Source organism: Macaca fascicularis, chromosome 3 (genome assembly GCF_037993035.2).
Source record: "Macaca fascicularis isolate 582-1 chromosome 3, T2T-MFA8v1.1".
Classification (NCBI taxonomy): domain Eukaryota; kingdom Metazoa; phylum Chordata; class Mammalia; order Primates; family Cercopithecidae; genus Macaca; species Macaca fascicularis.
In genome coordinates, this window is record NC_088377.1 from 132,837,178 (window position 1) to 132,909,266 (window position 72,089).

At 37.3% G+C, this 72,089-nt stretch overlaps 1 long non-coding RNA gene and 2 pseudogenes across 1 annotated transcript; all 3 read left to right on the forward strand.

Annotated features, from left to right (window-relative positions):
• The first annotated feature begins 29,469 nt into the window (after positions 1–29,469).
• Positions 29,470–32,302, forward strand: LOC102131227 (protein PET117 homolog, mitochondrial pseudogene; annotated as a pseudogene).
• Positions 32,303–32,491: 189 nt separating this feature from the next.
• On the forward strand, positions 32,492–33,805 carry LOC102131624 (cysteine-rich protein 2-binding protein pseudogene; annotated as a pseudogene).
• Positions 33,806–36,262: 2,457 nt separating this feature from the next.
• LOC135969909 (uncharacterized) lies at positions 36,263–53,795 on the forward strand. The gene is made up of 4 exons (XR_010585264.2): positions 36,263–36,360; positions 39,664–39,751; positions 48,664–48,784; positions 53,577–53,795. It is a non-coding gene; the product is annotated as an uncharacterized lncRNA (long non-coding RNA).
• Positions 53,796–72,089: the final 18,294 nt, after the last annotated feature.

Consider the following 72,089-nt stretch of genomic DNA (forward strand, 5'->3'; position numbering starts at 1 on the left):
CATAAGGCACATTGTAGGTCCTTTACCAAAACACTCTAGCTTCCCTATTCTCCTCGTTTTTGCACTTCTCTACTAGAAATCAGACTTCATGTTGCTTCTGTAAACAGGAAAATTCTGCCTTCAACAACTAGGAGTAAAATATCCTCCAAAGCCAAATTTTAGTCTCGATACTGTCCCCTCACCAGGAAAATAGTCACTTAGTCCCTATGTTCTTCTAAGGCACCTATTCTGCCTCCAATTAGAATAGTACTTAATTAGTAAGGGAATTTAATTAGTAAGAGGAATAAAATCACATGGATGACTATGACTAATCCCAATCTCTTAGTTCCTCTGCTTCCATAGCTGGAGGTCATGCCTGCAACCATGGGCAGCACATTCAACAATGTACCAGTACCCAGAAACCATGGAGAAAAAAACAGCATGGGGGACACCCCCACTGTCTTCCCATTCACCCTGGGTCACAGTGAAAGGAAGGAGACTAAAGGGATGCCTTTTTCTCACTTCTCTTTCTAAATGGGTAACAGACCATCTTCAGCTTGCACCCCTCTGGAGTGCATTCTGAAACACAAGGACTCTTTGACCCTGAGACTTTAAACAAAAAGTAGTTCATTTTCTTTTGCACAAGGGCATGGCCTTCTTATGCTCTTGAACCAGCCTGGCCTTTGGAAGGGAGCCTTAATTTTAATATTATCCAACAAGTAGATCTTTTCTGCAGACAGGAGGAAAATGGTCAAAGTTAACTTACGCACAGGCTTTCTTTACCCTGCGAGACAACCCAGACCTTTGCAAGCACTGCACAATCAACCCAGCCCTTTTAGCAATCATATCTGACTGGACCAAATTGAATGATTCCTCAAGACTAGACAAGCAACTTCCGGGGTAACCATCTGAGGCAGCTATTGGGTATCCCAGCCCTTCCACTTCCCCTTATCTCGGGCCACTTCCAACCACACCACCAGCTCTTCTACCTCCACCATCTCCAAAATTTCCCACCCCCCCCCCACCTTCTCTCTTACCCCTACCTGAAATGCACAATGGAGGCGATGTCACTAGGGTTGAAGTTCCTTTCTCATTTCAGGACCTTGGGCAAGTAAAGGGAGACTTAGGCTAATTTCCTGATGACCCTAATAAATATGTAGAAGCCTTCCAAAATTTAATTCAGGTATTTGACCTCTCATGGAGGGATGTTATGCTGCTCCTAAGCCAAACTCTAACCACAACTGAGAAGCAGGAAGCTCTGAAGGCAGCAGAGAAATTCAGAGATGAGCAATATGTCTCCTATAGTAGGTCTGAAAGGAAAAGAAAAAATAGGGAAGGGAAACACCATTCCAATAGAAGCAGTTCCTCTTGACAATCCTAATTGGAATCCTGCTGGTGCTACAGATGAATGGAAAAGAAAACATTTTTAAATGTACATATAGGAGGGCCTATAAAGAACTAGGGCCAAACCCCTTAAATACTCTAAACTGTCCACAAGAAGAGAATCCTGCAGCCTTTATGGAATGACTGAGAGAGGCACTAATAAAGCACACAACCCTATTCCCTGAGTCAGTGGAGGGACAACTCATCCTAAAATACAATTTTATTATACAGGCAGCTCCCGATATTAAAAGGAAACTGCAGAAGCAGGGTATAGGACCAGATAGTACCTTAGAGAACCCTCTGAAGGTGACCACCTCAGTCTTTTATAATAGGGACCAGGAGGAGAACCAGGAGAAAGAGAGGAAGAAAAGGGAAGAACAGAGGCTCTAGTAGCTGCTTGGAAGCCTGGCAAAGTCCAGGATCCCACGGTGTATCCACTATTTGCTATGAGTGTGGCAAGTCAGGGCACTTTAAGATGGAGTGCCCAGGCAGCAAGAAGAAACCACCATGACCCTGTTCAGCATGTGGCAGGGACCACGGGAATTCAGACTGCCCTTGAAGATGAAGGTCACTGGACTCAGAACCAGTCTCACAGATGGCCCAACAAGACTGATGGGTCCCAGGGTTCAAACCTCTGGCTTCAGTGGCTCAAACTGCCATTACAGCACTGGAGCCTGAGATGATTCTAGAAATTGAAGGAATGAAGGTAGATCTCCTTCTGGACACTGGAGTCAGCCTCTCTCCTTTCCTCTCTAATCCAGGCCTCCCCTCTCTTTATAACACAACCATCAGGGGCTTCTAAAAAAAAAAAAAAAAAACTCTAATCTGATATTTTTCTCAACTCCTTAGTTGCAGATGGGGAAACCTAATGTTTACATATGCCTTTTCAATCATGCCAGAAAGCCCCACTCATTTATTAGGTAGAGATGTTTTAGCTTGCATGGGGGCCAGCATCCTTATAGCCCCAGGACAATCACTTTGTCTCCCACTGGTAGAAGCTAATATTAATCCATAAGTGTGGGTAACCCAAAGGAAAATTGGTCAAGCTTTAACCACTAGCCCAGTTCAGATATATCTTAAGGATCCCACTTCTTTTCCTAACCAGGAGCAATATCCCTAAACCCAGAGGCTAGGAAAGGGCTAGAAGCTATTATTAATAACCTGAAGATGCAGGGTCACCTCAAACCTGTAACAGCCCCTGCAACAACCTAATATTAGGAGTGCAAAAACCCAATGGGGAATGAAGAGTAGTTCAGGACCTCTGCCTCTTTAATGAGGCCAAAGTCCCAATCCATCCAGTAGTACCTAATCTCTATACCTTGCTGACCCAAATACCTGAGGGAACTAAATGGTTTACAGTCCTAGATTTAAAGAATGCCTTCTTCTTTATACCATTACATCCTTACTCTCAATACCTGTTTGCCTTCAAAGATCCTTCTGACTAAACCATCCAGTTAACATGGATGGTGCTGCCTCGGGGATTTTGAGATATCCCTCATTTGTTTGGACAGGCATTATCGAAAGACCTCACCGAGTTTTCCCATCTTCAGGTCAAGATTTTGGAGTACGTGGATGATATACTGCTCTGAACCTCAACTGAGGAAGCTTCTCAGCAAGGCACTGAAGCTCTTTTTAATTTATTAGCTGATAGAGGATATAAGGTTTCAAAATCTAAGGCCCAGCTTTGCAAAACCTCAGTGAAGTATCTGGGTTTAGTGCTGTCCGAAGGGACCGAAGCATTAGGGGAAGAAAGGATTAAGCCCATTTCCTCCTTCCCCCTCCCCAAACCCTCAGGCAACTAAGAGGATTTTTGGGGCATTACAGAATTTTGCAGGCTGAGTACAGTGAGATAGCTCATTCTCTGTATCACATCATAAGAGAAACTCTATCAGCTTAAAACTCATCTCCTAACCTAGGAACCTGAAGCTCAAAAGGCCTTTAACCAGCTACAGCAGGCCCTACTTAAGGCACCAGCTCTCAGCCTTCCCATAGGAAGGGCCTTCAATCTATATGTATCAGAAAGGAAGGAGATGGCCCTGGGAGTCTTAACACAGGCCTGAGGACAAACTCAACAGCCAGTGGGTTATTCGAGTAAGGAACTTGATTTGGTGGCTGAAGGATGGCCAGCATGCCTCAGAGCCATTGCCCTGGTGGCCCTACTGGTCCCAGAAACCTCCAAATTAAACTTGGGAATGACTTGACTGTTTATACCCCACATAATATGGTGGGTTTACTGTACTCTAAGGGAAGCCTTTGGTTAACAGACAGCAGTTTCCTTAAATATCAAGCTCTACTGTTAGAGGGTTCCACCATCCAGTTAAAAACTTTCTCTCACTTAAACCCAGACACTTTCCTCCCTGAGGGAGCTGGGAAACCTAAATGTGACTGTGAACAAGTTGTGGTACAGACCTATGCAGCCAGGGAAGATCTCAGGGAAACTCCCCTAGAAAATCCAGATTGGACCCTCTTCATGGGTGAAATCTCCTTTGTAGAGCAAGGAATCCATAAGGCCAGATATGCAGTAGGCACTCTGCATGATGTTATTGAAAGTAAATCTGTCTCTCCAGGCACAAGTGCTCAACTAACTGAACTGATAGCTCTTACAAGAGCACTTGAGTTAAGCAAGGAAAAGGTAGCTAACATTTACACTGACTCAAGTATGCTTTCCTAGTTCTCCATGCTCATGCTATCATTTGGAAGGAAAGGTACTTTCTTACCACCAATGGATCTTCTATTGAATACCATCAGGAAATTAACAAGTTATTATCATCAGTTTTCCCTCCACAAGAGGTAGCAGTGATGCATTGTAAGGGACATCAGAAGGATGTAGATGAAATAGCCTAAGGAAACAAGCTAGCTGATCAGGCAGCCAAGTCAGCAGCAAGGAAGTCTCATGACATCAACACACGTCAAGCCCCTCTACTCTGGCATGGCTCCATAAGAGAAATCCAGCCTCAGTATTCCCCTGCAGAAATAGAATGGACACTTCTCGAGGGTACACCTTCCAGCCCTCAGAATGGCTGCAGTCAGATGATGGCAAGATCTACTTGCCAGCCTCCAGTCAGTGGAAAGTCTTGAAATTCCTTCACCAAGCTTTTCACCTGGGAAAGGGTAAAACATCAATGTGCCCAAAGATTGTTTTCAGGAGGTAACTTATTAAGAACAGTAAAACAGGTTGTTAATGCTTGTGAAGTCTATCTTAAAAGTAATCACGTGAACAGACAGTCCCTTCTTCCTCAAATCCAAAGGATAGGATGCTCTCCAGGGGAGGACTGGTAGACTTCACCGACATGCCAAAATGAAGGACATCCAATACCTCCTGGTATGGGTATATACATTCACTAACTGGGTAGAAGCATTTCCATGGCATACAGAAAAGGCCTCTGAGATAGTAAAGATGTTAGTTAGTGAAATTATTCCCTGTGTTAGTCTACTTAAGTGCCTCCAAAGTGAAATGGCCCCTCATTTGAGGCAGCCATCACATAGGGAGCCTCAAAGGCACTAGGTATACAGTATCATCTCCACTGAGTTTGGAGACCCCAGTCCTCAGGAAAACTGCAGAAGACAAATGATGTCATCAAAAGACACCTCAGGAAACTGTCCCAAGAAACTCACCTTCCTTGGGTTACTCTTCTTCCTATGGCTTTACTGCAGGTAAGAAACACCCCTTCAAAGTTAGGTCTAAGCCCTTTTGAGATGCTGTATGGATGGCCTTTTCTCACCAATGATTTCTTATTAGACCAAGAGACCTCTGAATTGGTCAAGCATGTAACCTCTCTGACTCGTTTTCAACAGGAAATAATTCAAGTAGCAGAAACCCAACCCAACGAAGTAGGACCACCTTTATTTAACCCAGGATATTTGGTATTGGTAAAGTCTCTACCTTTTCTCTCTCCTTCTCTAAGCCCAAGCAGGGAACGGCCTTACACCATTCTCCTTTCAATGCCCTCGGCAGTAAAAGTTACAAGTATTGATTCCTGGATACATCACACCCAAGTTAAAGCCTGGAAAGCTGAGAGAGCAATCCCTGGCAGCCCAGAGGAAAGTCTTGGATACCAATGTGAGGAAATAAGAGACCTGAAGCTGAAAATCAAAAGAGATAAGTAAATGAGCAAGGGCTCCTCATCCTACTCAGTTCCACCTCTACCATTCAGTCATCCAGTCTTTGTACAACTGTTTAGCTCCATTATTAAGCCCCCTCTTGCTCATGTGTTTTATATTAATGTTTGGACCTTGTCTACTCAATACTATAACTCGAATGGTTTCCTCTCACCTAGAAGCAATCAAACTCCAAATGGTGCTACAGACTTAACCACACATGACATGCCTTTCTTCCAAGGACACTTAGATCAACCCCAGGAGGACCTCTAGTTGCTGTTCCCCACGCAACACCCCTTTTCAGCAGGAAGCAGCCAGAAAGAGTTGTCACCCAATACCCTGTAACAGCAGTTAGGGTTACCACTCCTGAGGGGGGGAATGATATCGAAGTTGATATGGTTTGGCTGTATCCACATCCAAATCTCATCTTGAATTCCCACCTGTTGTGGGAGGCACCCAGTGGGAGGTAACTGAATCATGGGGCCAGGTCTTTCCCATGCTGTTCTCGTGATAATGAATATGTCTAATGAGATCTGATGGTTATAAAAAACGGAGTTTACCTGCACAAGAGCTCCTGTCTTTGCCTGCTGCCATCCACTTAAGATGTGACTTGCTCCTCCTTGCCTTCTGCCATGATTGTGAGGCATCCCCAGCCACATGAAACTGTAATTCTAATTAAACCTCTTTCTTTTGTGAATTGCCCAGTCTCGGGTATGTCTTTATCAGTAGTGTGAAAACAGACTAACACAGGAGTTAAGAAGAAATCACTTAGGCAGATAGTAAGGGTATGGGAGTCCTCAGTAAGGCTTTTATTTTTAATGGAAAGCAGCCTCAAATCATTTTCTAACAAAGAGCAGCCTATAACGTCTAGCTGCAGACATAGACAAGCAAGATGGGAGCTTGCACCGGTGAATGCTGACAGGAACTAGGGACTAGACCTGTTCAAGATGGTGGCTTCATCTTCCCTTCTCTGCCAGTCACATGTACAGTAAGAAGCAGACAAGATGGAGCTGGCCAAGGGGAAAGTTCATTTGCATAATAAGATTAGGGTGGAGAGACCAGCCTTCCCCATGCAAAATGCACTGGAAAATCTCCGCAACAGAATTGAAAAAGCAGAAGAAAGAACTTCGGAACTCGAAGACAAGGTTTTCAAATTAACCCAATCCATTAAAGACAGAAAAAAATATTTTTAAATGAAGAAAGCCTCGAAGAAGTTTAGGACTATGGTAAGCACCCAAACCTAAGAATAATTGGTGTTCCCGAGAAAGAAGAGAAATCTCAAAGTTTGGAAGACATATTTGGGAGAATAATCAAGGAAAACTTCCCTGGCCTTGCTGGAGATCTAGACATCTAAATACTAGAAGTATAAGAACACTTGTGAAATTCGTCACAAAAATATAATTGACTAGGCACATAATCATCAAGTTATCTAAAGTCAAGACAAGGAAAATAATCTTAAGAGCTGTGAGGCAAAAACATCAGGTAACCTATAAAGGAAAACCTATCTGATTAAGTGTAAATTTCTCAGCAGAAACCCTACAAGCTAGAAGGGATTGGGGTCCTATTTTTAGCCTCTGTAAACAAAACAATTATCAGCCAAGAATTATGTATCCAGCAAAACTAAGCTTCACAAATAAAGGAAAGATACAGTCTTTTCCAGACAAAGAAATGCTGAGAGAATTTTCCACTACCAAGCTAGCACTACAAGAACTGTTAAAAGCAGCTCTAAATCTTTAAACAAATCCATGAAATACACCAAAACAGAACATCCTTAAAGCATAAATCTCACAGAATCTATATAACAACAACAACAACAACAACAAAACAAACAAGGTATTCAGGCAACAAATAGCACAATGAATAGAATAGTGCCTCAGATATCCATACTAACATTGAATGTAAATGGCCTAAATGCTCCACTTGAAAGATACAGAAGTGCAGAAAGGATAAAAACTCACCAAATTTCTGCTGTCTTTGGAATACTCACCTAACACCTAAGGACTCACATAAACTTAAGGTAAAGAGTTAGAAAAAGATATTCCATGCAAATGGACACCAAAAGTGTTCAGCAGTAGTTATTCTCAGAGAAAAACAAACTTTAAAGCAACAGCAGTTTAAAAAGACGTAGAGCAACAAGGAATATTATATAATATTAAAATAACTAGTCCAACAGGAAAATATCACAATTCTAAATATATATGCCTGTAACACTGAGGCTCCCAAATTTATAAAACAATCACTACTAGATCTAAGAAATGAGATCCACAGCAACACAATAATAGTGATGGACTTTAATGCTCCACTGACAGCACTAGACCAGTCATCAAGAAAGAAAGTCAACAAAGAAACAATGGACTTAAACTATATGCTACAACAAATGGATTTAACAGATATTTACAGAACATCCTACCCAACAACTACAGAATATACATTCTATTCAACAGCACATGGAACATTCTCCAAGATAAACCATATAATAGTCTATCCCCAATTAAGTCTCAGTAAATTTAAGAATATCAAATTATATCAAGTACTCTCTGTGATTGCAGAGGAATAAAATTGGAAATCAACTCCAAAAGGAACTCTTGAAACCATGAAAATAAATAGAAATAAAATAACCTGCTTCTGAATCATCATTGGGTCAACAATAAAATCCAGATAGAAATAAAAAAATTATTTGAACTGAATAATAGTGTCACAACCTATCAAAACCTCTGGGATACAGCAAAAGTGGTACTAAGAGGAAAGTTCCTAATGTTAAATGCCTACATCAAAAAGTCTGAAAGAGCACAAATAGACAATCTAAGGTCACACCTCATTAAACTGGAGAAACAACAATCCAAACCCAAACCCAGCAGAAAAAAATAAATAATGAAAAACATAGCAGAACTAAATGAAATTGAAACAAAAAAAATACAAAAGATAAATGAAACAAAAAGCTGGTTCTTTGAAAAGATAAATAAAATTTATAGACCATTAGTGAGATTAACCAAGAAAAGAAGAGGGAAGATCCAAATAAGCTCCATTAGAAACAAAACAAGAGATATTACAACTGATACCACAGAAATACATATGATCAATCAAGGCTACTATGGACACCTTGAGGGACATAAACTAGAAAACCTAGAGGAGATGGATAAATTCCTGGAAATATACAATCCTCCTACATTAAACCAGGAAAATATGGAATCTCTGAACATACCAATAACAAGGAGTGAGATTGAAAGGGTGATTTTAAAATTTGCCAGCAAAAAACAAGTCCAGGACCAGCCAGATTCACAGCTGAATTCTATCAGACATTTAAGGAAGAATTGGTACCAATCCTATTGACATTATTCCACAAGACAGAGAAAGAGGAAATACTCCCTAAATAATTCTATGAAGCCATTCTATGTAAACTCTATGAAGAGAGATAATGTTTTTTTGGTCTACCTATACTTTGTTAGTTTCTGGCATTAAAAATGGCATTCAGAACATCTGTTAACTTAATATTGGCATTATTGTGGCTATTAATATTGTGTTTCCTGAACTATGAATTACTAAGGTTAATATCAACTGTTATGATTAGTAATAACAAATGTATTATTTATCTATTGCTGCATAACAAACTACCCCAAAACTTAGTGGGGTCAAACAGCAATTATTCAGTATTTCAGAGTTTCTATGGGTCAGAAACCTGGGCAGAGCTCAGCTGAATGCCTCCACCTCGAGTTCTCTCACAAGCTGCAATGAAGATGTTACCCAGGGCTGCAGTCTCATCTGAAAGCTCAAATGGGGAGGATCTACTTCCAAGATCAATTTTTTTGGTTTCTGGCAAGATTCAGTTCCTCATGAATTGTATGAAAAAAGGCCTCCTTTCCTCACTGGTTGTTAAGTAGAGGCCTTTCTCAGTTTTTTGACACACAGGTCTCTCCATAAGGCAGCTCATAACATGGTAACTGGCTTCTACCAGAGAGAGTAAGAGAGCAAGAGAGATGAGTATATGTCAGTGTTGGCCCATAACCAAATCTCACAGTGATGTTTTTGGTGAATTTTGCTCGTATTTGAGTAGGATGAGAAATAATGTCTATTTTAGGGAGTATTTGTGAAGATAATATATTTGTGATTCTATTTGTTAGAAATAAGTTACTAGGTGCAACTTTCACCCAAAGGTAGGGTTTTACACAAGGGCATGAATACCAGAAGGCAGGAATTATTGGAAGCCATCTTAGAGCTGCTTACCATAACAATTTTGATGACTATTCACATGCCTAATACTCTGAAAACAATTACTTTTTCAGTACTACTTTGGATACAATAAACATTCATTCATGTGTGTAACAAAGTTAAATATAATACACAAAACAGAATTAAACACTATTTCATGGCACAGGTCATCCACTGTCCCACTTGAATCTACCAGAAAAAATCTATAATATTCCCTCTTACACAAAAACAGTATTGCAAATGTGGATTGAGATGTGGGTTAAAAAAAAATTGGTTTGCTGTATTTTTAATTAAAATATGTTATGAATTAATAGTCTGAGAACATTTCTTACCATTTGTTCTACTGGGTTAATATCTAACATCTCAATCTACACTATACAAATGTGTGATACACCCTTATGTGTTGACTGATCATCATCAGGTATTCTGCACTTCTACAATGTTGCCTGACACAATGTGTTTTTACAAAGTAAATGAAACAGCCTAAGTCAAAGGTTTGGAGAAGGGCAGAGTTAGGAATGAACTCAAATCATAATTCTCACTTCCTTCTGTGGTTATTTATCATAACATAGTGAATTACCTAGTGCCACTTCTAATAAAATATTTCTATACTGTACTGTGCAATCTGTGTACAAATGTGATTTTGATGAATAAATTCACTAATTCAACCAATATTTAATTTGTGCCACTAATATAAAAGGCACCTTGCTAGACATTAGCAATACAGATCACAACAAGATAAACAGGTTTTCTTCCCTTTGAGAGTGTGCATACTAATGAAGGAGGCATATATCAAACAATTGTCATATAAAATGGTATTAAGTGGCATGAAGAATAAGTACAAGGTGTCTATTAGTCAGCTTGGGCTCCCATAACAAAGTATTGGCTGGGCGCAGTGGCTCACGCCTATAATCCCAGCACTTTGGGAGGCCAAGGAGGGCAGATCACGAGGTCAAGAGATTGAGACCATCCTGGCCCACATGGCGAAATCCCATCTCTACTAAAAAATACAAAAATTAGCTGGGCGTGGTGGCATGCACCTGTGGTCCCAGCTACTCAGAAGGCTGAGGCAGGAGAATTACTTGAACCCGGGAGGCAGAGGTTGCAGGGAGCAGAGATGGCACCACTGCACTCCAGCCTGGCAATAGAGCAAGACTCCATCTCAAAAAAAAAAAAAAAAAAAAAAAAAAAAATAGTATTGACATTGAGAGGTGGCTTAAACAACAGAAATTTATTTACTCACTGTTATGGAGGCTGGAAGCTTAAGATCAGGGTGCCCCAGCATGGTGAGACTCTGGTGAGGGATCTCTTCCTGGCTGGTAGATGGCCACCTTCTTGGTGTGTCCTCACATAACAGAGAGAGAAGAAGACTGATCTCACTTCCTCTTCCTATAAGGTCATTAAGCCTATCCGATTAGAACCTTACCCTCATGACCCTGTTTAGCTTTAACTGCCTACTAAAATCCCTCTCTATACACAGTCATATTGGGAGTTAGAGCTTTGGTATATGAATTTTGGGGGTACAAAATGCAATTCATAGCAGGGTGCTATGAAACTAAATAATAAAATCACATAATTTAGCATTGGGTAGAAGAGGATGATTAATGAATTTTGAGCTCAGCTATGAAAATTGACAAAGTATGGATAGAAAAATATCTGAGTAGAGGAAAGAGCATATGTGTGGGGTGCAGGCCCTCAAGAGAAAGTAACCTCAGGCTCAAAGACATGCCAATAGGGCCAGTAAGTTTAGGTCACTTCGAATAAAAAAAGTGGAATGACAAGTGCCTATGAAGACAGTAAGAACCAGAGCAGGCAAGGTCTTGCAGGCAGGTTAAGGATTTGAGAGTTTTTCTCAATAACATCAGGAAAAGGTGTCAGCAAGGAACTGATATTATCAGATTTGGGTTTTACAAAGATGGCTGTGCTGTAACATTGAGAATAGACAGGAAGGGAGTTGGATCAACAAGAGGCAAATGGTCAAGAGATTTTTTTTCCTGACAATTAGACAGATCCCATTCAATGGATACCTAGGAGATAAAATTGACTAAATATGGGGGGAGATGAGTTGGGGGGAAATGGAGGTATTATGAATGGCCTCCATTTCTCTTAGTAGATTACTTAATATAGGAAACTAGCAATGAGGAATAAGTTACAAAACTTGTAAATTTGAAGGATTTATAAGAAATCTGGGTAGAGATAAAAGTTAGAGTCTTAAATATAGGTCTATGCTCAGAAAAGAATTTCACAGAAGAGCTGTAATTTGAGTCATAGCACTTACTTAATTTTAACTACCCAAGAGAACAAAATCAGCTAGGAAAAAGTATACAGTGAAAAGAGAAGGCCCAGGATGGAGCTTGAGTTTCTCCAACCTATAATTGATAAATAGAGGAGGAATAACTGGCAAAGTAGGATAGGAGAAGATGGATAATCCAAGTCATGGGATGTCCCAGACACCAAAGGAAGAGTGTGTTTCAGAAGGAAGGTGTAATTGATAGTGTTGAATGCAGCTCCTACTGCCATTCTCTCCAGTAAGAATAATAGCACATCTTTTTTTGCATTTAGGTATGAATATATGTATGTATGTGCGCATTCATTGCACTCTTTGTACCAATATTTATTGAATGTCTACTTTGTCAGTCATTGGAGAAAGAACAGTGAGTAAAACAGACATTGTGATAGAACTTACATGGTCTTTGCTCCAGAAATAAATTAAGAATCTCATGTAATCCCAGTAACCCTACAGAGGTAAGTAATATTTCCTATAATTAATGATGCAAAAAGACTTTTCTCCTATATCTCTTAGAGCTAACTATTTCCACTGACTTTGTGTACAGAAGGAATAAATGTGTCTAGGCTCACAGTCAAGAATATAAAAATATCAAGTTTTCTAATTTAGGAAACAGTTTGACTGAAATACGAGTCCCTGAAGGTACTAGGAAATGATGTTCAGGCAAGCATCTGAAGAAAGGAAGAGCTAGACATCCCACACAAGACAGAAAGGATAGGAAGATTTCCATTGATGCATACCGATGTGGGAACGGAAAGTCCTCTGTATCCTCAGACTCTTTTCTGAACATTCCCTTTACCTTTTGCTCTTCTACCTGACAATGCTGCTTTCCTTTCCCAGGTTTTCTATTCTACTCATGGGCCTTGAAGAGGAGTGTCTATCCTTTCTGTGCCTTATTTCTACTTTAAGAACATTCTTATCTTCTGTTCGAATTTGTCTTTAGACTCTACCTCCTACCATCCCATTTTGCTACAATCTTCTCCAGAACTCCTGGGAGCACATGCCCTCATTTTTTGAATAATTTAGCTTGTGACCCCCATCACGTCATCCAATACTACTCATGACTGATAACTTCAGTATTCATGAAGTGTTTTCTTCTAATATCCCAGCCTTTCATTTTTTTAAACTTCCACTCCTCCAATAAATCTGTCTTCCATTATTTTGTGGCGGCTGTTGTTAAATTTTTTTTACACGTTCATAACAATGATCATTCCCTAAGTCTCCTAATCTTAATTTCAATCCTTTTTCTTTCCAACTGCCCTCTAGCTTTCTGGGTGACCCCTTCCTTACTACAACTCTAATAATTTTTCAACACCTTGAGACTCCACAATACATTGATCCTACCACCATTTCATTGGCATATACTCTTTTGTCTTCTCACATCCTTCCTTGCCAAATTTAAATCTCATTATCTCTCATTATAACAATTCCCCTGTAGCACTCTGAACTTAATTACCCCATCTCTCTTCTTCAAACTTGCCTGAATAACTCCCCACTTGGTTAAATCCAACTCTCCATTTACATTCTCTCTGCTTCTATAGCTCTGGATGTAACTAGAAAATAAAACCATACAGTCATGTGTATTAGTCCATTTTCATGCTGCTGATAAAGACATACCTGAGACTGGGCAATTTACAAAACAAAGAGGTTTATTGGACTTACAGTTCCACATGGCTGGGGAGGTCTCACAATAATGGCTGAATGAAAGGAGGACCAAGTCACGTCTTATGTGGATGGCACCAGGCAAAGAGAGAGAGAACTTGTGCAGAGAAATTCCCATTTTAAAAACCATCAAATTTCATGAGACCCATTCACGATCGCGAGATCAGCACAGGAAAGATCTGCCCCCATGATTCAATCATCTTCCACTGGGTTCCTCCCACAGCAGGTGAGAATTATGGGAGCTACAAGATGAGATTTGGGTGGGGACACAGAGCCAAACCATGCAAAACTATTAAGGGTAACTTAAGAGCAATTGGGTCCTCTGTGCTCCAAAAATCTGATCACATCTACCTAATCCACTCATTCTTCTACTCTTCTACACAAATATTTCAAACTTTTTATTTTTTCTCAAAAGTTCAATAACCCTTCCCCTACCGTCACTATAATCTGATTCCTTGCTGTTTACCTTTCCAAGAAAATAAAAGGAATCAGAAGATAGCTTTCAAAAGTTTAGCTATGAAATTCTGTATCTTTATTCTGTACACAATATTCTACACCAACACAATATTCTTTACCTTTATTCTTTGCCTTTTTTTCCTATTACTCAGAATCTACAGTTTTATCTAAGCCCAATCCCTCCATTTAAGCACTGTATCTCAACTGATCCCACTCACTCACAGAAGCTGGTTCATCAGAATCTTCCCTCTTCCACATCGATAATTTTTCTTTCTATTGGAACAACCTCATCAGTATACAAACATGTCATTATTTATTCCTTCTTAAAAATTCTCTTGACCCTATTCCTTCCTCTATTTACCACCCCTTTACCCTGTTCCCCTTTATAGCAAAACCCTAAAAGACTTACCTACATCTGCTCTGTGTGATTCATGGTCTCCTTTTCTCTCTTGATGGAATACCATTTGACTTTTACCTCTATTCTCCACCAAAATTCATTTCATTAAGGTCAGCAATAACTTCTATGTTTCTAAATTCAACAGTCAAATGTCAGTCTTCTTTCTAGTTTTCTAGTTGGTCCCTAAGCTATATTTGACATAATTGATCATTCCCTTTCAGTTGGAAATTGGCTCCCTGAAGGCTTCCTTCACTTGGCTTCCAGGACATTCTATTCTCCTGGTTTTCCTTCCACTTCCCAATCTTCTTTTGCCAGTTTTCTTTCATCTGTGCAACCCTAGTGTTTCTTCATCTTGCCTGTAACTTAGAACTACATCAGGGGCATTTATTTATTTATTTATTTATTTATTTATTTATTTATTTAGAGAGGGAGTCTAGCTCTGTCACCCAGGTTGGAGTGCAGTGGTGTGATCTTGGCTCATGGCAATCTCCGCCTCCTGTGTTCAAGCAACTCTCCTGCCTCAACCTCTCTAGTAGCTGGGATTACAGGCACCCACCACCTGGCTAATTTTTTGTATTTTTGGTAGAGATGGAGCTTCACCATGTTGGCTAGGCTAGTCTCAAACTCCTCACCTCAGGTGATCTGCCCACCTTGGCTTCCCAAAGTGCTGAGATTACACATGTGAGCCACTGTGCTCGGCCAAGTACTTTGGGAGGCCGAGGCAGGCAGAACATGAGGTCAGGAGATCAAAACCATCCTGGCTAACACGGTGAAACCCCATCTCTACTAAAAACACAAAAAATCAGCTGGGCATGGTGGTGGGTGCCTGTAGTCCCAGCTACTTGGGAGACTGAGGCAGGAGAATTGCTTGAACCCAGGAGGCGGAGGCTGCAGTGAGCAGAACTCCTGCCACTGCACTCTAGCCTGGGTAACAGAGCAAGATTTCATCTCAAAAACAAACAAACAAACAACAACAACAACAAATCCAAATACTCAGTCTGTACCCCAAACTGCACAATTAAATCCAATGAGTGGGATGCCAGCATCAGTATTTTTTAAGGGTCTTCAGTAATTTCTGATGTACATCTTAAGTCGAGAAATGCTACCTGAAATTTTGTAGTATACCAGGGCACACTTAGGCCTTCTCTTTACCAATGATGATGCCTTTAGTGATCGCAAAGTTTTACTGCTTTAAATATTTCCTGTGTCCTCAAGACTATTAATCTATATCTGTAACCTAGATTTCTCCCCTAAAATCCAGATTCTTATACCCAATTAAAAACTCAATCAGATACTATCTTGAATTCAGTGTTATAAAACTGAACTATTGACCTTATCCCAAATTTGTTCCTCCATTCTGTCCCCTGACAGTAATTGGCAACTCCATTCTTCAAAAACTCAGAATATAAAAAGTATATCTCACATGTAATCTATCAGAAAATCATGTTGATTCTCTTTTTAAAATATATCCAGAACTCCACCTCTTCCTGTCACCTCCACTACTACCACCCATGTCCACACCACTATGACAACCCACCTGAAATATAGCAAAGGCTCCTAAATCTCCACCCACCATCCTCAACCTGCTTTCTTTTTTGCCCCTTACTATATATAACCCACACAGTGTCCAGGGCAATCCTTTCAAAATATTTTAGGCTCTTTCACTTATGACAGCAATGGTTTTCACTCTTGCTTAAAAAGTCAAAAAGTCATTATGGTGACCTATCAGGCTCTACGATATCTACTTTTCCCAGCTACAATCTCCCTAACTTCATTTTCTGTTATACTCTCCAGCCACACCTGCCAACTTGACATTCATCAAACACACCAGGCTTACTCCCACTTCAAGGCCTTTGGACTCTGTGGTTATACAACCTGAAACATTCATCCTCTAGATTCCCTACATGCAGTTCCTAATTGCCTTCTACTCTTTGCCCAAAGGTCATCTTGTCAGTAAAATCTTCCTAGGCTCTACTTAAAATTGCAATCACCCTGTATACACGTCATGTTTTCTTTTCTTAGTTTTTCTTAATAGCCCTCATAACTATTTATTCACACACATGTATAGACAAACATTTAAAATACACATTTGTTAATGTTATTGTCTGTTTCTGTCCTTCCAATGGTTTTAATTTTCTAGAGCTACTAAGGGTTGTTTTCTGTTGCTTTCTATCAAAGAAACTTAGAGAATGTGTGTCCTTAGATGCTGTGTATCTAATTCTCATGGATGTACTAAATTCATCTGTCACAGACTGTATTGCTAGAATCACCCATGGAGTCAAACATTAAAATAAATCTGTATAAATGTTTGATTATGGCTAGCTTCCCATTCCTGTCCTGTGAAATACATGTTTTGGCACAGTAAAGAAAAATAACATCCACACACTTTATTACTAACTACTATTGGGGTTTTGTTTATTTGTCAGTAACATCATTTTTCAGCCTGGCATGGTGGCACTCCCAGTAACCAAGCCATCTCCTAAATATGCACTTTACTTTTTTAAGTTCTAATATTCATAAATAAACTACTTAAATTTCTACCAAGTTGTCATCTAAGCACCAAAATATGTGTTTCTGGTTCATTTAAATGAAAATATCTTTTTCCATAGGTTAATGTTTAATAAGGACTTCCTTTTTTTAAAAGCAAACTTTGTTTTAAAAAGTTGTTACTAAAAATCTATTTTAACACATTATTAAACCATCATGTTGTGGTTTACATTGATAGGTTAGAGAAGATTATTCCAAGATAAATGATTCTAAATTAAGTAAATGGACAGAATATTTGTATCTTTGCCTTAAGTCTGAGACAAAGAGCAATCATTTCTAATACGATAATAGCTACAATTTAGGTAGTATTTAATAAACCAGGACTGTCACATATGTTTACTCATATACCCCACTCAATATTCTTTGAGATGGGTCTAATTGTCCCACATTATAATCACAAAAGGAACGAGTTTTGCAAAGATCACACAGCTGATAGGATACCAAAAATCCAACTCATTTTCTTTTAAAAAATAATTGCCCTTAGGTACTTCATTATGTTGATTTCATTGTCAAAATACTATAAACAATTCAAAAGCATCTAAGAACAGACTTCACTTACTCAAAGTAAACTGTGTGACTGTGCTGTTATTAAAAATATTTGGATCAAAAAGAACACTCCTAATTAAAATATTTTCGGGGCTCTGCAAAATTGAGGCTGCCATGATCCAATGATCCAACCAAATCAGCCCTGGACTTGGGCAGCATTCAAATCAGCTACTTTGATATTTTGCAAAAGGCAGAGGCTCTTCATTTGTAAAAATAGTGTCCTCACCATGACGCTGTGAGACATTGGATGTGATTTTTCACAGACAGAATTCTATCAAGATTCCCTTCTGACTGTACTTTCCTCTCCTATTTCTGTCCAATTGTAACACTTACAAAGCCAGAGATAGTTGCAGTAGCATCAAAGAATTAGACTTTGCAAAGTGCATTTGAAGTGGGTGATATGGTTTTGCTGTGTCCCCACCCAAATCTCAACTTGAATTGTATCTCCCAGAATTTTCACGTGTTGTGGGAGGAACCCAGGGGGAGGTAATTGAATCATGGGGGCCAGTCTTTCCTGTGCTATTCTTGTGCTAGTGAATAACTATCATGAGATCTGATGAGTTTATCAGGGGTTTCTGCTTTCACTGCTTCCTCATTTTTCTCTTGCCACCACCATGTAAAATGTGTCTTCTGCCTCCTGCCATGATTCTGAGGCCTCCACAGCCATTTGGAACTGTAAGTCCAATTAAACCTCTTTTTCTTCCCAATCTCAGGTGTGTCTTTATCAGCAGCATGAAAATGAACTATTACAGTAAATTGGTACCAGTAGAGTGGGGCATTGCTGAAAAGATACCTGAAAATGTGGAAGCGACTTTGGAACTCGGTAACAGGCAGAGGCTGGGACAGTTTGGAGGGCTCAGAAGAAGACAGGAAAATGTGGGAAAGTTTGGAACCTCCCAGAGACTTGTTGAATGGCTTTGACAAAAATGCTGATAGTGATATGAACAATAAGGTCCAGGCTGAGGTGGTCTCAGATGGACATGAAGAACTTACTGGAAACTGGAGCAAAGTTGATTCTTGTTATGTTTTAACAAAGAGACTGGCAGCATTTTGCCCCTGCCCTAGAGATCTGTGAAACTTTGAACTTGAGAGAGATGATTTAGAGTATCTGGCGGAAGAAATTTCTAAGCAGCAAAGCATTCAAAAGGTGCCTTGGGTGCTGTTGAAAGCATTCCATTTTAAAAGGGAAACAGCTTAAAAGTTCAGAACATTTTCAGCCTGATGATGCAGTAGAAAAGAAAAACCCATTTTTGAGGAGAAATTCAAGTTGGCAGCAGAAATTTGAATAAGTAACCAGGAGCCTAACGTTAAATCCCAAGACCATGCAGAAAATGTCTCCAGCCCGTATCAGAGACCTGCACAAAAGCCCCTCCCATCACAGACCCAGAGGCCCAGGAGGAAAAAGTGATTTTGTGGGCCGGGTCTAGGGTCCCTGTGCTGTGACAGCCTAGGGACTTGGTGCCCTATGTCTCAGTCACTCCAGCCATAGCTGAAAGGGGCCAGCGTACAGCTCAGGCTGTGGCTTCAGAGGATGGAAATCCCAAGCCTTGGTAGCTTCCACGTGGTGTTCAGCCTGCAGGTACACAGAAGTCAAGATTTGAGGTTTGGGAACCTTTGCCTAGATTTCAGAAAATGTATGGAAATGCCTGGATTCCCAGATAAAAGTTTGCTGCAGGGGCAGGGCCCTCATGGAGAACCTCTGTTAAGGCAGTGCAGAAGGGAAATGTGGAGTCAAACCCCCAATACAGAGTCCCTACTGGGGCACTGCCTAGCGGAGCTGTGAGAAGAGGGCCACTGTCCTCCAGACCCCAGAATGGTAGATCCACTGGCAGCTCACACCGTATGCCTGGAAAAGCCACAGATACTCAACACCAGCCTGTGAAAGCAGCCAGGAGGGAGGCTGTGCCCTGCAAAGCCACAGGGGTAGAGCTGCCCAAGATCATGGGAACCCACCTCTTGCATCACCATGTCCTGGATGTGAGACCTGGAGTCAAAGGAGATAATTTTGGAACTTTAAAATTTGACTGCCCCATGGGACTTGGGACTTGCATGAGCCCTGTAATTTTTTTTTTTTTTTTTTTTTTTTTTTGGCCAATTTCTCCCATTTAGAATGGCTGTATTTACCCAATACCTGTACTCACATTGTATCTAGGAAGTAACTAGCTTGCTTTTGATTTTACAGACTCATAGGTAGAAGGAACTTGCCTTGTCTCAGATGAGTCTTTGGATTGTGGACTTTTCAGTTAATACTGAAATAAGACTATGGGGGACTGTTGGGAAGGCATAATTGGTTTTGAAATGTGAGGACATGAGATTTGGAGGAGCCAGGGGTGGAATGATATGGTTTGACTGTGTCCCCACCCAAATCTCAACTTAAACTGTATCTCCCAGAATTACCATGTGTTGTGGGAGGTACCCAGGAGCAGGTATTGAATCATGGGGACCGGTCTTGCCCATGCTGTTCTTGTGATAGTGAATATGTTTCAGGAGATCTGATGGGTTTATTGGGGGTTTCTGCTTTTGCTTCTTCCTCTTTTTTCTCCTGCTGCCACCATGTAAGAAGTGTCATTCACCTCTCACCATTATTCTGTGGCCTCCCCAGTCATGTGGAACTGTAAGTCCAATTAAAACTTTTTTCTTCCCAGTCTCTGGTATGTCTCTATAAGCAGCATGAAAACAGACTAATACAGTGGGACTAATTGCTTCCCATTGTGTATTTTATCAAGAGAAATAGAATAAGGCAGATGGGCATTTTGTTTGGCACTCCATAGCTCTCACTAACAGCAAGAATTTACACCTGCAAAGAAGTGCTCCTTCTAATGGATTTCTACCAACCATAGAGCCTAGCATATGATTGTCATTGAGCTCTAGGAGGCTTTATCACAAAGAATGCTGAGGCCTCATAAGAGGAAGCCAAGCTCAAAGCAGAAAGAACAGACCCAGTCAATGGGTGAGCCTCCCTTACACCGGCCAGGAATGCAATGTTCTGATAGTGTCCTAAAACAATAATATTTTCTATATCTTCTACCAGATTTTTGAGTGCAAGTTGAACTGCTCTAGGAAGTTTTAGCTGGCCTTCCCTCATGGTTTCCATCGAATCAGGTCCCCCTCCCATTATAGAAATTATCATACTCTAATAATAATAATAATAACATTGAGTATTTACTATGTACCAGATACTTCACTACATGGATTATCTCATTAAAGGGTCACAAGAGAGCTCTGAGATAAATATGGATAGTAACACATTTTACAGATAAGGTTACCAAATGAGCTTGTCTCAATTTACATAGCAAGAAAGTATTAGAGCCAGAATTTAAACTGTGGCGATCTGACTCCAGAGTCAAGCAATATACTATATTATATATTGTACTGTATAGTATAGTATATAGTACAGTATACTATAGTATATTGTGTGTACTATTGTATAGTACACTATATAGCACAATACGCTATAGTATAGTATATTCATTTATCTGACTCAACATTATATTCATAGTATCTGGCAAAGAGCCTAGTAGGAATTCAGTAAAGACCAACTGAATACATTAATGGCAGAGATAGTATCTAGACCACAAAATTATTTATCAGATATGTTTGTCTATCAAAAAAACTTAAATGTAAAGTGTCAAAGTCAAAACTTTGCTGCTTTAAATAATTTTAGTCCACTAAAGAGCAATGAGAAAGAAACTAAACATATGGTAACATAATATATCCAAGGACTACCTCTAAACCAGGCATCAGCAATGTTTTTCGATAAAGGACCAGATAGTAAATATTTTAGTCTTTGCAAGCCATGCAGGTCTCTGTTACAACCACTCAATTCTGACACAGACAATACATAAATGAGTGAGTGTGGTGTCACAATAAAACTTTACTTGTGTACTCTAAAATTTGAATTTCCTTTAATTTTCACTGGTCATGAAATGTGGTTTCACTTCTGATTTTTTCAAGCATTTATGAATGTAACAATCATTCTTAGCTTGTGGGCTGGATACACTGAGACCAGGCAGGCAGCAGTCTAGAGCTGGCACAAAGGCAGTTGTTTGCTGCCTCCTATGCTAAACTACTCTTGCAGTCTCCTTACGCATAGTGAGATTTCGAAAGAGAGAGGAGTTGTGATTCCAAAACTGAAGGAGATTCACTCAAATGTGCTGTGTTTTGTTCCAGTTGTTACGGTTGCTGTTTGGGGGAAATCACATGTAGGAAGTAGAGCCATTTAAAGATCAGAGTTGTGGCAGATGAACAAGGCAAAGATCAGTGAAGTAGTGCAAATGGGAGGAAGAATTGCTATACAGTTAACCAGCAAGAATTATGTCATTTATAAGATAATGAGGGAGACAGGGGACACTTATTTTAAGCACCAGACATATTCAGAAGCAGATAGGTCAGAAAGATAACATCAGTCACCTAAGGCCTAATTACATCTCCTTCAGCTACCATCTCGATTAAATGATTCTTTTTAAATGAGCTGATTCAAATGCTTCATGTTCAATAGTTAAAATGTACCTAAAACAGTTAAAAGGTACATAAGAAGAGAGAATGCAGATCTGGATGTTCTATTTTTCTATTTACAGCAGAAGACTGAAGGAGCCTCCATTTCTAGCAAACCAGGCTTTCCTTTCAAAAGAATTTCTGCACCCAGACTGCTGACTATTGCCAGAGAAAACCACACAATTGTGCAGGTGGGACTGACGCAAAACCTTTTATCCTTGGTGGCTAGATCCTTCTGCATGTCCTCAAAAGCCACACAGAGTTCTTCACCCTTCTCAAGGGCTACTCCAGCCCCTCCCTCTCTCCAGCTTTCCTTTCTGCCAATGACCTTGTTTCTGTTTCACAGAGAAATTGAAGCTGTCAGGAAGAATAGTCTTCAACTTCTGCCCTCTGAGTGACAAACATCAGGATCTTGTTTCCCTCCTTCTCTCAAGTCTCAGAAGATGAAATAGCCCTTTGTCTCATTTCAAGCCAGTCTCTCCTCCTGTGACCTTTATTCCAACTACCGTCTCCTGCTTCAAAGGGAGTAAGAACTCTATTCATCTATTATTATCCTCTCTCTTCTGGATTTTCAAATCTCTCTTTCCCTGCTCCTTCTCCACAGCCTGTGAATACACTCAGCTCTATCCTGGGTTAAAAACAAATACACAGTCTTCCGTCCCCTCCAACCTGGTGTCATCCACCAGCTACCTGCCACCTTCTCTCTCAGCCTTCACATCAAGTCCTTCAAACATCGACATTCTCATTCCCACATCTCCATCTCCCACTCACTGTCATGGGCCCCCATGGTACACCACGGCACAGAAACATCTTGGGCAAATATCCCCAATATCCTTGCATCCTTTGCATTAAATGTGTAATTTTATTGTATTAATATAAAATTGTAAACATAAATATCCTTTATTCCTCAATGGTTTAGTTATACTATTTTTAATTCTCATTAAATAAGTTCAAACTAAAATTTAAATTTTGATATGACCTTCTTTTAAAATCTCTGACAAAATGGCATGCAATGAGAATGCAACATGTAAATTTATATATGTTTAAGTCAATTTGGGGTTTAAATTGACCAAAATTTGGACCACACTAGTTTCACCATGAGATAATCACTCACTCATAATTCCAGTGCTTAAAACACACACACACACAAAAAATAAATAAAAATTTATTTTCTCTTTTTAAACAATTTCTGTTATGTCTGTTTTTAAAGTAATAATTGAAATTCAGTAGAACTGTAGGAAATAAGATTTTTTCATACTTTCATTTCTCACAGTTATTGTAATTGCCACTAATTCTGCTAGAACTTTACCCATATACAACATATATGTGTAGGTATGTGTGTGTGTAACCTAGTTACAAATCATAACTAATTTTTTTCAGTTCACCTTCTACCTGGCACCTTCTTAACATTTGATGAAACTGTCTTATTTCTCTCTTGAAACTCCCATTTCTCTTGTTTAATTACAGGGATTTTAAAAAGTTATCTTAAAGTCCTCCTTTACTATCTTTAGTACTATATTTCCTTCAGTACTATACTTCAAATGATGAATAAAATCTGCAAATGTTACAATCTGCTTCTTCTCTTACACATTATACTCTAAAAGGTTAGTTTAAGCAGTCATTACAGCTCAGCTGGACGGCTACATTAGACTTCTGACTAGTAGTCCAGCCTTTATTCTTGTCCCTCTTTAATATATATTTCATACTGCAACTAGTATAATTGTTTTTCCAATAAAATATAGTCATGGCACTTCTGCAGCTGAAGTCCTCCAATGACTTTCTTGTGCCCACAGGATGAAGTTCGTACTAAACTGTAGGACTCTACGTGATTTGGCCCCTGCCTAACTTGTCATTCTTACCTTTCACCAAGCCACCCTTTCATATCCTCGATGCAGCAATTTTAAACTATGTATAGTTTCAGACAGAACTTGCTCCTTCTACCTGGATTTCCACCATCATATCCTCTCCTTCCTGTCTCTAGAGTATGTTTAATAAGCATCTTATCTTTCAACACTCAGTTTAAATATTACCATTTTTTACATGTTCCTGCCTTCAAGGATTTTTATTTTTTAATTCCTTTTATTTCAATAGGTTTTTGGGGAACAAGTGGTGTTTGGTTACATAAATAAGTTCTTTAGTAGTGACTTCTGAGATTTTGGTGCACTCATCACGTGAGCAGTATACACCGTACCCACGGTGTAGCCTTTCATCCCTCACCCCCTCCCAGCCTTTCCCCCGAGTCCCCAAAGTCCATTGTATCATTCTCACAAGCATTACCATTTAGATGAAAACTTTCTTTTACCCTAAATCATCAGGTAAAATTCACCATTCCAGTTTTACAGTTTCATGTATTTTATTTTTATTTTCATACCTATCTACACTTAATGAACTATAAGCTATTTGAAAGAAGAGATTGAGACTGAGCTGTTGCTATAACCCCAGGAAAGATTTTTATGGAATACTCTGTCTATTCATCTTTCTCATAAAATCCACCATTTACTGAGCATCTACTATGAGTTAGATATTATTCTAGATGTTGTATATGTGTGATATCATCTAATATCCACAATAATTTTATCCCAACTTTATGGAATTAAAAACTGAAACACTTAGATAGTTTAAGTAACTGATTCAAAGGTATACTGCTAGTAAATATAGAGCCACAATTCCAATTTAAGTATCACAGTTTCTCCCACAAGGTAGCTCTGATTTAGCATTTAATATTGTTATTATTTATTCTACCCTATGTGAAATAACTGATTTATATACCATTGTCAATAAAAGAAAATGGATCCAACTATCTTTTTTCAGCTTGAGATATTATTCAATATTACAATCTTCTTTTTTTTTTTTTTCACCAGATCTGCCTACATGAAAACCAGAAGAGAACAGTACCTCTTTTACCAATCAATGTTTTAGGTTATTTTATCAAGTTTAGAAGAAAATATGAAGCCAGTGAATTCTAGGAGAATTTTCAGACCAATGAGCTCCTCTAAATGCATCCTGCCTTTTCTTGAGAGCAATTTTGTAGACGTGAAGGAAATGTTCCTTCATGCTGGTCCATTAATTATGCGCTTCTCCCATCTACCAAGCAGAACCATGTAGATTTACAAAGTTGTGTGTTACCCTGGCTGTTTCACTAAAATGTCATATCATTATAAAGTAATTTGCGATGTTCTAGCTATAATTCTAATGTTCTACATATGTCCTAGCTTAGTCCTAATTTGCTAGCTATTTTTTTTATCAGAAAAATAGCTGTAAGTTCCCAGTAAATGGAATATTTGTGTTCAGTTTATGTCATAATTTTGAACTCTGGAAAAAAGTAAATTGAAGCCACAGAAATATCTCCTTATAACTTTCTTGGTGATTAATTAATGTTTACCAAGTATAATTTCTCTAAAATTATATACTAACTCATCACATCTTTTACTCTAGTTAAATCATTTATATCATTGTCTATACCTCTGAATTTCCATCTTGAATCTTAATACTACAGTGTAGACATTAAATGTATTTATATTTGTGGGGCCAAGAGAATGAGAAAGTATTTACATTTGCAAACTGGAATTGCACATAACATTGTTTACCTGCAATAATGGACAATAATAACAGTGTGCCAAGAGAACACCAATTATGAACTAAGCAGGAAATATATCCTGTGAGTTGAACACTAAAATAATCCATTTTATTTATAAATATGTAGTAGAGTAATTTTCTTTAAAAGACAAAATTGAAAGGAAATTAGCAACAGTTCTTTTATTCATAAGAGAGAAGTTAAATACGTTATCTATAAATAAAAATTTAAGGCAATAATGGAAACAGCAGTATAAAGAGGAAAAATACTGCCACCAGCACAGTGGATCTAGTGAAGGCTTGTGAAGCAATAGTTTTTCTACATGCAACTTTACCTCTTTGCCTCAGCAATAACCATCCTATTCTAGAGAGGTAATACATTTTTCCAGAATAATCTGATCATCATTGTTGATTTAAAGGAATCATTAAAAATGGCCTATTCTTTAAAATGTGCTTCAACAATTGCTGAATAATCCCTTCTGTGTGTTTGACTTGTTACAAAGTATTACATATAGAGCAATAACTATTTATTGAAAGCCTACTATATATCTAGAATTTATAAACCAATGCTTCTGTACACTTTCAATTACTTTATGTTAGTTCTAATTTTCTTTGATGTTGACTAAACATCATCTCAATAGAACCCAACATAGTCAAATACCCTTGCAGTTAAAACATCAAAGTAAAAATATCCTGCTTTGGTTAACCCCTGCGCAAGGGGCTAAGCTCATTATATATTATAAATCTTGCTATTCCAGAGCTCACAGTGTTGCTGGGAGGGAAGAGGCAAGGGATTATGGTAGCGGGCCATCACATATAGCCAGAAGCAATCCTACATGTTGCTCGGGTACTCGACTCATTAAACACCTTCAACTTGACTTGAATGAGAAATTCTAAGCTCTTATAAAATTAATTAAAAATAAAACAATTTTCAAAGCCAAGACTATCGTCTGGACTGCTCTTTTTATAGTAGTCTATTTCACGAGTTCCATTATGCCTCTATCATCAAGTAACTTGTTTATAAACCCAGAGTTTTGGAGAAACTTTCTTAATGCAAGGTACAAATTCTTCTTTTTAGAGATCTATCTTTAAGAAAGTGTTTTACATCCCTAAATATATTCTTAAACCCTAAATCCATCATCTAATATCTATAAAATTCATAATTCTTAACCACAGCTTTAAAAAGCAATGGGTAAAGTACATTTATTCTGTTCTAGGAAGGGTGCTATGAATTTTATCTCTAATTGCATATTTTGAACACTATAAGAACCACATTAAATTGATTACACTATTAAAATAATACTGCAAAATTACAACCCCAGCCTTACAGATGAAGAAACTGAACCAAAAGGCACAGAGATTATGTAAACTTAAAATTTGGTCTAAGCAATCTTGCTTCACAGCCCATACTGCTAATAAATATATTATTTCCTCCTAAGAGTTGAATAAGGTATAGACTGAAGTAGTTTTATAATACACGATACATAGATAGATAGATGATTGATGGATAGATAGATAGCCTTATAATCCTTTAAATTTACTTAGATATTTCTATCATACATGAGCTTGACTGAGTTGCCATGACCTCCTAGAAAATACGAGGTCCATGCTATCTATTTTATCATATACTTCAGAAACTATTGAACATCGGCTTTCTCCTTACCAAAGATTTTATGTTCTGAGTATTATCTACCTGGCCAAAATTAATACTGCAAATGGAAACGTTAATAACTCTTTTAATGTCATTTATATTTATTACCTAATATTACCTAATGTAAATTCTGCATTCCAAATATTCATTCTAGAAAAGCTCCTTTTGTCGTATCCAGGACTGAACTTTATTGAAACAGAAATAAAAGAACTTACTCACTCTACATTAGTGGATAGATAATAATTATAACCAATTTTAGAAGCCAACTAAAAACTACTAAAAATTAGCAGTAAATAAGAGTTTTAGCTGCCTCCTGCCATGACCCAAGCTTATTTAAAGATCAAGTATATGGGGAAATATTTTCCTATCAGTTTTGTTTCTTAAAACCCTGTTTCAAAAATCTGATGCCTTTGCTAAAACTAACATTAGTCCCCCAAAAACCTTCCAGCCATCTTCTAAAACCACAGTTCTCAAAGTGTGGTCTTGGGATTCTCAGGACCCTGTCTAGGGGTCTAGGAAGTTAAAACTACTTTCAAAATAATACTAAAACATCATTTGTATTTTTTACTCACCCTTCCTTAAATGTACATTAAGTTTCATAGAGACTACATAATGTGGGAGATCATAACAGAGTGCAGAAGGTAATGTGAGAATTCAGCTGTCTTTTATCAGCCAGATATTAAAGAAAATTTCAAAAATGTTTTAAAAAAGCCCTCATACTCACTAATTGTTTTATTATCACTATAGTTATTTTTAATAAAAATGTATTATTTATGTTAACAGGTATGGGCTTATTGCTCTTTTTAGATTAATAAACACATACATGTATATTCAATTTTCCCAGCTTCAATTACCATAATAAAGATACATATCATATACATAAACAAAAGCTCTTTTAAGAGTATAAAGGGGTTGGCTGGGCACCATGGCTCACGCCTATAATCCCGGCACTTTGGGAGGCTGAGGCAGGCAGATCACAAGGTCAGAAAATTGAGACCATCTTGGCTAATACAGTGAAATCCCATCTCTACTAAAAATACAAAAAAATTAGCTGGGCATGGTGGCAGGCGCCTGTAGTCCCAGCTACTCGGGAGGCTGAGGCAGGAGAATGGTGTGAACCTGGGAGGCGGAGCTTGCAGTGAGCCAAGATTGCACCACTGCACTCCAGCCTGAGTGACAGAGCGAGACTCCGTCTCAAAAGAAAAAAAAATAGGAGTATAAAGGGGTCCTGAGAACGAAATGTTTGAGAACTACTGATGTAAAATATTCATAACCTGTTTTCTCTAGCTCCTTCTAGTCTTTGTGCTTAGCTTATTAACCATTATCATCCTTGATATGTTGTTCCACTTCAGGTTTTCTGTTACTTGACAAAGTCTAAGATATTGCAGTGTCTTCTGATTCTTACTTGTGAACAGACAAATTAGTCTCAGTCAACAATTCCACCCTAGGAAATGATATATCAGATGGTGCTATTACACAACAGACTTCACAGAATCTGTTCTGAAAAAATGTCATCATGAAAGTCTAGGAGCTTTATTGTTAAAGAAAGAACTTCTTGGTATATGAGAATTTTCATGTTGTTACTGTGTAAGATGATGAGTTTTCTTAAAATTATTTAGACACTTGGCAAATCAGACTCAATACTGGGCCTTCTGCAATTCCAATAAAAAATAAAGACTGGCCGGCCCATCTAAGTGCCCTACTTGGAGTCTGGCCTGAATGAGTCAAACAGAAAGAAGTATTCCTTCACCTCTCAACAGTTGTTAACATTCTTTCCTTACTACTCCTTTCTGAAACATTCTCTTGCTTTATAATTGACCCACCACACCCTACTAAGTCAACTGTAATCTCTAATTACAACCTGTCCACTCCTTGAACAAAGGTCTTCCACTCATTTCTCCTCAGTCCTTTTCACTACTTATCCCACACTGGTATACATATATCAGCTATGTACAAATGACTCCCACACCACAAGTCAAGCTTTGACTTAGCTTATCCATGCAAGACCACAACTGTTGAATCACCCCAGATAAGTATATTGCTAGCTCCTCTCCTAACATATGCAACCAAAATCATTACTTTCACCACAAACAGCAAAACTTAAACTGTTCCTCTTACTCTATTCACTGGTTCTCAACTGTGTGTGATTTTGCCCCCAGGGGACATTTGGCAATTTCTAGAGACTTTTTTGTTTTGTTTTGTTTTCACAACCAGGAAATGGGGTTTCTACTGGCATCCAATGGATGGAGGCCACTGATGCTGCGAATAACCTACAATGTACAGGACAGACAAATAATTATCTGACTCACAATGTTAACAGTGCTGAAGTTACAACACATTTCTCTATTCCCATCACTTCCTCATCTCCCCTCCAGCCAGGAAAATGATTCGCATCTCTGGCATAGATGTTGACACCAGGATCCCATATAAGCTGGATTTGAAAGTAAAGTGGCTGGAGGTTTTGGATCAACAGAAACCTGAATACAGTAGAACAACCTCCAAGAAGAAGGTGGGCTTGGGAATCAAATGGGCAATGATTGAAACCAATGTTAAATTTGGAAGTTTCAACTGAAATATCAAAATATTAAAAATTCTGCATTGGAAAGGGGGTGCTAAACCATATAAAAATTTTAATGAATTTGGTTAATGACTGATTCCGTGATTCTCTCAAATGCCTCAGCCTTTTTGAAGTTTAAAAATAGTCATGAGAGCAAAAGTAGAAACTATCTTCGCATGGAAAAAAAATGTCTTTGTGGATTACTGCTTCCATCCTCAAGCCCTACCTCTTGTAGAACAAAAGAAAGTTGACAGCTGTTTGTGCCTCATCGCAAACTGGTGAGAGGGAGTTTATAGGGATTGCCTAGAGTTTGATGAGTCTTATGTATTATGGAGACATAGCAGCCTATTGCTTGACTCATACACAGAAAATCTAGGGATTGGGATGGTCTGGCCAGCAGCTTTAGGAGCATGTTGCTGCTGATTTATTATCTACTAATTTATTATCTGCTGATTTATTGTCTGAGTCAAGAATGTGTTTATGCTTCCTATGGACCAGATGAGGGTCAGCCAGCATGTGAGTTGTATTAGAGCCTCCCCTATACGGACTGCCTGTGCTGAGGCCTCAGCAGACAAGAGTTAAAGGTGAACCAAATAATTGCTAAGAGCTACAGAGGAAGTAAGTGACCAGAGGAAATAGGGAAACTTTTATCTGTATCAAGGAACTCAAGGGAACTATAGATGAGATGATACACAAGGGTTTCCAATGACTCCACCAAAGTGCCCACTAAAGAATTAGCTTTTATCATCAGTCAGGCTCCAAGGGAGTAAAGTCATGTTAAAATGAGAACAAAGATAACGTTTCCATCTCCCTTCTCTCTCCTCTCTTCCCATTAGACTAACAAATTGAAGGAAGAGAAGAAATGCTAGGAGTTGAGCTTCCAGCACCCATTGCAGAGCAGACCCCAGCTTGGGAAGGGGTGGTGGGAGAATGGTTTTATACTTTAAATGACGTTCTAAGTTTTGTTATTTGACTACACATTTTTTTACCTAATTGAGACAAGTCATTTAAAGTGGTTATAACTCTTTCTCTTACTTGAGGATGAACGGAAGAGTTATGGAGCTTGCTCAAGTCTGCATCCAGTGGTAGGGAAAGTACTACTCCTACTGATCAGTATTACAAGATCACTGGGACACGATTCTTCAATAACGTTGCTTCTATGATTATAGACCCTGTATGTACATCAATGCCCAAAGCATGGGCAGTGAGGCAAAATCTGTATGCCCAACAATGTGAATGAATTTAGGAAGGAAAAACTAAAGAAGAGACCAGGGACATTGCCTGAATTTGGTGGAGTCATTGCATGACCCCCTAGTGGGAGGGGAGTAAATGCTGAGAAAATGTGAATATCACCCAAGTAAAAAACTCCCTCCTCTCCTTTGCTATCCATATGTAGGCAGTTGTCAAGTCCAGTTGAATTCACTTCCACAATATTCTGTATCAGTCCCTCTCCATTCTCTCTGCCCTCCTATTTTCTTTCTCACATTCTTATTTCTGGATCTCCTAGCTTGAATTTGTTCCACAAGATCTAACTGTCATTCTATCAGTCTATCAATCACTCTTCACTCAGTTTCAAGAGCTATATATATTCTTAAAGCAAAAGTTTGCATATATCATTCTCTAGTTGGGCAACCTTTTAGGGCATCTATTTTAACAGATAAAATCTAAACACTTCAGCATGGCATTCAGGGCTCTTCATGGTCTAGTCACTCACACACACACACACATACACAAACACACACGCAGACAAAATGTTTCTGTCATGCCAGACTGCTTGACATTGCCCAAATAGGCCATAAATTTTCTTATCACTATGATTTTTCTCATATTTTGACTCTAATCTGAAATATTTTTTCCTCTGCCCCACCTTGCATATACCTCCGCTCCTCCTGCTTTTGAAACCCTACTCGTTGTTCTAGGCCCAGCTTATATTAGAGTTCTGTGAAACATTATCTGGTCCCCAAGTCAGAATATTATTCCTTCTCTTTCCCCAGATATTTCTTTTATTGCACTTATTTCCACCACTTATTCTACTCTGACTTATAATATAGATCATTTTTGTTTGTATGTCTCCTCCCCCACTAGTTAGTAAATCTTTTGATGCCTTACCTATAATAGACAGTCAATAGATGTTTGTTGAACTAAATTAAATACTACTGACCAGCCTTGAGAGGTGGGAGAAAGAGGCCTTGGAAGCTGACACAGGGATGTCGAAGAGTTTGAACGCACTGCTGGGCCTCTCGGTGGTGATGCTGACAGCAGCCACGGTGGCCAGCATGCATCTGGAGCAATGGCAGGACCAGCAGAGGCTTCATGATGGAGTTATCAGAGACACTGAGAGACAAAATTAGAAAAAAAGTAAACATTCGTCTTTGGGGAGAACAGATTATTTTAACTGTGCAACTTGAAGCAGAAAGACAGAAGACGTTATTGGCAAAGGATTTCAAAAAACTTAACTTGAAATGAATGTGAAATATCAATGGGAGAGATGACATTGTGTGTGTGTGTGTGTCTGTGCCTGTTGATGGAGAATAGCTTAGTGGTATCTTAATCTTTTTTTAGTCACTATCTTTTTAAGCTTGATCAAATAAAGGACAGTGGATCATATATTGTAAATTACTGCTTTCAAAGTTCCTTATGTCTGAATAAAGAAGTATGGGTGTACAGTCTCCTGACGAGTTTCTGTCTGTGTGATCCTGGTAAAAGTCCTGTTAAGTTCACGGTCCAGAGCTTAGGATTGTGACTGAAAAGTGCTGCTAAACCTGTGAGAAGAAAGGAAGAGATAGTTATATCCACCTGAGTAGTTCGATCAGTCAACACAGTGATGGAGCCACAATAACATCTACCTCAGAAGGGCTGGATGAAAGTGAAGTGGAGAGAGAAACTCCCCTGATTGTCAAATTGGAGGATCAGACATCAGTAGATTTATGTCATGACTAGAGCAGGGATCCCCTAACAGCGATGAAGAAGATGTGTTGTGGATGGAGAAGCAGCTGTCCTGCTTCTGTGATAAGTTCCAAAAATGGATAAAAACAAGACAGCTGAGGGGACAGTTCAGTTATGTTAAGGGTGATAAATTTTTTTAGATTTACTTTTTCTGATTGCTCAGCAGATGGCAAGGAACAGTATAAAAGGCTGAGGCTGACATGGCAGCAAAGTCATCATGTTGGCAATGTACAATTTGTCTCTGGAAGGATGTGGACATCAAGGTTATTTCAGGTAGAACAAAGATATCTGTACTTTTATTGGGAAACATCGGACTTTTTTACTAGGGAAAAATAAAAAGACTTCAAACTGGTGGAGCACAGTAGCAGGTTGCCTCAGTGTGAGACGTCCCATATACTTTTGTTCAGGTGCTCAGGAATTTGGATAACCAGGATGGTGGAAGCTTGTTCATAACAAACCCTCAACATTGAAACCTAAGGAAAAAAAGTTGTCTGCCCCAAGTCTGAAGTAAAAGCAGCCTCAAAACCAACCTTAGATCCCATCATTACTGTTCAGGGACTTAGAGAACAGGCAAGTTAGAATCCTGTGGAATCTGCCATGGAATTAAAAGAGAAAAGGTCTTGAGCTCAGGAAGCAAAAGACATTAGAAGAGCCCAGAAAGAAGTGGCTGACTTTCTTGACAGAAGTATGTCTTCTATCCCTGTAAAATCCAAAGCCAAGGCCACAAGTCATATGTGATTCTTAAGAAAGAAGAGATTGACTTTTCATCTTTGAGCTCCTCTGACCATACCACATTGACAAGCCCATCTACTTCTCCTCTGGATTTCTCTGCGCCCCGCCACCCCCGCCCACCAGACAGCTGCCTCTCATTCGGTAATGCCTGGTTTTCTTTTAGAAGCAGATCTGATTCCAGATGTAATGCCCCTACAAGCTTTGTTCCATGATGATGATGAGATGGAAGGCAATGGAGCCATAGACCCAGGAATGGAGTATGTCTACAACATTGACACGTTGCTTAGGTGAGCAGTAAAAAAAAAAAAAAAAAAAAAGAGAGCGAGGATGTTCTTTTAAAGCCACTGAAACTTGGAGATAATTTGTTAGTACAGTATCACTTACCCTATTTAACTGATACAGGTAGGCAAAATTTAATCAATAACACATTTAATTGACAAAAAACTGAATCTCAGGGAAACTAAGGGACATTTTCAATATGGCATTTATTAGTCAGTTACTAGAAGGGTGGTAGGATTCATCACCAGATTTTCTGACTGTAAGTGTAAGACATTTTTCATCAACTTTAAAGGGGAAAAAAACCTTTAAAATGTATGTATTTAAATTTTACATTGAACACAATTGTATACATATACATATGTATATACATGCATATAATTGAAACAGCCTTTACAAAAATTATGGCAGTGAGAAAAATCTGACAGAGAAAAACAATGACAGTGAAAAAAATGTGACCTAACTGGCTCCATCTTGCTTCTAGCCTTCAAGTTGCCCTTGTTCATTCCTTGGTGCAGGCCAAGGTAACTATAGGAAGAATTTATTTTATAGTTTAACCTTCAAGCAAAGGTGATAACAGCCCCTTCCCAAAACTATCCTCTTTTTGCTTGGTGACCAAAACCACATTTGTAAAACTAACAAATTAGCCACAGGATTAGAATTATGATCAGGAGTTACATAGCCAGAGGTTACAAGATTCATATCCTTTCCAATTTTTTCTATAGATAACATTAGTGTAAAATCTACAATTGGCGTTCAAGGTGGTTTTTAGACTTTGCATTCTGATGGATGAGGTGGAACCATCCAGATAAGTAACTCATACCAACAAACTGGCTCAACTGATCATGTGGTCCCACCTAGGAACTGACTCAGTGCAAGAAGTAGCTTTGACCTCCTATAATTTGATCCTCAACCCAATCAATCAGTGTTCCCCATTCCCTAGTGCCCACCAAATTATCCTTGAAAAATCCTAGCCTCTGAATTTTGGGGGAGACTAATTTAAGTAATAATAACTCCAGTCCTTCCGCTTGGCTGGCCCAGCAATTAATAAACTCTTTCTCTACTGCAATACCATTGTCTCAGAGAATTGGCTTTTTATCTGTGCAGCAAGCAAGAAGAATCTGCTGGGTGATTAGACATACACACATATATAATTTTAGAGTAGATACAAGATAAAATGGAAGTAATAGAAATGATAAATTTCAATATAATTACATTAAAATATTGTTTCATTTTGGTCTTCCTTAGTGAAAATGTTTACATTTTTTTTTTTTTTTTTTTTTGAGACGGAGTCTCGCTCTGTCACCCAGGCTGGAGTGCAGTGGCCGGATCTCAGCTCACTGCAAGCTCCGCCTCCCGGGTTCACGCCATTCTCCTGCCTCAGCCTCCCGAGTAGCTGGGACTACAGGCGCCTGCCACCTCGTCCGGCTAAGTTTTTGTATTTTTAGTAGAGACGGGGTTTCACTGTGTTAGCCAGGATGGTCTCGATCTCCTGACCTCGTGATCCGCCCATCTCGGCCTCCCAAAGTGCTGGGATTACAGGCTTGAGCCACCTCGCCCAGCCTACATTTATTTTTAAACCTAAATAATTTATAGTTTTACATAACAAAATGTCTAAAATTTTATAATTGTTTGTACATTATTACTTATCTTGAGCCCTTAAAATTATCTCTTCATAATGAATTAATGACATCTTCAGCAACCGGGAGGAGCCTGGAGTCTATTACTGTAAGTGAAGTAACTCAGGAATGGAAAACCAAACAATGTGTGTTCTCACTCATAAGTGGGAGCTAGGCTATGAGGATGCAAAGGCACAAGAATGAAACAATGGACTTGGGGGACTCAAAGGGAAAGGGTAGGAAGAAGGTGAGGAATAAAAGGTCACAAACTGGGGGCAGTGTATACTGTTCAGGTGATGGTGCACCAAAATCTCACAAATCACCTCTAAAGAATTGACTCATGTAACCAAACACCACTTATTCTCCAATAATCTATGGAAATAAATTTTTTAAAGTATCTCCTTGTTTAGAAAACATATATAGACTTTGTTTGTATATAGATTTTGTTCTTGACAGGAGTATGTCTTCTATCATTGTAAAATTCATAAGCCAAGGCTGCAAGACAGATGTGATTCTGGCTTGCAGTCTTGGATGATGAATTTTACAGGCATAGAAAAGAAATGAACTTAGAAATGAGATGTTTGGAAATGAACTTGGAACTTGGAAAGGAAGTATTTGGAAAAGTACTTGATTTCTAGTTAAGCCATTTTCAGGTACTTTACAGTACTTAGATATCTTATATATTTGTGTCAAAGTTGTATATATTTTAGAAGTATTACCAAAATAACAAGAAATGTGCTATATATTTAAAATTATTAAACTCAATGCAATGTGTATTATGAACTAAAATAGACTGTTTTGGGTTTTTTTTCTATAACCCTAAAGTTTACATTTTTCTTGTTGAAATTTGAAATGGGGGCGGAGCAAGATGGCCGAATAGGAGCAGCTCCAGTCTCCAACTCCCAGCGCGAGCGACACAGAAGACCGGTGATTTCTGCATTTTCAACTGAGGTACTGGGTTCATCTCACTGGGGAGTGCCGGACGATCGGTGCTGGTCAGCTGCTGCAGCCTGACCAGCGAGAGCTGAAGCAGGGCGAGGCATTGCCTCACCTGGGAAGCGCAAGGGGGAAGGGAGTCCCTATTCCTAGCCAGGGGAACTGAGACACACAACACCTGGAAAACCAGGTAACTCCCACCCCAATACTGCGCTTTAAGCAAACAGGCACACCAGGAGATCATATCCCACACCTGGCCAGGAGGGTCCCACACCCACGGAGCCTCCCTCATTGCTAGCGCAGCAGTCTGTGATCTACCGGCAAGGCAGCAGCGAGGCTGGGGGAGGGGCGCCCGCCATTGCCGAGGCTTAAGTAGGTAAACAAAGCTGCTGGGAAGCTCGAACTGGGTGGAGCTCACAGCAGCTCAAGGAAACCTGCCTGTTTCTGTAGACTCCACCTCTGGGGACAGGGCACAGTAAACTAAACAAACGCAGCAGACACCTCTGCAGACGCAAACGACTCTGTCTGACAGCTTTGAAGAGAGCAGTGGATCTCCCAACACGGAGGTTGAGATCTGAGAAGGGACAGACTCCCTGCTCAAGTGGGTCCCTGACCCCTGAGTAGCCTAACTGTGAGACATCCCCCACTAGGGGCAGTCTGACACCCCACACCTCACAGGGAGGAGTACACTGATGTTAGGAATTTCTTAAGCAAATAACAACTAGAATCACTCTACAAGGAATTCCACAATTACCAAATCCCATCTATTAGAGCACATTATCTGATATTGATGAAATTCTCTAATATGGAAAATAAGGATCAAAACAACCTGCAGAAATAAGCAACATGGAGATAACAAAGACTGTGCAGGGACGTAAATGTCGAAAAACCTAACAGTAGTATCTTTAGATGGGTAAGAAAAGATCTTGCATCCATGAACAATAACAAAATGCTATGAAAAATAAGTGTTCTGCAAACAAAAATATGAAGACTTGTCCATTTAAAATATTATAGCAGAAAAAAATGGATCAAAAAAAGACCAAAGCATATTTATAACACTAGGAACAAAGGTAAAATAGTACAAGCTTGTAGAAGGAGGAAAAGGTGCTTAAAAAGTCTCAAAAATTACATGTCATAAGACTTCTCAACAACTCTGGATACTTATATATAAAAGACCAAGGCTTTTAACAGCATGAAAGAAAGTGTTGTCCAGCCTAGAATTCTATATCCAGCCAAATTATTAATCAAATATGAGGGTAAACTAATGTCATTTTCAGGCCTGATAGATCTCTAAACTTCAACTGTGCCCTCTTACAGAGGGGTAGCCAATCTAGGCAGAAGCAAGTCAGAAGGCTTTGATAAAGATTTCTTCAGCAGATGATGTTGGTAAAATGCTTGAAGGGAATATATATCATCTTGAAAAGAGATTTAGAAATCTAACAGAGAATGAGAGATAAAATTACTGATAAATATATTTTTCAAAAATAAAGGATACAGCACAGTCACTAATATCACAGAATAAGCGAGGTTGTATTAATGATACGTATATTTTAAAACTAAACAGAAACAATATAATTATTAACTCCAATTGAGCAAGCAAGAAAGAATAATTATCGTTTGCTACATGGCTCCATTATAAATAATTTGCATTACTTAAGAAAGTTAATATGAATATTAATATAGTCAAAATGACAATAGAAATGTATTTGGGAAACTGGAGCTATGGAAATTGTGTTTCCCAGTAGTCAGGAGAGGAGGATTTGGTAAAATATAGCTAAGTCTTTATTAGAAAGTCAATAGATAATGCCTGAAGTTTTTAAAAACAATAAAATATTAATAAAACTATGTTAGAGCTAGAGAAGTCGATACCAAAAGAATCAATCAAATAAATTATAATTTTATTAACTGATTTATTATTTCCAGTTTGAAGTCTTTAACTAGTTCCTGATTCAGTTTGCGCTCTACTCAACCACTTTTACTAATTTCAGAACAAGCAATGGTTAATTCAGACCTTATGTTTCAATCCAAATTTTTATGGGCATAGATCCTTAGTGAGAGTTATTCAACAAAAATTGAATTTTTTTATTCATTAACATATTTGCATGATGAAAATACATCTTCTCAACCCAAATTATTGTGAATTGTAAGCAAATGTGAAAAATCCAGATGAGATTTCTATCCTTTCCCAAGTTATCTGCCATCTGACTTCTCAGAGTTAGTATAATCCTATCTGGGAGCTGGCCTCATCAATACATTCTTCAAAATTTCCTAAATCATGAGAAATATTTATATCCGTCTATCTTTTAAATGTTAATAGTTACGGTTTCATGTATTTTATATATATATATATATATAAAATATATATATCACTGAAAGTTCTATCATCCTTCATATGAGTTACTTTCAATATCAGAACAAGAAAAGGATTGTTTCTAATTCCCATACTAATAAGGTATTATGTCATCTATGAAGGGCTTTAACCAATAGTTAAAAGAAGAGAGGTTTCTTAAGAGGATAAATGTTTCAGCTGAGCACAAGTTATTCAACTCCTGTCATCAACCACAAGTGTTACAGTGCCAGACTTCATGAGCACAAGACGAACAGCCTGGAATAAGCAATGCATAAGAACTTTCCCAGATGTATAGTCAACCTACTATCTGCCTGCTCACAATTTTACATACCTTTCAGTTACTCTGAGTTCTAGATGTAAAATGCAGTAGTCAGGGATATCACATGGATTTATGGCCTCTTCTGGCGTGCTGGGAAACTCCTGCCCTGGGCGAGGATTATAATCATTCATATATGTATGGTTTCTTTTTTCCTCTGTGGTAGATGTAACATTGATGTCTTATTTCAGGAAGTCACTTCAAAATAATTCAAGTCAAAGTTATATGTGAGAAATCCACTTAACTATTTCCTAGCCCAAGTACAAAAATTAAACTAAATAAAATGGAGGATATGAGATTGGTTTGTAGCAGGTAGCAATGCCTTTACTGAAGCAGCTACATTGTAGTTCCCTGTAGGCAATGACCACTGGACACTTTCGCACAGAGTAATGCACTTTAGCCTCTGTGATGACATAGAGGCGGATGGAGGGGAGCAGGCTTATGGGTAGACTTAGAATTTGTCACGCTGTAAGATCAAACCAAATCCAAACATTCTGGATTTCGTAACACTCCCCTAAAAATCTCAGGGCCACAATGATGGCACTCACACATTCATAATGCAGTGCTCCTGCAAGAAGAGAACAACGCTGTATCATCTGGTCTATTGTGATCCATTCCAGTTCCTCAACTGATGTGTTAATAGCATTAACAGGTACAATTTATCGAGCGCCTACTAGATGGCAGACTCTGATCCAGACACTTCAACTACATTATCTCAAGGCATCATCACAATTCTTGAGGTAGGTACTGAGATGCCCACTCTACAAATAAGAAAACTAAATTTATAGAGGTTAAGTGCCTTGCTTGTTTAAGTGTCATGGCCATGATTAGAAATCACTTCGTTATATTGCCTACTCCTCACAAGACAGTGATTCTGTCTTCTAAAGAATAAAATGATAAATAACATGGAGGTTTTGTGTTGAGAGGTCATGTGTGCTCAGATCACGTCCTTAGAAAACCATCTCTAGGAGATCTTCTTGCCTTAAATATCACCTCTCTTTCACCTCACTACGCCAAGAGCATAGGATATGGCAAAGGAAGGGGAAAATAAGGTTGGTAGATACCAGGGATGGAGGGGAAGGGGATGAGGAGGCAGGACTTTGGTTTTATTTAAACATGTGTAAATATAACAAAAATATGAGGCAAATATGGAAAATATCAACAAATTATAATTCTAGTTAGCCAGTATATTGGTTTCTGTTATATAATCTTTATACTTATCTCTATGTTTGAAAACTTTTGAAATTAAATGAAAACATTTAATTAAAGAAATTTTATTTAAAATTAAAAAGTAGGTCTGAGCAAAACCAGGACATAAATATTAACATCACAATACTGTTTTAGAGTTTGGTCTGAAAGTGATAGTCAGTTATTGAAGTTTCTGACAAGTGAAACGACAGTCTTGAGACCATGACAACTATCATAGCTGAGTGAAGAATGGATTGAAAAGGGAAGAGATGGATGAAGGTCAGGTGAATAAGTGAAAGGCCACCTCCATAATTACAGAGGCGGGTAACTAGATCTGCACCCTGTTAAGGGCAGAGGAAGTTGAGGAAGGGATGAAAGTGAGAGATTTCTGGTGGCAGGTTCCATGGAACTTGGTGGCTGACAGACTATCAAGGATAGGGGTAGTGATAAGAATCAAATATAACTCCAAGCTTTCTGGGATAGTCAGTTAAACTGAAACAAAAGCCATGAAGAAAGTGGTGCAGGTTTGGAAGGAAAAGTTTTTAGTTCAGCTTGGGGCCCCTATTCAGATATGTTGATAGGATATCAAAGTGAGATATCCACAGGTAATACAAACAGGAGCCTAGAGCTCTAGAGAAAGATGAGGGCTAAAGACAGACAAACAAGGGTCTTCTGTGGATGTCATCATCAAGGCCATGTAACTCAATAGGACTGACCAAAAAAGAGAGCAGAATGAAAGTAGAAAGGTATACAGACAATGGGGGGAACGTTTTAGACTCCAAAATATAATATCGCTAAGAAATATGGGCCTTGTGTAAACACATCCTCAGCAAGGAAATTCTCAGGATCTAGAATACCTCCTGAGGGCATCCGGGTAGAAGAGAATTAACATTATACCTATTATGTTCCAGAAACTACGGTATTAATGTAATATTACTTTTTTCCCCTCACAATAGCTCTCCAAGGTGATATAATGATGTCTGTTTTATAAAAAAGGAAACTGAAACTCAGAGAGAGAAAGCAATTTGCCCAAGTTCACACAGCAAGTGCCAGACCTAGGATTCAAATCCACATTTGAATAACTTCAAAGCAGATAATCTTTTGTTTATGCATTCTACAGTGATCCATCTGGGGAGCAATGCACATGTTTCTAACGGGTCCTATCTTTCAGAAGTACATGAAGTAATTCAAGTATGCTGAACTCCTTACAACATAGTTGAGAGTATTTTATTATTACTCCAAATAACCATTTCTTTGAATTTAAATTGAGCCTGTTTATTACTTAATTACTTTGTATGTTTGAGATTTTTTTTCTGGGGAAGAGGAGAATATTTGCAAAGAATCTATGCATTGAGGACCAGATACTAATTTTTTCTAACAAAGCAATAACATGAATACATTTGTTTCAAATCAGTTTTCCTTCCATGCTAAAGTAAAGTGTTTAGTCAAAGAAATAAATTAGCAGCAAACTCGGGAAGCCCTGTCTTAGCACCAGCTTTGTGCCTGCCAGTTGTGCATAACTAAGAAATGAGTAAGAAATGGAAAACTAAGATTTTTGAATCGGGAGGAGTTAGTGGATGAACCCTGGTGTAGCCCGATCTTTAGCAGGCGTCTAGTGAGGTTACTATCCACTTTAACACCCCCTAAATACTCTCTCTGCAATCCTTAGCACAAACAGAGTAGGTAAGAAATATGCTTTAGAAATAGTAGTATCCTATAGACAAATCCTGTCTCTCACAAACAGGACCCATGAGTGCCTGGGTTTTAAGCCTACCATTCCCATTTATAATTCACATCTTGACCCATTTCAAATGGAATATAATCATACAGGAGGAAAAAACTGAGGAGGTAAACAAAAATAAAAACAAAACAAAACAGAAACCAATATTATTGTCCCCACTCTACCAATGAGCAAGATTCACTATGAATTAGGATTTCTGAAAGATTAAAATAATTAACAAAATGAGTTAAGTTCCAAATCTGTGCTTAATTCATGCTTCTGCTCAAGAGATGGGATAATATTGACCAAGTCTACACTCTCCATGTTAGCACCCACGACACACAGTAACATTTTTTTTAACCCAAAATGTAAAAGTTTACACAAAAAGATATCATTTTAAAATCTGTCACACTCTTTGTAAATGGTTCCTTCATATTGTAATGTCATAAATAGCCTGACATATTGTGTCACTTATAACATTCAAAATCCCAGGACCCTTAACTAACCACATAGAGAATAAAATTTGCATAGAAAAGCAGAAAATGTCTTGTAACTTGGTCATTGACCTTGATGGATAAAAATTTTTAGAAAACTAAAGCTAGTGGATTGTCACAAACATATATTCGTTTACTGCCATTCTGGGTAAGCCGCGTCAGATAGTACCACACAAAATATTTAAAAGACATAGGATCTGGCACAAGACTGTAAGATCTAGCTGTTGCCAGCCCAATGTTAGTAAAGTGTACAAATCATTCCAGACAGGCTAAAGAACTATGCAAATGTTAAGTCACTTTTTTCTCTCCTCTGGTGTGAAAGTGATAAACAGACTGAAAACCAACCTTGTGTTGATTCCTTGCTTTAATGCACTGACTTGTTAATCTAATAGCTTAGTTTTATAGGCCAGCTATTTCAAATCAAGAGTCTCACTCCACAAACCCATATTTTACAATATCAACTGTGTACCAGATATAAATAAGAATGTTAAGCACATGAATCAATGAGACACATGAATAAACATGTCCATGTGGCAGTAGAGTACTGTTAAAAGAAAAAGAAGGAGTAGTTGAAGAAAAAAAATAACTCTGCTTAGAGCAATTTATATTCAATCTTTCTATTTAATGGCTTTGAAAATTGAGAGCAGAGAAGTACAGTACATTACTAAAACAGTACTAATTCCTGTGTGATATTTTGCATAAAGTGTGTATATTCACTGTGGTTTCTTTAAATCTCTCATTCCTATAAGTGCTACCCCAATCAAAAAAAAAAATACTGATATAATTAAGATGCTTTGCGGAGTTTATTTTAATCTTTTGGCTTTGCAATAAGAAGTAGCTTTTGTAAACTATATGTTCTGCAGCCAGTTCTGTGTATACACATCCAGGAGTATATGCTTCAAATGTTGAAAACAAAAACATTTTGACTTGCTAGTGCCTTAGAAAGACATCAGAATTTGAATGTGGATTGAAATTCAGCAACTTCATAGTGGTTTAGTTTTCTGGACATAGTTCACGTCCATGACCAAGGAACATTTTTGTGGAATGAATGATCCATACGAATTTCCCAGATTTGGCCCATTTGGACCAGAAGCATATTTGTACTGCCAAGAGTGTCTTGGAAATCATTAATACAGCTCAAAAAATATGGATGGTCTTGCATGCTGCCTATCTGGTTTAATCTCAAACTATCCCAACTTATCAATGAAGGGGAAAAATCAGACTCATTAATTTTATTGCTATGTTTCATCAGCTCTAAGACATTTTTTACATATTTAACCCCTTTGAAATTGTGATGCATCTTTAATCTATAGCATCTTGGAATTAGTTAGAAGAATTTTTTCTTAATGGCATAAAAATAAATGTGTATGCTACTATTAATGGCATTTTAGAATACATGAAATATGGTATGGTTAAGTCTCACAATTTTAGTATAATGAATATCGCTTCACTAGTAAAAGCAAAAGATCTGAATTGTAGCATTTTAAAAATACAGTTTTAGTACTTTTACTTACTATAATAGCAATTTGCAATTTAAAAAGCTTAAAAGAATTTTAAAGTGTAAGTTTGCTAGAGGGATTATATTGAAGTAATAACAGTAAATATGACAAGTGCTTCATATTTACCAAGGTCTATGTTATAAACTTTCTATATCCATTTTTTATTTAACCCTCTTAGCAACCCTATCTGTCAAGAATTTGAAGGGGGAAAAATCCCTTCCATGCCTAAGTTATGAAACAATTGAGGAAAAAAACAAATGATAAGATAGATGAAAGATCCAAATACTACCTTTATTACTGATACAGCTGATGCGTGAAAATATGGCCTATCTGTAGATAGCAGTGCTAATATAGAAAGCAGCAAGGTTGGAAAATAATCTAACACATATGAAGCAGTAATATTATTACCACTATAAAGAAGAAAACTGAGATGTAGTGAGGTCCAACTGTCAGGTATGAAGAATAGTAGAATATGCCACAACAAAATATGCCACATTGGCATCAGGATTATTTTGAGCTGAAGACAACTGAGAAGAAGCAAATATGAGAAAATCTCTCTGCCTTTCCTCCTATTTGCCTAAAAGCAAGGCATAAATTTACAAAGATATCACTCTTACTCTCTCTACCAGAAAGGACAGCTTGATCACCAAAGACAACTTTAGACCCTTAACAGCCTGGAGAAGGCAGCAGAGGATTCTACATAATAAGCTTTATTAATTAGCCTCAGAAGACTCTACATAACAAGATTTATTAACTAGCTTTTATATACCATTAGTTTCCCCATGTTGCCATCCCACAAGTTGTCATGCCTAGAGACTCAAGGTTGCTGTTTTTTGTCTTGTCACTTCTCTAAAAGTTTATTGTTCATTTTTAAATATGCTATATAAGCTGGAGCTCTAAGCAACCTTTTTGAGAATTGTGCGTTCCCGAGGCATTTTCCATGTACATATGAAGTATACATGTTAATAAACCTCAGTTTGTTAATCTATCTTTTGTTACAGGGGCTCAAGCTGAAAACCTGGAAAGGTGAATATTATTTTTTCCTCCTCTACCAATTGTTAGAATACAAAAACAAGACTGACTTTTCTAAAATCGTATAAACAGTCTATCCAGTCGTTAAGTGTTCTTATTTTTTCATGAACACAATAAAGATAGATTTCATGCCCTTCTCGTGTAATCCCTATGAAATGAACACTGGACAAGTTGCTTACCCTCTCTGTGCCTCAGTTTTCTGATCTATGAAATGGAGAATAGTAATAGTTCTCACCTTAAAAGGATGTCACAAAAAAGATAACGGATGCAAGTAACATGCCTAGTGAAGAATATGGCAGCAGTAAGTACTCAATATGTGCTCACTGCTAAAAGGTTGAACCATAAGTACTTACCATTTTCAAGTTGAAAATAGGCAAATGTGGGCAAGGTCAAGCCACTATTATCTGAAAGAATCATGTGTGGCTATTATTTTAGGGTTAAACATGGACTCACTGTGATTGCTTTAACAAAAAAATGTTAGAGCCATGATAAAATGCTTCAGTTATCTAAATAGAAACTGGCAAAGCCAGGGTTCAAAGACAACAAAAAGCAAGTTTCTCCGGTGTGATACAGTCTTGTTCAAAAACCTCACCAAAGTCTATGTTACCACCTTTCTATACCCATTTTTTAATTAATCCTCTTAGCAACCCTATCTGTCAAGAATTAGAAGGGGGAAAAGTCTTTTCCATGCCTAAGTTATGAAACAACTGAGAAACAAAACAAATGATAAGATAGACGAAAGATCCAAATGCTACCTTTATTACTGATAGAGCTGATGTGTGGTGTTAATGATGGTGGTGTTCTGATTAGCTGGGTTTCTCTTCTAATGTTTCTACGGATAAATTGAACAAGTATGAAAATTAAGTAAAGATAGTACATTATCTTTTTGAAACGCTTAACAACTCTGAGGAAACTCTCTGGCTCCTTTTAACTTTAATACGCTTGTCAACAAAATTACTGAACATGCAATGAAGCCATAGACCATAATGTAGTATAACCCCTAATAATGTAATTAGCACACTAATGAGTATGCAAACCTTTCTGTTGGAAAGTTTTTAATGCTCCTGAGTTTAGGGAAGAGAATAAAATGTTATTATTTTATATTTCTTATCCTTATCAAATTTGTTGAAGTAAGGTAGATGAAATAAAAACACATAAAAATGTGTGGAATGTACTTAAAGCCCACCGCACCTCAATTGCCCTTTTCCAAACAGAGTGCTCGGTTTTGTTTAATTTACTAATATCCAGTTTCATCTTCCAATTGTTTAAATTTCTTTTTAATGTTAGAGGCCGGAAACAACTATCTTGTGACTTAGGTGAGCATTTACATCTTTGAAAGCATTTTAAAGAAAAGTGATGTTAATCCCATCTTTCTAGTCACAATATTTCTTTATCTGGTTTTGTGGTTTTCATTAATTCCTTCAATTAATGAAACCAATGTAACCATTTTATTAAATTGTTGGTGTGAGTGAAGTTCATTATAAATTCTGAGATACACAATAAATTTTTTAAATCTCTTATTCCTTTGTGAACACTAAATTCAGTACTTAATGGAAGAGGAGTTTATTTTAGGTCTACTCCTGATAATTCTAGTTCTTGTAAGCCATATTTAGGCCTTTGAGAGTAAGCTCTTAATGAAAATATCACATTAATATTCCCCCTTTTTATTCTCTTAGCTGTATACACATTTCTTACCTTCTTTTCTGATATTTATCACAACTCATTATGGCAAAGTTTAAAAAGTAGAGATCTTTGAATATTTATTTTCCCCATAGAAATGAGCATAGCTGCAACATATTTTATATGTTCAATGCATAGTTGGTAAATGAATTCACCTCTGAAAAGATCCCACACAGCTGAAATCTCTTGGAGAATTTCATGCTATTTGAGCTCTGAGTTTGCAAGGTGACTTGGGGGTTGGTGTCCTGGAGGAAGTAATCTTTCAGTGGTATTTTTTATATATGGGAAGGAAATAGAAAGCCAGATACATGGGAAATGAGGGAGGAAACCATTTAACTAAAGTAATGAGAATGACAATGTAGCCATGAAAAAATTAAAAATTACATTGTTATGAGGTGACTGGACAAAAGTGTTAAAACAAGGAAACATTTAATGGAGGAAATAAGAGGCTATGGAATATAATGAGGCTTGATCAGACAAACTTACCAGATATCCAGATTACTTAATACTTAGCATTCTCTACACCCTTTCAGCAGCAGCATTGATACACTGAATGGATGTTACGCTAATTGGAGTAAACACCCATTCATTTTATTTGAGTAACATGGCTTTGATGACATTGTAAGATTTATGGGTGCTGCCATCTGGACTTTACCATGGTTCTTTTGTATATTTCTAATAATAGGTATGTTTATCTGCTGAACTCACTCACAAATTTACTGATTTGGAGCTGTTTACAGGGCAATCTTTAAGATAGTATTGTCGGTCTGTATATTAAACTGACAAATTAGTTTTGTGCATGTGGCTTTTCTGTGCAGATGCAAAAATGTAAACCAGATTCTTTGGAACAATTCCAGGTCTCAAGGCACTTACTAAAAGATTAGGGTTGTAGCCTAAAACTCTTGAAGCTCTAGCTTGAAGCACAGCTTTTGTTATAAAGTATGGACATAGCCAAAGCACTTTCTATGATCAACTATATAGAGTATCTAAATACTATTTCTAATGCTACCTAGAGTATCTAAATATCTATTTCTTTAAAGAAGTTACATGTAAAGACACATTTAATAAACCTTCATAATCATGTATATTTATAGGTCTGAGAGATGTTTGGTAGAAAGGTTCTTTATTTTAGGAAGAATAGCACTGAAGTATTTCAGAAAAAAAAATGTTTTTAGTGAGCATTTATTTCTCCCAGTTGTATAACTCAAAATAACACATGCAAAGTAGTGAGAAGCATTGCTTACATAATGAATTAAACCAAGGAACTTCAGAAGCCAGCTGAACTTTGAACTTCCGCTCATGTTAATACTTTTGGCTTTGAGGACAGCTCATGCTTATATGCCAATTTTATTTCTTAAATTTAATTAGGAAGCCCATGTCTCTAAATGCATATAGTAACTAAACCTGACAGAAGGGTTGTTTCATTATTTTATAAAAATTTAAATGTAGTAATCCAACACAATATGAGACTAAAACAGTAGAATTTTGAACGTGACTGAGATAATAACCTCAAATGCCAATACTTTAGCATTATTTTATTTTTGTCAATTACAATAGCAGGGGTACAGTTACTGCCTAAAGAGATGTTCAAGGGTGGCAGAGGAAATATAAATCTGTAGAAGCTGCATCATTGTTGAGCATTGATTCCTGCCTTTGTTCTTAGTTTGCTGTACAAGCCTGGCCAAATTATTTCAGTCATTTTTACTATGGTTCTTTCTCCACCAAATAGAGAATTGGAAGTTACCCTGTGAACTAGTACTATGTGGTCAGTAAATCAAAGAATTTGTACTAAGATATGGAATTTTAATCCTAGATAATACAGTGACCCTGTCTCTGTGTATGTAGATTTTGCTTTAGAATAGGGAAGAGCGATTAACTTTCACCGGACAGATGGCATTAGATTACAAAGAACACCGGCATCCTCTAAATAATGCAAAGAGGTTAAATCAAAGGACGGCACTATTTTAACCCCAATATCTTTTTTTTCTTTTTCTTTTTTTTTTTTTTTTTTGGTTTTTTTTTTTGTTTTTTTTTTTGAGACTGAGTATCGCTCTGTCGCCAGTCTGGAGTGCAGTGGTGTGATCTCGGCTCACTGCAACCTCCGCCTCCCAGGTTCAAGCGATTCTCCTGCCTCAGCATCCTGAGTAGCTGGGACTACAGGTAAGTGCCACCATACCCAGCTAATTTTTGTATTTTTTAGTATAGACGAGGTTTCACCATGTTATCTTTAAAAATCCTTGGAAATCAAATGATCAGAAAAAAAAATCCTAACACTTTTATTTCTATATTTTAAGAAACCTCTAAATAATCAAAAAAGAGTTTACTCAGCTTGGTATTATTTACTTGGAAAGATTATGTAGTTTGTCTTCTGACTGACCCTGGTTGTCCTGCCTCCAGGTGCCATTCCTCAGCATAGGTGAGTTCAGCCATAAGATGCAAGTTTCAGATGGGCCTTTCTGGAGCCTCACCCAAATATACATGCTGTCATAACTCCTTCCCCAAACCCATATTGAGAACCCACCATTCGCTAGGCTCTAGAAATACCAAAGTGAATAAGGAGCTCACATTTTAATCCTTTCCCATGTGTGTTATTTGAGAAAACATTTGTTCTCCTAAGTGAAAAGAAAAGACTCTAGCCCAACAGTTGAGTGCAGAAGGACATGGAGTCCTCTGATACAGCTGAATCAAAGTAGGCTCACAAATTACTGCCCTTATAAAAAGAGTCTCTCTGGGCTAGGACCCGCAATGGGATTATACAAAAACTTGGAGCTTTCCATGGCTACCTTACAGTGAAGGTTCCTATTACATTTTAGGATCATTTTTTAATAAGTATCTGCTGAGCCTATAGACACCAGATTCCTTATATATTCATTTGATAAATATCAATGGAGCAGGGACTATGCACAAAGCAGAGCACATATGCTGGGTTTGGGAGCAGAGAATGTAGTAATGAATAAAAATTCGGGTCCCTAATCACAAGGAAATTACATTTAAGGGAGGAGAAACAGATAAAAAATTATGTAATACACATTATTCGTTATGGATTACAGAGGAGAAAGTAAATGTATTTTGGGGGAGATTTATTTGTGGGGTAGATTTATGAAAGCATTGGCATTGAACTGAGTATAGAGAAATGACAGACTTTTGTTTAGTAAATAAAGAAGAAGGAAATTCCAGCCAGAGAGAATGTCATAATTATATTCATGGAGCTATGGAGGTGAGACAGATATTTTCAGAAAATACCAAATACTGTATTTCGTTCCAGATGGTCAGATGGTGAGGAGGAAGGAGAATAAGGAGGAGAAGGATGAGGAAGAAGAGGAGGAGAAGGGGGAGGAGGAAAGAGGGAGGAGGGAGAAGGAGAAGGAGAAAAAGAAGAACAAGGAGGAGGGGGAGGAGGACAGAAAGTGGAAGAAGAAGGAGAAGGAGGGGGAAATAATGCTGGGAATGCAGTTTGTAAGCAAAGCAGGAAGATCTTTGAGTGTCATGCTTAGGGATATGTACACACTATATAGGCAATGAGGAATCAAAAGTACAGAACTAATCTTTTTGCTAGGAGCGTTCAGTCCTACTTCTCATGGTAGAGCTTTGAAAACTAAAACAAGAGAAATTTAGTGATTTTTGTGATGCCACACAAATGATTAATAGTTGAATGACTGAATATTTGCCAGTAGGGGCTGTAATTATTCAGATTCTGTTTCCTGAATGTTAATTTTGAAATGTGTTGTAGAATTAAGTAGCATAGGAAGAGATCGAGAATGAGAGAAACCTGTTAGAAAAGATCTATCAAAGGTCAAATAATGATAAACTGATTTCCCATGGAAATGAAAAGATTATAGATGATGATGATGTATAAACTAATATACATGGTGATTAGTATAATAGACACTATTTTAAATACTTTACATATGTCAATGCATTTAGTCATCACAACAACCCTATGTGTAGATGCTATTATGTTCCACTTACAAAAGAGAAAATATAACCTTAGAAAGAGAAAGTGATAACTAAGACCACAGAATTTCATTGTAGGAGCCAGGATTCAAACCCTAGACTTCTGGTCAAAGTCTAATTTCCTAACTGATAAATGTGAGAAACCTCATAAAGTGAAGTCTACAGGTAGAAATAGGTACTTTGAAGATTCAAAGCAATGTCAACAGGTTCAAACTGGGAAAATGGCAGTTTTTTTACGTGAAAATAGGATGACCTCAAAGGAGTATTTGAGGCATGTTAGGTTTTAGATACTGATGTGATATCAAGGAAGTAAGGGAGAAATTAAGAAATAAAAGTGTAACATTTGAGAGAGAGATTTTTAATTTAGAATAGATGACAGAGATAAACATTGGAAAATAACCTTACAGAGGCGAGAGTCCAACTCATGGGCATGACTGAAAGCCTTAAGGAAAAAGACTTGAAAAGGACTTATCAATAAGAAGCCAACACATAAGGAGTTCATGATAGTCTAAGAGCCTTTCAGAGAACAGTGAGGGGAACCAAGAAAGTGTAGTGTCATGGAATGCAGGAGAAAAGCACATCTTGTGATGAGCAAAGACCCATCAAAGAAGAGGAGAATGAGAAAAGGTGGTGTCATGGGTAGCTGGGAGCCACTGGTAATCTCTGATAGGGCTGGTACAGGACAGCTATGGGGGAATAAGTCAGATTAGAAGCCATTAAGAAGAAATGGATAGGCCATGGTGTTGGATACCCTGCTGATAAAAGGAAGAAGAAGAGTCTGCTAACTAGAAAGTAGTGGAGAATCCCATGAGGTTTTTTGAATTTGCTAAAAGTTGATTATATCTGTAGACAAAAAAAAAAAAGATGTAATTTTTAATATCAGCATTAACATCATTTCTAAAAAAAAGGTACCCAAGTTACTGAATAAGTTCAGAGAAGGCCTAACATATCTAGGAATAAAGTGATTCAACAAAGCAACCAGTGAAAACAATAATGATATTAACGCACAGCTGAAATGTAAGGTCTCTAAAGCAATTTTAATTCTGAATTAATCAGTATTGTTTCTGCACATAAATATGATATCAAGGATAGGGGATATAGAGGCTAATGGTTTTTTAAAAATATAATAAAACATAAAAATATTTAAGATCAAAACGAAAATGGTGAATCATTCTCTTGTCTTCACCAACACCACCACAATCACCACCAACAGAATTTGGGTCATTCTTTCCTCTCTGCCTTCATCATTCTTGTATTACTGCAGTTGTCTTTAGTTCTACTACTACTAGATTCCACTTTGAGCAAAAGTGTCTTTCGCATTCGCAGTCAGACTCTGAGGGAACATTTATTGAGTTGAACTCTTCTGATTATTACAGATTTGAAAAGACCAGCTTGAGCTGGAAAACATGAAAACCACAATTTCACTTTTCTGAGGGCTTTGACTCCATCAAATATAGTATATACAGTTTAAAAGTATGAGCTATGATCTCTGACAGACTTGGGCTCAAATTTTCCCTCTCTTTTGCCCACATGTGTGACCTTAGAAAAAGGTTATGTCATATCCTCTACATTTCTTCTAGGCATCATCTGATTATGTTTTCTTCTTCTAACTTCCTCTTTCTTTTTATTCCTTCCCTTCTCCTTCTCCTCTTCTTTCTCCTCCTTCTTTCTTTCCTTCTCTTTCTTCCCCCCTCTCCTCTCTTCTTTTCTCGCTCTCCTTCTTACCATTTTTTTTTATATCTTTTTTTTTTTTTTGAGACAGAGTCTGGCTCAGTTGCCCAGGCTGGAGTGCAGTGGCGCAATCTCCGCTCACTGCAAGCTCCACCTCCCAGGTTCACGCCATTCTCCTGCCTCAGCCTCCCGAGTAGCTGGGACTACAGGCGCCCGCCACCACACCCGGCTAAATTGTTTTGTATTTTCAGTACAGACGGTGTTTCACCGTGTTAGCCAGGATGGTCTCAATCTCCTGACCTCGCGATCCGCCCGCCTCGGCCACCCAAAGAGCTGGGATTACAGGCATGAGCCACCGCACCCGGCCCTCTCACTCTTATCTTTTAAGGAGAATGAGTATCATCAAATTTCGTTAAAGAAATAAAAGGGAAGGCATTTTTCGCTAGAACTTCCATAAAAGAATACCAAAGACTGGGTGGTTTGAACAATAGAAACTTCTATTATTATTATTATTATTATTATTATTATTATTATTACAGTTCTGAAAGAAGTAAAAAAATCAAGGTATCAGCAGGTTTTATTTCTTTTGAGGCCTCGGAAAGCTTGCAGATGACCATCTGGCTGTCCTCACAGCAATGTGACCTTTCCTCTGTGCAAGCATACCTGACAGCTCTTCCTCCTCTTATAAGAGCACCAGTCACATTAAATTAAGGCCTATAACCTATTTAACCTCATTTAACCTGAATTACCTCTTTAGAAATCCTATTTCTAAATACAGTCACATTTTAGGAAGTAAACTTCAACATCGGAACTTTGGAGGGATCTGGGGCACAGCTCAGTTTTTACAGGGAGAATAAGTCATCCTTTTCATTCATTGTGCATATAAATTACTTTAAATTAGGATGGAAGAATGCCACTTTTTAAAAATAACATTGAATATTGTTAAATAGATTATTTGTTTCCCTGTAGTGAGTCATTGTTTATAAGAAAATATATAAAGAGATGAAATATAATTTCTCTATATTATAAAGAAGTATCCATTTTTACAATGTGTTTTAACTTAAGCTGGCATTTACTTGGAAGAAGCATAATGGCATTAGCACATTCAGAACTATATTAAAGATATTTAGATGAATTCCTACGTTCATAGTATAGACATTGGTATTTCACGTATACTTTGTTGAGAGGTGAAAACTAAATGCCAATGTAGGCATTGCTTAACTATAAAACATTGAAAAGGGATTCTTTTCTAATGTACAACAATTGGCAAAGTGTAAACACAGAATGTTGATGTTTTTCATGTTTTCTCTTAAAATGCTGACTCAAGTTCAGCGCCAGAAACAGAGTGCCAGGCCAGCAACTTCGACCAGCTCAGCTGAAGTGAAGCCTGCCTTGCAAAACGGGAAGAGCAAGGTGCCCAGAAAAATACCTCATGCCCGAAACACATAAACATGTTCGAGTACTCGATTTTTTCTTGATACACAATAGCTTGGTTGCAAATCTAGAGAAATTATTTTAATAAATAAATTTGCTTCTGTGAATTTTACAAGTGTGCTTTGTATTTATTAAACACCAGGCATTAAATCAGTATGAAATTTCCTTCTACTCCATACTGGGAAAATCAGTCTTCAATCCAACATTTAGATTCTTCCATTATGTAATGTAAATTAAGATTTTAATACACAGTATGTTTTGAATTATATTTTGATTCCCTTAAATATCATATACTGAAGAACATCTAAAAAAAACACTGAGATGTCCTAAAGGATGAGGTAAAATCATAGAATATGTAACTCTTGGCTGCTTATTAGTGTCAGAGCCAATTTGGCACACAACAAATGTAAAAAAGTAAATGTAAAGATCATATTATTTGATGGTAGATTTAAAAATATTGAATACCCACCAAGAATCTTTTTGAAAAAGGATAAAGATTTAAATTTTATCTATTTTCTCTATACATAAAATTATTCTACATTTAAATTGAAGAAAGTTAAGAATAACATCAAATGACATAAGACAAAATTCAGCTTGGAATTAACTCAACAGTTTTATGCAATAAAACCCACTCCTGTTAATTTAACTTTACAGTTAGAAAATTCGATCAAGTTATATATCCCCCAAATAATAATTAAATATTGAGAGTTCAATTAGCAAAATAAATTATTTAGTAGAATGGTCCTCTCATGACCACATTATCTTATTTCTCCACTTTCTTTCACTAGTGCATTGAAGCTTTTCAAAGTAAATGAACTCTCTAACTGAATAGTAGGAGAAATTATCGTTACTGACAGGTAGTAATCAACCAAAATGGGATTGCCAGGGTAAAAAGTTTATCTGCCTCATCACATTCTTGATGTAGGCATGCAGTTTTGCAGTTTGTCTCATTGACCCAGCTATTGAACCAATAAAAAAGTGGAGGAGAGGAGTGGAAGGGAAGAGGGGAAGAGAAGCAAAAGGAAGAGAAAGGGAGAAAAAGCAAGTCCAATGAACCCCAAATATACAGAGCAAAAAGAAATGTAGAAAGGGACTAAGTCATCTGTGGACCTTGCCTTGCACATTCTCCAGGCTTGCTGGATGCTTAATATTTATAGAACTAACATAAGGTACTCATGTGTACATGCTGTCATAAGGCAAAACTGAGGCTCCCTGGAAACAATCTTTAATCAGCAATTATGCTCAGGAATGTAAAGAAGATAGCATGTTAAAGCAACCTAGCTAATAATATGCACTCACTCAATGATTTATAATAGACCAGCTACAAACACCAATTCAATTTATTTAAGTGTCTGTGTGCGTCCTCAGGGAAAGGAAGACTTACAAACTTTGGTAAGCTGATAAATGATGTGTACTTACTTAGAAGGTTGTATTAAGTTGTGCATTATTATTTCCCCAGATATTCCAACAGGAGCAACCTCAGTAAGTAGAATGCTTGGAAAGTGCTTTCCTGTCATCTTCGGTATCTGAATTCAGGATAGCTTGGTACCCTACCAAGAATGGTAAAGCAGACTAGACTATATAGGAATTACTATAGTAGGGTTCCTGGCATACTCGATATAGAAATGCAGATAGTTCTCGGTTCCAAATAAATTCTTCCTGAATATTTACTTGTCTATATTTATATATGTGTGTGTGTATATATACATATATATGCATGTATATATACACACACATATATCTGTATCAGACATTTAAATTAACTTATGTTTTGTTCATTCAATAAGCATCTATTAAACATTTCTAGGTGTCAGAGAATGTACTAGTTGCTATGAATAAATTAATAAAACATAACTCCTGTCTTCAGAGAAGATGAAAGAGAAAGGAAATATAATTTATTGTGTACTTGTTATGGACCTAATATAAGTGATCCTAAAACTGCTGTGCAGTTGGTACTATTTTCCCCCATTTTACTGATAAAGAAACTAAGGCTTTAAAGAAAACTGAATGACTGTTTATTGTCAATTACCCAGTTATAAGTGGCGAAGTCAGTATTTAAACCAAGATCTGTCAGACTGCAAAGTCCAATCTCTCTTCCCTGTTCTGCCATTAGTTTAAGTAGGGAAGGTGATCAAATAAATACTTTAATAAGATATTTAATGTGACATAAATAAAATGTGTACCATGTAAAGTAATGACAATAAAGAGTAGTAAAAATTCTACCTTGGGTAAAATAAAGAAGAAAAGTTCTGAGAAGCCTTCTTCAAAAATATAAAGCATGAGCAGTGTGTTTAAGAATAATCGGCAGTTCTCTAGTGAGCCGTGTAGCACATGGAGCCATGTCCCTATTAAACCCTTTACAGTCCGTAAAATACAATTTATTTTCACCTTCTTTTCTCTTTGTCCAATGTGATGTATTTTTCCAGAAACATTTTGTCCTCTTTGTCTGCCTTGCAAATTCCCAGAATTAAATCTAATGGACTTAGAGATGTGGGAATTTATAGATATTTCCCAATAATTTATTCAATCAGAAAATATTTATGATTCCCTACTTACATACCAGATACTGAATGTTCAGGCAAAAACCAAATAGATATTGGCCTGCTTAAAATCTGGTTGGGGATACAGAAAACTAAAATTATGATTGCAACCCAGTATGTGCCACAATAAAGGGAATCACAAGTGGTATAAGGGAACAGTGGAAGGCACTGAAGGAAGCTTCGCAAAGGAGACCCTGCTCTGTGTCTTAAGGGCTGAATGTTTGTTGATATGTACAGAAAATAATTAAAATTAAAAGAAGAACTTCTTAGTGTGTTTTGTATTGTTGAACAATATCATTAAAATCTTTGCAACACTGCAGTTGATTGCTAATTGTGTAATAAACAAAATAGCTGATTAAATGCATAAGACCAGCAAAGTGACACAGAAATAACAGTTCTGTAGTGTAATTCATGTCTTCCATATGCACCAATGAGAAGAAATGTGACAGTGATGTGCTCATTAGTGGAAAGATCATTCTCAACCTAAGACACCATGAGACTTAATTTATTAACAATATCGATCTCCTGATATAATCTGCAAATGAAGGGAAATTTAGTTGATTGGCATCAAAGAGGAGAAATAATCATGACTACATTGACGATTGGAATGATAACTCTATTTTGACCTAAAATTTAAGCCTATGTGAGGAACTTTTCTAGAACCGCTTAGCCCAAGAGAGTATTTACTCCAGATTCTGCGGTCCTCTCTCTCAATACATATACATATCTTTCTTTCCTCATATTTACTGAATCATTGCAATCAATAAAGTACCAGATATTGCACTATCTGAAGCCTGGATCTGAGCTTACAATATCATTGATTTCTTTACTTTCCAATTTTCTCCACCTGAGATAGCATTTACTTTCTAACTAAATAATTTTCTTCAGTATACAGTGTACATATTTTTAGAAGTACTAAAGGTTCCTTTTTTTATTTTTAATTAATAGACTATCCTTTAGCACGTTTAGGTTTCCAGTAAAATTGAGTGGATAGTATATCACCCTCCTCCTCAAGGTTTTTGTATTATAAAGATCTTGCATTAGTGTGGTAAAACCCATATAGTATATAGCCCTAATGTAAACTATAAAATTTTGTTAATAATACTGTATTGATATTGGCTCATCAATTCTAACAGATGTACCACACTAATAAAAGTTCCTTTTAACAGTTCCTTTAATAAGTTCCTACTTATTATTAAATTATAATAAGTAATATTTGGAGAGCATTAACTTGTTATAGGACTTCTACTTGTATTAATTTTTAATCCATACAACCCTATTACATAGGTACTCTTATTATCCCCATTCTAAAAGTAAGAGCCTGAGCTACAGAGTAGCTAAATAACTTTCCAAAGTCATACCACATTTCAAAAAGAAATTGGATATCATGCCCACTGTCTTTCAGAACATGAAGTTTACTGAAGGGATGTAGAGGAAACTTGTCCTTTTTAAGGTGTTAAACAATAATCTTGTTTTTAAAAATAGATATGGATAATACATCAAGAAAAATGTTAAACAGTATTCTGAAAAGATAGACAATTCATATCCCATTGGCAATAATTTCCTCTGAATTTATCTTATCACAATTTAATTTTAAGAATTTTAATTTTTAATGTTGTATAGTCTCAAATACCTTTGCCTTTTGCATCTGAATTATAAGGACTAGCCTGTAACTTGTCTAACTTTGTAGCTAAGCATACCCTAGCTTTGAAGCATTTTACCTTTGTATTTAGGTTTTCAATTATTATGATCTTAATTCCATCTTTTAGTTTCTTTACTGGCAATAAATACTGTCCTATTTTTCAAGTCAAGTACTTTTCTAAAGAAGTGTACAAATTTACCTGCAAAAACTCCTGTGTGTTATAAGGACTATGGTAATAACATGCCATGATATTATAAGTGATATTCTCCATTTCATAATAAAATTTCCACTGTATTCATGTCTATACTAGCAAAACAAAATATAGATATAAACTAGTTCTAAAATTCAAAAGGGGGACAAATAGCGTGTAAGAGCTAGAAAGACCTAAATGTAATACTTGAATTAAAATGCACATTTCGCTTTAAATATCTGGAAAATACATTCAAATCTTTGTTTTCTTTGCTGGTGTACACCTACCCATATCTTTAGGAGACCTTTACATTATTTTTTCATTAAACACTAATAATAATATTCTCATTATTTATGTTTATTTTTCAGATGTTTAAGACATAAAAGATAGAAATGTAAAGCCTCCATTTTAGGAGTATGGAAGATAAAACTAGCTAACTCCTCATTAACTAAGAAGTTTGTTTTACACTGTTATATTTTAATAACAGGACACCTGTTTGTTTACAGAAAAAATGTTCCATTATCAGCTAGGCATCAAGCAACCAGTATAGAATTTAAAACCTGGAAGAATTTCCACCAAAAAAACTGAAGCCAAATAAAATGTTGGCTTATTTTTCCCTCTAATTTTAGCACTGAAGTATATTATATGCCCCTCTCAACATCTTCTACATGAGAGCAAAGGCATACATTTCTACTAATGTTTTCCAGAAATGCAAACTAAGACATGTTACTTGGCAGCTTCCTGGAAAGATGAAAGAGACTTTGCAGCCCAAGCTGTGCGCCTGGCCAGATTCCAGGTGAGAGGTTTCTTCCTGAGATGAGGCTGAATCAGCTAAGAATAGCCTAAAAGCAGTAAAAGTGAATGGCAATGAAGCAAAATGTAGAAAAACGACAGAAGATTAAGGGACCACAAAATATTTGATCTCTAATTTTATACCAAAGGCCTGTTAATTATGAAAATCTGACCCTTTAATTGTGTTTGTTGTATTTATGTTCGGAAATAGTCTAAAGGAATGAGAAATGTGTGTTACATAGTGAAACTCAATAAGCAATACATTTCTTTAAAATCCGTTTCTTTCAAAATGCAGCAATATTCATTCCAAGAAGCAAAACCAGTTTACAAGAATAGGCCTGTGACACCAGCAAAGAGCTTGTCTTCATTTGCTAAAATAGCTGTTAAAAAAATCATTAACATGTGTATTAGTCAAAGTTGTCTAGAGAAACATAACCAGTAAGATATATATGTAGAAAGAAATTTATTATAAGGAATTGGCTTGCATGATTGTGGAAACTGACAAGTCTCAAGATCTGCACTCATCAAGCTGGAGACCCATAAGAGCCAATGATGTATTTCCAGTCCAGGTCCAACACCCTGAGAACCAGGAGAGCAGATGGTACAGCTCCAGTCTGAAGGCCCACAAGCTTGACACCTAGGAATTGCTCATGTTTCCATTTGAATACAAAGACAGGAGAAATCTAATGTACCAGCTCAAGGCAGTCAGGAAGGAGGAAATTTTCTCTGACTTGCAGGAAGGTCAGCCTTTTTGTTCTATTCAGGCCTTCAGTGGATTGAGTGAGTTCCTCCTACATGACAGGGGGCAACCTGCTTTACTCAGCTACCAATTCAAATGTTACTCTCATCCAGAAACATGCTCACAGACCTACCCAGAATAATGTCTGACCAAATGTCACTCAAAGATGTATTTTTCTAAATATTTTGAACAGCTTGTTTAAAATATGCCAAAAAATTCATGTTCAGTTTACAAATCTGTAATTGTTAGGGTTTGGGCAACATGACTATGCAATAACAAATAAAAGAAAAAGATATAAATTTGGATTTGAATAAGAAGGTAGTCCAACACCCAAAGAAATAATGTACAGAAGTTAATAACAGTCCCTCGATGTCCATCCTTTGCTTCACTCTCAGAGTATTAAGAATCTACTGTTTACCTCAGCATTTGACTGTGCGGAATAAAGACAAAATTACTCCTCATCACTTACAGCAATAGGAGACCTTTGACAAAGGTCTGCCATGGAGATACAAGAGGAAGTAGACTGTGTAATTTCTGGATTACATCCTTAACAGGAAATGCTTGTTCTTTTTCCATCCACCACTTGAAACACAATCATGGTAGTAAACCATATTGGACAGTGCAGATAATGGCAGCATCCTAGCAGACCGTGAAGATGGAAGGCACATGGCTTTCTGAAAGATTGACTGGTGCAGAGAAACCATATTAGCTGTGAGACCTCCTTACACATTATTACCTGTTTGAGAAAACGAACTTCTCTCAGTTTAACCACTGTTTTTGAATTTCTTTTATGTTTAGTTGAACTTATATTTTAACCAGCACAATAATTTTACTTTTGACTTATTTTCTTAACTAGTCAAGAGTTTAATCAATGTCATGTGTACTTATGGGAATATCATGTGTATGAATTTCATCAGTTCTGGATGTTGCAATGGAAAACAAAGCACCATTGAAAGCACCTAGGTATTCTTCTATTGTTTTCTCACATTAGTGAAGTCAAATCATTTTGGGAGTTTTTTTTTCATTCTTTCTAATTATTATGTATTGCTATAGAATATGAACACAAAATAATTTAGCGATCTCACTAAGTCTTACCTTCTTTAAGCAGTTAGTCATTCTCTTTTTTGTTACTATTATTGCTACTATTAACACATAAACTTATTATTAAATTTAAAATGTTACAACAATGTACTTTCAACTGTTATCATCATCATTTAACAGACTTTCTTTTAAACTGAGACCAAAATACGCTAAATAATGCGTAAGCTTATTCATTAGAAAGTTTCAAATGCAGTTAAGACACAGACTCTTAGATCCTCACTCCTGAATCCTGGGTTTTTCTTGTTCCAAACAACTCCTTTAAAGACTCCTTTTAAAATGTTTAAGCAATTTTTATAAGCCTTAAGTCTTAGGAATTATCTCCCTATTACCAGTCATTGATGGCTATGCCTTTTATATTTATTGAATAGTATTTTTACTTTGTTTATCAGGATGCTCACTACTCATGTATATGCTATATAGTTAAATGATTTAAATGTTTTCTGTCATTGACTTCTTATCCCTAGAATTTTCTAAGATTAAAATTAACGAAAGATATCACAAAGGAAATTCTATATATATAATTATCTACATTGAAAGTATACATTTTCTTTTATTAGCAATATGTAAAAGACAAGCAAAAAGCAATAAAGAAAAAATTCAATATTTGCATTTAAAATGTTTGCATTAAAATGTCAGGAAATCTAATGATACTCATAATAGATAGATAGCTCATATAAATCAATTTTAAAAAACAAAGACCCAGAGGATAAGTGGGCAAAAGAATGAACAGATGTCTTTAAAACAGGACATCAGCTTGTGAAAAAAATATTTACTCAACATAGTAGGAACTTCTGGTTCCTGCCCATATGGCAACTTAACATGGGGCTTCTGGCTTCCTCTGTAAAATTAAACCTGGAATAACTATAGAAGTGGGAAGGAAAATATATCACAGAAACAAATTTTCCATTGGGATGCTAAAGCTGATTTAAATGACATGCTGAGGGAAGGCCTTTGCCTGAAGCTTGGGACAGAGAACAGCTAGAGTAGCAGTGAGAGGATCTGTTAGAGTAAAGCTTTGTAAATACTCCTCTGGCCTCCCCTCTGTGTGTGGGACAATCATTTCCTAGGCCTTCACCATAAAAACCAGTGCCAACCATTCATATTGCCAGTGCAGATGTTCCAAGGCATTATCAGGAGACTGCCAAAGCCCTGCTGAGATGTGTGGTCTATATAAACAAGTGCCCATGAAACAGCTGCCCCCAGACATTCATGTTTACCCACCCTGCAATCCAATCACCCAGAACTAGTGAGTTACAACCTAGAGAAAGAGAGTCCTAATGCTGTTTCTCTCTAACCCTTTACAGGAGGCAGAACAGAGATGATATATGCAGTGCCTTGGAGGGAAATGAGGGTAATCAAGACTGTGTTTGTCTCCTCCACCCTTCTTAAATTAAACAGATTAGCAGGCTGGGTGCAGTGGCTCACACCTGTAATCCCAGCACTTTGAGAGGCCAAGGTGGGCAGATCACGAGGTCAAGAGACGGAGGCCATCCCAGCCAACATGGTGAAACCCCATCTCTACTAAAAATACAAAAAATTAGCTGGCCATGGTGGTGCGCGCCTACAGTCCCAGCTACTCAGGAGGCTGAGGCAGGGGACTTGCTTGAACCTGGAAGGCTGAGGTTTCAGTGAGCCATGGGTGCGCCACTGCACTCTGGCCTGGTGACAGAGCAAGACTCTGTCTCAAAAACAAACAAACAAACAAACAAAAACAGATGAGCAAACACTGGAAGTTGACCTTCAACCTGCCCTCATCTCACATTACTAAACAAAGGAGCTCCTGTGTGAAGTGATAATGAGTTCACAGGTCAAAATAAGATGTATAAGTATCTCCATGAGAATTCTTAAAACAACAGGATAAAATATGTTTTCTTAGTGCATTCGGGTTGCTACAACAAAATATTATAGATTGGGTGGCTTATAAACAACAGGAATTTATTTATCATAGTTCTGGAGTCTGGAAAGTTCAAGATCAAGGTACCAGCAGATTCAGTGTCCAATGAGGGCCAACTTCCTCATAGACAGCCTTCTTCCCACTCTCATCTCACCAGGTGGAAGGGATGAGGCATATTTTTTAGGCCTCTTTTATAAGGTCACCAATCTCATTCATGATTACTTCACCCCCATGACCTAATCATCTCCCAAAGGCCACACCTACCAATGCCATCACCTTGAGAGTGAGGATTTCAACATATGAATTTGGGAGGGACATAAACATTTAGACACTCACTCACACTCAGAATTCAAAATAAACATTTACAAAGGTCTATGTGGGAATATGTACGAGGGTATCCTTCACACCATTTATTTATGATTGGTGGAAAATGGAAGGCACCCTGAAAATCTATCATAGGCAAAAAAACAATGGCCAAAATATGGCACAGCCTTGAGAATTTAGACCATAGCATATGCCAACTGAATTTATCTGAAAAATTAAATCTTAAAATAAGCCTTAAAATGTAATAGGGAGCTAAAGAAAAAGTCACCTAAATTTCAATAGAAGACTTCAGATTGAAAGGCTCATAGGGTGATTGCTATGTTTTTAAAGCTAAGATCAAAGAGCAAGAAAACACAACAGATAAATAACTCTCAAATTGATTGTGATTGACCTGGAGAATAATTGGGAAAGTAATAATGATCTTTCAAAAAACCCCAATAGATAAAACATACAACAGAGATGAACAGGCAATTAAAAATGCACACATGTACACACAAAGCTAGTGAGCATTTTATAAGATCATTGATATTTCAAAAATGCAAATTAAATCACTGAGACAATACATGTTTCAGCATGGAAAATTAGAACACCAAGTGTTGATGAGAATAGGTGACATACAGATAGAAATCTTAGGGCACTATTTAGTCAAATTATTACTTACACATGCTCAGAATTCCAAATAAATGTTTACAGAGGTCTATATGGGAATAGGTAGACAACATTTATTTATGATTGGTAGAAAATGGAAGGCACCCTGGAAATCCATCACAGGAAAAAATGGCTTGGCCGGGCGCGGTGGCTCAAGCCTGTAATCCCAGCACTTTGGGAGGCCGAGACGGGTGGATCACGAGGTCAGGAGATCGAGACCATCCTGGCTGACACGGTGAAACCCCGTCTCTACTAAAAAATACAAAAAACTAGCCCGGCGAGGTGGCGGGCGCCTGTAGTCCCAGCTACTCGGGAGGCTGAGGCAGGAGAATGGCGTGAACCCGGGAGGTGGAGCTTGCAGTGAGCTGAGATCCGACCACTGCACTCCAGCCTGAGCGACAGAGCAAGACTCCGTCTCAAAAAAAAAAAAGAAAGAAAGAAAAAATGGCCAAAATATGGCACACCATGGAGAATTTTGCAGTAGAGCAAAGGATTTGCTATACAAATAACATGGACAGATGTTATAGCAACGTTTAGTGGGGAAAAAATGGGAAATAGAATGAGATACATAACAATATTATTAACATAAATGATAATAAATGTTCATAAAATAATACACATTTTAGAAAACATTTGATTCAGAAGCTATCCATGATACATAATAAAATGGTTACATTTGACAGTAAGAAAATGGGAGTGAAGTATGAAAATACATGGAAATAGATACACTGGTAGATAGAGATATATGATGGATGGATGGATGGATGGATATATAAAGACAGGTAACATAGATAGATGAATGTTGGGTAGATGGATGGATAAATAGCAGAGTCTTTCATGTATACATAATAAGAGTGTTTCATGATCCAAGACGTAAAATTAACTCACAGACTTGCTTTTGCATTTCAAAAGGAAAATGTTCACTTTCACTAATAAGAAAGGCAAAGTAAAATAAGATTTCATTTTCTTCTTCTGCTTTTTAATTTGTTAAGGATAATAGCAATTTGACAGGAGAATAGAACAACTTTACTTAAAATACTCCTGGTAAAAGCATAAATTGGTGTAACCTTTTTAAAAAGATGACAATATGAAACAACAGCATTAGAAATGATTATGCCCTATGATATGGTAATTCATAAAATCTATCCTACAAATTATCAAAAATTAAGAAACCTTTAGACACAAAGATGCTATTCCTGAAATATTTATATAATTGAAAGCTTTAGAGTAATCTAAATATATAATAAAGTTTTAAAGTTTGATATGATTTTCCCCTAAATGGTACGATGGCAGTAAGGAGAAATGGCTGCTTCTACTTCTAGATAAGAAATACAAAAGAATAGAAATATTTTTCTTTGTGTCAGAAAGCAAAACATACACACAATATAAGTGGCATCATGTCAACAGGACACAGAAACCAACCTAAAGGGACTCCCACTGAACAAAGATGGGCAGTTGAATAATCAAAACACTCTAGTATAAAAACTCATTCATTGATAATGAAATTAGAAAAGCAAAACACCTCTTTGGCCGCCATTAGAGATTGCTCGGGCACCAACTCATCATCATAAAAAGTCACAAATAAAGGGAAAGACTCAGACCTCACTCATCTGCACAAACTATCTTTGGGGGTGACTAAATTGTCAATAAGGGAAAGTTCTTTGGGGATAATAGATGCAGCAGGGAGATAAAAATTAGGAAATTAGCATTTTCAACCCCTAATGAAGTCATAGATCTAGTCAACATTCATCAATAGATGTTAAAATAATGAAAGAATGAGGGGGGCGGTATGGAGCTGACAACATCTGATCTATCTTAAGATCACTAAATGTAGGTTACCAAACAGTATGGGCCTTTTTGTGCAATATAAGAAGTAACCAGCACAAACTACGACATTCTTGACAAAAGGAAATGGAAATTGACCCCAACCCAGGCTCTAGATATAACTAAATGTGTACAGAAAATATAGGGGGGACAGGAAGAAATGTAACAAACTATGAAGAATCAATTAGCCAAATTAAGAATGTGGGACACACTAGAGGACAAACAGGACAAATAACAAGGTTCCTTTTCAAGTAAATGACATAAGAAGTGGGGGCTGGGAGCTTGTTGGAAACTAACTGAGGTTTAACAACTATGGCAACCAAATGCAGCATTTGGCTTCTATTTAAACAAGCTAACCATAAAAAAAGATATTTACAAGGCTGGGCGCAGTGGCTCACGCCTATAATCCTAGCACTTTGGGAGGCCAAGGTGGGTGGATCACCTGAACCTAGGAGGCGGAGGTTGTAGTGAGCTGAGATCACGCCACTGCACTCCAACCTTAGTGACAGAGCCAGACTTTGTCTCAAAAAAAAAAAAAGATATTTATGGAGACTATGGGGATATTTAAATATATACTAAGTATTGGATGAATTCAGAAATTAACTTTTTAAGATGTGCTAATGGCATTTCAGCTATACAAAAGAAAAAGTTTTATCAGGTGTACATTTGGAAGTATTTACAAGTAAAATGATTTCTGATATTTAACATATCCCAGATTTAAAAGAAAATACTTGACTTCTTAAGAATATATGTATGTATGTACATATGTGTGTGTGTGTATATATATATATCTCACTGGGATCAATGAAACAAGACTGGTTAAATGTACCTAAATACAGAAATTTGTTGATGAATACATGGGAATTTGTTATATCATTTTCTCTATTTCTATACGTGTTTGATAATGTCCTTTAAATATAAAAAATAATAAAATTTAAAAGTGATACATTGATAGTCTCATATGCTATCCAAAATCGCATTTTATCAACTTTCTAATAATATCATGAAATGTGTTTTTTTGGTATGGCAAAAAAAAAAAAAGTGGTGGGGGAGTCAGAAAACAAAATATTAGTATGTTCTCATGTGTATAACAAATTTACATTAGAATAAAAGGCTTAAAAATAAATCTGGAAAATATTCTTCCTTTAGATTAGTTGGATAATTTGTAATGTTTTACTTACTACATATGCAGGACAGTTCTTCAGGTAGGCTTGGGCTGACCCAGTTTTTCTCCCTTTCTTGCTTGTAGCTCTCAAGAATAACTGTAGTATGTGCTGGGAATGCAATATCCTCAGAGAGGGAGAAGCTGCCTGAAACAGCTCAAGCCTTGTTCCTACCCTTCCAACAACATCCTGAGTTGGAAAGGAACTGCTCAGGATAGCCTGGGCTTTGCTTCTCTCTTTCCTGGATGCAGGATGTCTGTCAAAGCTTTGCCCAATGAATCGCATGGTTCCTGAGGTAGGTAACCCATAGCAGGCTCACTTTCGGGGTCCCTCAGCTGTGCTGCAAGTGGAGCATACACGCTCAAGGCTTCATCCACCATGGGCAGGTTTTTTGAGCACTGGGACCCCAGCTCCCAATGGCTCCTATACTTCTTTTGTCCTTTGCTGCCTATCTGTAAGTAACAAGCCAGCTTCATGTAACTTGTTGCATACGAGTATGTTCAGTCTCAGCCAGCTCGAACAAGTTGGTAACCAGAGCACAGTGAACCTGTTCTACACTATACTTTTCTGTAGTTTCCAAATTTAGAAATTTCTTTTATCATCAAAAACATACTTTTAAGAATACATCCTTTCCTCTTTTTTTTTTTTCTCATTTGGTTGGATGAAGATTGCCTAATCAGGATTTTATTTTTAGAATTTCCTATACTTTAAAGGTCATATATATTCATGTGTCACTTAAGGACAGAGATACTTTCTGAGAAATACATCTTTTGGCAATTTTGTCATTGTGTAAACATCATAGAGTGTACACAAGCATAGACGGTATAGCCTACTACACACCTAAGCTTGATGGTATAACCTATTCCTGTACAGCAGGTTATGGTACTGAATACTATAGAAATTCATAACACAATGGTAAGTATTTGTGTATCTAAACATAACTGAATAGAAAAGATACAGTAAAGTACAGTATTGTAATCTTATGGAACCACCACTGTATATGTGTTCTGTCATTAACCAAAATGTCATTATGCAGAGCATGACTGTACTTTTCAAACAATCCTCATCATGACAACGTAGCTATGTTTCTCAAGATTTTCTAAAGTCTCAGCTTTAAGTCAAAACATCTTTACAAATCCTTTATTAAATGCACTGATCTTCAAAATTGACTACTCATTTCCTCCACAGACATCTACCACTTCGCATAGCAAGCAGTTTCCCACAGTAACTGACTGACTGAGCTGCAGCATCACAATGTCTACACACGAGTACCTGAGATACCAAAATTACAATAATTTGGTTTTGGCCAAAAGTCATCTACTGTGTCCCAGCTATATAATTAATATACACTAATGATGAAAATGTTATGTGAAAATTAGCAGGGCATGGTGGCTCACACCTGTAATCCCAGCACTTTGGGAGGCCAAGGCGGGTGGATAACTTGAGGTCAGGAGTTTGAGACCAGCCTGGCTGACATGGTGAAACCCCATCTCTACTAAAAGCACAAAGCCAGGTGTGGTGGCACATGCCTGTAATGCCAGCTACTGGGGAGTTTGAGGCATGAGAATTATTTGAATCCAGAAGACAGAGGTTGCAGTGTGCCAAGATCATGCCACTACACTCCAGGCTGGGTGATAGAGTAAGACTCTGTCTCAAAAAAATAAAAAATAAAAATAAATAACATGTGATGTAAAAATAATAAACACGGTATCTGATAGAAGTCTATTCCTAATCAACTCTTCTTCATCAATAAATTATGTAAATTTGAATTTAAAATACATCTCAGGAATGATTGTACCAATTTATTTATTCCTTCCTGCAAAGTTGAAATTGCTAAATAATGTACCCCAAGATAAGACTCTCCTTAACTTGTGGTCTCTCTACTCTTTGAAGAATAGCAATAAAACCCATCTTTTTTTTTCTTCCTGAACTAAAAATCCCACATGCTATGTCAAGTGTGGTGCCATGAATTCTCCTGAATGGAGTAAATCAGGAAATATTATGAGAAAGTCTTTTAGACCTCATCACCCTACTGTAAGGTACCATCATTTCTCACAGGCACAATTTAAAATAGTCTCCTAACCCATCATCTGGTATTTATTCTTGCCTAATCCACTCTCCAGGGTAAAGACACAGGGTCATATACATTCATTTGTCACTGAAGGACAGAGACATTTTTTGAGAAAAGTATGTCATGACAAGGAGTTTTTGGAAAGTACAATCATGCTCTGCACAATGACATTTTCGTTAATGACAGAACACACATACAATGGTGGTTCCATAAGATTATAATACTGTACTTCACTGTATCTTTTCTATTCAGTTATGTTTAGATACACAAATATTTACCATTGTGTTATGAATTTCTATAGTACTCAGTACCATAATCTGCTGTACAGGAATAGGTTATACCATCAAGCATAGGTGTGTAGTAGGCTATACCGTCTATGTTTGTGTACACTCTCTGATGTTTACACAATGACAAAATTGCCAAAGGATGTCTTTCTCAAAAAGTATCTCTGTCCTTAAGTGACACATGAATGTGTATGACCCTTAAAGTATAGGAAATTCTAAAAATAAAATCCTGATTAGGCAATCTTCATCCAACCAAATGAGAAAAAAAGAGGAAAGGATGTATTCTTAAAAGTATTTTTTTTTATTATGATTATACTTTAAGTTCTAGGGTACATCTGCATAACGTGCAAGTTTGTTATATAGGTGTACTTGTGCCATGTTGGTGTGCTGCACCCATCAACTCGTCAGCACCCATCAACTCGTCATTTACATCTGATGATAGAAGAAATTTCTAAATAAAAAATAACTCTTACCATGTAACCCTCCTTAAACTCCATGTGCATCCTCCTGCATTTAGGATAAAGCCCAGTGTCCAAGTATGACCTATCAGGCCATGCTGGACCTGGGTCTGATTGCCTATTTCTCAGTCTGATTTCTTGTCCCTCTTGCTTTTGCACTGTATACTGTCTGATGGTTTTAGCTTTTCCCAAATGCCAAACGCCATTCCCTAGGTTTGGAAAACTATTCCCTATGCCTTCATCTCTGACAGTTCATCATCTGCCTAACTTACATTTCAGGTTTAAGATTAAATATAACTTCTTCAGAGGCCTCAGGAAAGTTCTCCACAGTCCTCCTTGTTTCTTGTTGTGTGTTCTCATAGCTGCATATTTCTCTTCATAAGTGGATTTTTAAATGATGCTTAAGTAAAGGGTGAATACATCTTCAGTTCTGTTCCCTCCTGCACATTATAAATGTAAATTCCTAAACTTGTTTAATTCTAGATCCCCAGTGTCCAGCACAGTTTCTAATGATGGTCAATCAAAATGCTTTTTCTATCCTTGCTTATTTTCTTCCAAAGTAAATTTCTTTGTGGATGAAATATGTAATCTTTGTGGTAGGAATAACTATGCAGGCACTCAAAGGTAAGTTTATTAGGGAGAGATCTCCAGCAAAGACATTAAGAGGGTAGATGTCACCTGGGAAGATATCATGTGCTATACCTTTTTTCCTACACTTAGATGCTGCTGACTGAAATTTTGCAAACTCACACTTTCACAGTGTCTCCGCAGACTCATGCCTATGTGTATGTGTGTCCCCTTCTGCCCTCCTTTATCGTCAAAGGAAACCCTCAGCTAGCCAGAGAATTCTTCTCACACACAATCATTGTAATGACTCCATATCCAGTTCAGACATGTTTTAGAAACATTGTTGGAGAGTAGGTTATAGTGTGTATGTGAAAATGTATAGCAGGAAATAATTTATATTAGTCAAAACATACATGTTATATCTGTAATATGAATTTACCATTCAAAACTGCCCAACACTAGAAAGAAAGGCATTAGGTATGATGTGAAGTGTAAGTTGATGACTATGATGAACATTTTATTTAATAATAAGTTTTTAAAAAAAGAGCTTTGGAGAGAAGGAGAGAGAGAGGTGCCCAGAATACTGAGAAAATAATAAGATGGGCCCTTAAGTCAGAGAGTGGAGAAAGAAACAGGATTCTTGATCTGGGATTGCTTTGAACAGCTGGGTCTAAAAATCCTACGCCCCTGGGTTTTGTTTCATATGTCAAATGATGCACTGTGGGGGGTATAAAAACCATTAGCAAGCCAACACAAAAGGAAATCCCTTTGTGAGGCATTTTTACCTTGAAAAATTGCCTCTTCACCTCTTAGAATTGTTCTATGATTTTTGTGGCTTCTCGATTCTTTAAGCCAAGGATTTAAGCATGCACACACATACACACACACACAAATACATATCTTGCCCTATCTTCATCTCCATTTTAACTGTCTTTCTCTATGGAAAGAAGAATGAGAGTAGGGAATATTGCAGGGTTTAAGAATGTTTTAAAGAAGGCTTAATCTTAATTCTTAAGTAGTACAGGGTCGAAGTATCTTTTACACAAGGAATTGCTTGTTCTAATCGGGATAATGGACTTTGAAGCTCAAATCCAGCTCAGGGAGACATAGAATATCTTTAAGGCAAAAAAGATCACATAACCTTACATATAAGTAGGTAGCTTGATATAGTTTGGAATGTTTGGGTTTGTTCGCTTTTGCCTGCGGTTTAGTTTTGTTTGGTGTAACATTGTGTAATGTAGTTTGGTTTGTTTTTAATAAGAGAAGTTTTATACTTTATCTTGGGAATGGTCAATTAAGAAGTTAATATATTTGTGCACATTTAAGGTGAACACATCTTTTGTTCTGAATTGGGGCATGTTTGAAGGATACTACTACCATAGCGCTTATACTCAGAAATTGTTGATAAGGCAAAATAAGGCCAATGTGTGGTACCCAAGGATCTTTTAGAATAGAGAGTATTTAGATCCTAATGCCCACTCACTAAAACTTGAAACCAGGGAAAATTGTTAGAGTATATTAGATAACCCTGACCACAGTCTGGTAGCAGATTATGGTTATGAGAACCCTAAAATAATCAGCCCATTTCAGCTGGTGATATTAATTTCATATGGAGTTCAGAGGAAGAATTGTTTTCTGAAGAATGTATATCCAATCCTGGAAGACCATCAGGGCCCAGCCTGCCTGGTGGAGCGATTGAGGACAATGAGGAACAATCACTGGGCAAAAAGGGTAAACTACAGAGGTGGGGTCCTGGGAGGCCTAGTATACAGATGCTTTGGCAGCACTTAGCACTTGGTGGTGTTGAGGTAGGAGTCAAGGAGTGAATTTCAAGTTTCCCCCATGGAAGAAGAAGCACATTTGCCTGCAGAATTGAACCCCGGCTCCAGTGGAGAAGTGACCTTAGGACTGTACAGACTAAGTGTATGATTTGTCTGTTCTCATACTGCTATGAAGAAATACCCAAGACTGAACAATTTTTAAAGAAAAGAGATTTAATTGACTCACAGTTCTGCATGGCTGGGGAGGCCTCAGGAAACTTACAATCACGGTGGAAGGCACCTCTTCACAGGGTGGCAGGAGAGAGAATGAGTGCCAAGCAAAGGGGGAAGCCCCTTATAAAACCATCAAATCTCATGAGAACTCACTCACTATCATGAGAACAGTATG